Source organism: Musca vetustissima, unplaced genomic scaffold (genome assembly GCF_032173495.1).
Source record: "Musca vetustissima isolate MV318-11 ecotype Yass unplaced genomic scaffold, APGP_CSIRO_Mvet_v1 utg5582, whole genome shotgun sequence".
Lineage (NCBI taxonomy): Eukaryota > Metazoa > Arthropoda > Insecta > Diptera > Muscidae > Musca > Musca vetustissima.
In genome coordinates this window covers 115,232-187,320 of record NW_026880347.1, presented here as the reverse complement: position 1 = coordinate 187,320, position 72,089 = coordinate 115,232, and the positions used below count along the sequence as shown (strand labels likewise).

Genomic DNA, 72,089 nt, shown 5'->3' with positions numbered 1-72,089 from the left:
AGCCGACTGAATGGCTGATCGACTGAACGTGAATGTATGTATTTCTGGTTAGTATGTCGCTAAGTATTTTAGAGCGTAGAATTGGAGATATTAACTAAATACAAACGCTTATCGAACGGCGATCCACGGTGCACTGTGATTATTAGGCGCTTAAAATACAAAATCCAAAATTTGGTTATGAAACACATTTACTTCTATCAATCAAAAATAAGTAATTGCTGAGGCGGAATCGCTGCCGTCTAATAGCTACAACAGACTTGTACAGTGCTGAAATAATTATGTTCGATGGTGTAAGGGGGTAAAGGTTGAAAGATTCTTTAAAAATCCACGCTTCCAGATGCCAGGGAGTTGTTAAAAATATTCTTTAAAAATCCACGCCTCTAGAGGCCAGGATGTTTTTAAAAATATTCTTTAAAAATCCACGCTTCCAGATGCCAGGGAGTTGTTAAAAATATTCTTTAAAAATCCACGCCTCTAGAGGCCAGAGTATTGTTAAAAATATTCTTTAAAAATCCACGCCTCTAGAGGCCAGGGTATTGTTAAAAATATTCTTAAAAAATCCACGCCTCTAGAGGACAGGGTATTGTTAAAAATATTCTTTAAAAATCCACGCCTCTAGAGGCCAGGGTATTGTTAAAAATATTCTTTAAAAATCCACGCCTCTAGAGGCCAGGGTTTTGTTAAAAATATTCTTTAAAAATCCACGCCTCTAGAGGCCAGGGTATTGTTAAAAATATTCTTTAAAAATCCACGCCTCTAGAGGCCAGGGTATTGTTAAAAATATTCTTTAAAAATCCACGCCTCTAGAGGCCAGGGTATTGTTAAAAATATTCTTTAAAAATCCACGCCTCTAGAGGCCAGGGTATTGTTAAAAATATTCTTTAAAAATCCACGCCTCTAGAGGCCAGGGTATTGTTAAAAATATTCTTTAAAAATCCACGCCTTCCAGGGTATTAAAAATATTCTTTAAAAATTAAAAATACGCCTCTAGAGGCCAGGGTTTGTTAAAAATATTCTTTAAAAATCCACGCCTCTAGAGGCCAGGAAAAAATATTGTTAAAAATATTCTTTAAAAATCCACGCCTCTAGATAGGATGTTGTTTAAAAATATTCTTTCTGGGGCCAGGGTATTGTTAATATTCTCCAGATGCCAGGATGTTGTTACAAAATATAGGAAAATGTTGGTTAAAATATTTCTTTAAAACTTCAGTATAAGTCTCAAGGTGTAGGATTTTTTTCAAACCACTGTGCACTACTTTTCATGCATGGAAGTGTTTGGATCGAGTTTTCTTTCTTCATTTTTCAATTCCAGACAAATACTGGATTTTTTTGTCCCTTGCGAAGATGTTGATGCGAAAGAGATGATTTTTTTCTGATGTTGTTCTATGCCCACATGTAATTAAAGAAAAAATACGACAAAGTCAAAGAAAAACAAAGGAAATGGACTAAAGATATGCTACAATAAAATTATAGCCTACGAAAACGTAGCAAACGAAGTTCTAAACCTATTCGAACCTTCAACGATTTATGGCCACCAGAGCGAGAAAGATACCGATCAACTAATTTAATTGACCTGCGGTGGAGAACTCCACCACAATCAACACGGTGCCACTCATCATATTTCCATTTTCAAATGAAATTAGTGTTCAATTGTTAACCAGACATCACTGCAATTGGTTATGTGGCCAATGTGATGACGGCCTTCTAGTTCAACATTTTATTCCCGCAAATTACAAATGTTCCCTAATAACCACCATTGGCCAGCCAGTCAGTATGATTAGCAGTATTGCACTGAAATTAACAGCTGACAGCAGTTTGGGATTATTAGAAATGCCGCCGCCGCCAACAACAACAGCAACAGCGCAAATAATAATGCATTTATTCATTGGCGTCCCATCTATGCACCGACTCCATGGTTTCTTTCACAACTGGGGACAATAATCCCATGACAGCAAATAAAAATGATAATAATTCAGTTCATTTCAGTTCAATTGCTTTGGAAATACCACTCTAATTATATCGTCGCTGAGTAAGCGAATGAAAGTTAAAATGTTGTTCGCGGAAAAATCTGTGTTTTCTGTGGCGAACGAGAAGAGATCTTTGAGCGGGAGTTTAATACCGCATTGTTGTAAACCTGTCGTAAATCATGTTGTTGAAATTTGACATAAATATTAAATCACAATAAAATTCCATAATTTTCTTAAATGGAATTTGAAAAAAATATATATTTATTCAAACATTAGCTCAACTTCAAAAGGAGTGGATTTAAAAAAAAAATATTCCGTCCTATAGAAAAAATTTTTTTAGCGACACCTTGGCCTCTGGAGGCGTGGATTTAAAAAGAATATTTTTAACAATACCCTGGCCTCTAAAGGCGTGGATTTTTTAAATAATATTTTTAACAACACCTTGGCCTTTGGAGGCGTGGATTTTTTAAAAAAGATTTTTAACAACACCTTGGCCTTTGGAGGCGTGGATTTTTTAAAGAATATTTTTAACAGCACCTTCCTTGGCCTCTAAGGCGTGGATTTTTTAAAGAATATTTTAACAGCACCTTCCTTGGCTTCTAAGGCGTGGATTTTTTAAAGAATATTTTTAACAGCACCTTCCTTGGCCTCTAAGGCGTGGATTTTTTAAAGAATATTTTAACAGCACCTTCCTTGGCTTCTAAGGCGTGGATTTTTTAAAGAATATTTTTAACAGCACCTTCCTTGGCCTCTGAAGGCGTGGATTTTTTAAAGAATATTTTTAACAACACCTTCCTTGGCCTCTGGAGGCGCGGATTTTTTAAAGAATATTTTTAACAACACCTTTCTTGGCCTCTGGAGGCGCGGATTTTTTAAAGAATATTTTTAACAACACCTTCCTTGGCCTCTGGAGGCGTGGATTTTTTAAAGAATATTTTTAACAACACCTTCCTTGGCCTCTGGAGGCGTGGATTTTTTAAAGAATATTTTTAACAACACCTTCCTTGGCCTCTGGAGGCGTGGATTTTTTAAAGAATATATTTAACAACACCTTTCTTGGCCTCTGGAGGCGCGGATTTTTTAAAGAATATTTTTAACAACACCTTCCTTGGCCTCTGGAGGCGTGGATTTTTTAAAGAATATATTTAACAACACCTTTCTTGGCCTCTGGAGGCGCGGATTTTTTAAAGAATATTTTTAACAACACCTTCCTTGGTCTCTGGAGGCGTGGATTTTTTAAAGAATATATTTAACAACACTTTTCTTGGCCTCTGGAGGCGTGGATTTTTTAAAGAATATTTTTAACAACACCTTCCTTGGCCTCTGGAGGCGTGGATTTTTTAAAGAATATATTTAACAACACCTTCCTTGGTCTCTGGAGGCGTGGATTTTTTAAAGAATATTTTTAACAACACCTTGGCCTCTGAAGGCGTGGATTTTTTAAAGAATATTTTTAACAACACCTTCCTTGGCCTCTGGAGGCGTGGATTTTTTAAAGAATATATTTTTTTAACAACACCTTCCTTGGTCTCTGGAGGCGTGGATTTTTTAAAGAATATTTTTAACAACACCTTCCTTGGTCTCTGGAGGCGTGGATTTTTTAAAGAATATTTTTAACAACACCTTCCTTGGTCTCTGGAGGCGTGGATTTTTTAAAGAATATTTTTAACAACACCTTGGCCTCTGGAGGCGTGGATTTTTTAAATAATATTTTTAACAACACCTTCCTTGGTCTCTGGAGGCGTGGATTTTTTAAAAAAGATTTTTAACAACACCTTGGCCTTTGGAGACGTGGATTTTTTAAAAAATATTTTTTGAACAACACCTCCCTTGGCCTCTGGAGGCGTGGATTTTTTAAAAAAGATTTTTAACAACACCTTCCTTGGCCTCTGGAGGCGTGGATTTTTTAAAGAATATTTTTAACAACACCTTTCTTGGCCTCTGGAGGCGTGGATTTTTTAAAGAATATTTTTAACAACACCTTTCTTGGCCTCTGGAGGCGTGGATTTTTTAAAGAATATTTTTAACAACACCTTCCTTGGCCTCTGGAGGCGTGGATTTTTTAAAGAATATTTTTAACAACACCATTCTTGGCCTCTGGAGGCGTGGATTTTTTAAAGAATATTTTTAACAACACCTTTCTTGGCCTCTGGAGGCGTGGATTTTTTAAAGAATATTTTTAACAATACCTTCCTTGGCCTCTGGAGGCGTGGATTTTTTAAAGAATATTTTTAACAACACCTTCCTTGGCCTCTGGAGGCGTGGATTTTTTAAAGAATATTTTTAACAACACCTTCCTTGGCCTCTGGAGGCGTGGATTTTTTACAGAATATTTTTAACAACGCCTTCCTTGGCCTTTGGAGGCGTGGATTTTTTACAGAATATTTTTAACAACACCTTTCTTGGCCTCTGGAGGCGTGGATTTTTTAAAGGATATTTTTAACAACACCTTCCTTGGCCTCTGGAGGCGTGGATTTTTTACAGAATATTTTTAACAACACCTTTATTTATTTTTTCCAATGCGTGAAAGTTATTTAGGATTTTTCAAGGCGTGGAATTTATTTAAGAATTTTTTCAAGGCGTGGAAATTATTTTAAGAATTTTTTCAAGGCGTGGAAATTATTTTAAGAATTTTTTCAAGGCGTGGAAATTATTTTAAGAATTTTTTCAAGGCGTGGAAATTAATTTTTTCAGGAATTTTTTTACGTTTTTGAGGCGTGGAATTTATTTGGGAATTGTTTTCAAGGCGTGAAATTTATTTTGGATTGGTTTGCAGGCGTGGCATTTATTTAGGAATTGTTTTCAAGACGTGGCATTTATTTAGGAATTGTTTTCAAGGCGTGGAATTTATTTAGGAATTTTTCCGAGGCGTGGAATTTATTTAGGAATTTTTTCCAAGGCGTGAAATGTATTTAAGAATTTTTTCAATGCGTGGAATTTATTTAGGAATTTTTTTCAAGGCGTGGAATTTATTTAGGATTTTTTTCCAAGGCGTGGAATTTATTTAGAATTTATTCCAAGGCGTGGAATTTATTTAGGATTTCTTCCAAGGCGTGGAATTTATTTAGGAATTGTTTCTAAGGCGTGGTTTTTAGGGAATATCGGTACTCAAGTTCATGATGAATTACAACTTTCCTTTCAAACCAACTTCAATTTTCTTTTATTGTATTCAAGACTCGAGAAATTATACTTTCCACCGATAAAACAAAAAAAGGAAATCTTTCCCATTAAACATTCCTGAGTTTGTGCTGCTGCTGCTACTTCTTTGGCGGTCGTTCCATCAGTTCAATTGTCTCTCCATCTACAATTTACATAAAGCTCCGTTATTACATTTTAATTCCCAAGATTTGCGTAGCCGATCTAAGAAAAGGTACAAGGCGAACGGTTTCATTTGCGATGTAAGAAAAAGAAACGCCGTATTTTACCGCCAACTGTAAATATGTTTGTATGGAACACAATTTTTTAATATTTACAACATTCAATGAATACAACTAACTTGAGATATTCCGAACCAACCTGCAGAGTACCTCTTGTATTAATCAAGTAATGGCACAACAATTACAATACGAGTACAAATTTAATAGCAGAGCAATCATTATTCATTGTAATTATTACCTTGAAGATCAAGTGAAATAATGGTAAAGGGGAGAGACCCCCCTCGGTCGGACGGGAGATCTTTAACTTAAAAAAAACTATATCTAGCAGGTCATTGTTGTTGGGTTTGGTACTCATAAACAAATGAAGATCCACCAATCTTGGCAGTAGTTGTTTTGTTTTATTAAATGAAAAACCTCAGCAGAGAAGATTCCACAAAAGCCAAAGAAGAACACCAACAACAACAAATAATTTCATACAGGTTATGGCGATGGTGATGATGATGAGACCGCACTGCTGCATAATTAACTTAAGATGACTTGGATTTTTAATTCTCTCATGCAATTAATTGTCTATCAGCAAAGAAAAAAATGTAGTAGAAAATTATAAAGAAGAAGAAGAAGCTTCTTTGGCTTCTTATAATTTTCTATACAGTTAGGATGACTTGTCTGGTTGACGATTGCCGGTGCTGCTTGTATTCCCACCATAATGTCCGGTCATTTTGTCGGAATATTTCTCGTCTTTAGTCTGTATTTAGTGGTGGTATGTTTGGAAAATCATTTAGGCGGTGCTGAAGAGATTTGTAATAAGTACACACCCAGTAGAACGGGAAAACTTCTTTTTGCAAAGTGTATAATTGTAAATACAATTGTAAGAGGGGGGGATGATTAAATGCTGCGTTACCAATTCACTGATGACTTGGACACTGGATTTGGGTTGACCAGAGCTTAAATAACACGATGTCGCAGAATATAAATGAATATAATTATTCAGGAATTTTTTCCAAGGTTTGGAATTTATTAAGGAATCTCTTCCAAGGCGTCGAACTTATTTAGAATTTATTTAGGACAATTTTCATAGGTGTAGGATTTATTTAGGGTAATTTTCATAGGCGTGGAATCTATTTACGACAATTTTCATAAGCGTGGAATTTATTTTGGACAATTTTCATAGGCGTGAGATCTATTTACGACCATTTTCATAGGCGTGGAATTTATTTAGGACAATTTTCATAGGCGTGAAATTTATTTAGGACAATTTTCATAGGCGTGGAATTTATTTAGGACAATTTTCATAGGCGTGGAATTTATTTAGGACAATTTTCGTAGGCGTGGAATTTATTTAGGACAATTTTCATAGGCGTAGAATTTATTTAGGACAATTTTCATAGGCGTGGAATTTATTTTGGACAATTTTCATAGGCGTGGAATTTATTTAGGACAATTTTCATAGGCGTGGAATTTATTTAGGACAATTTTCATAGGCGTGGAATTTATTTAGGACAATTTTCATAGGCGTGGAATTTATTTAGGACAATTTTCATAGGCGTGGAATTTGTTTAGAAAAATTTTAATAGGCGTGGAATTTGTTTAGAAAAATTTTAATAGGCGTGGAATTGGTTTAGAACAATTTTCTTAGGCGTGGCATTTTTTTTTTTTTTTTTGACAATTTTAATAGTCGTGGAATTTGTTTAGAACAATTTTCTTAGGCGTGACATTTATTTAAGACAATAATAGGCGTGGAATTTTTTTAGGAACATTTTCTTAGGCTTGGCATTTATTTAGGACAATTTTCATTGGCGTGGAATTTATTTAGGAGTATTTTCTTAGGCGTGGAATTTATTTAGGATATTTTTCCCAAAGCGTGGAATTTATTTAGGAGTATTTTCTTAGGCGTGGAATTTATTTAGGATATTTTTCCCAAAGCGTGGAATTTATTTAGGATATTTTTCCCAAAGCGTGAAATTGTTAGGTTATTTTTCCAGCGTGAAATTGTTAGGATATTTTTCCAGCGTGAAATTGTTAGGATATTTTCCCAAAGCGTGAAATTGTTAGGATATTTTTCCCAAAGCGTGAAATTGTTAGGATATTTTCACAAAGCGTGAAATTGTTAGGATATTTTTCCAAAAGCGTGAAATTGTTAGGATATTTTTCATGGATTTTATTTAGGACTTTTTTTCAGGGCGAGGATTTTATTTAGGACTTTTTTTCAGGGCGAGGACGTTATTTATGATTTTTTTCAAGGCATGAAATTTATTGATGGAATTTTTTGCTTTCTTACCAAGTGGGAAATTTTTTTAGGACATTTTTCCAAGGCGTAAAAAATGTTTATGCAATTTACCAGACATCAAATTTATTTACAGCTTCTTGACAGGCATGGCATTTATTTAAGAATTTTTTTCCAAGGCGTGAAATTTATTTTGATTTTTTTTTAAGACGTAACTTTTTTTTATGATTTTCGGGGGCGTGGAATTTATTTATGATTTTTTTTTTCAAGATAACGAATTTGGTGTGACAATTTTTAGCCGAAATGACTGTTAATTGGTACTTTGAATGTACATTGGGTATAAAATCTCCCTACTGAAAATGAGCAATATTGGTCGATGTTTCGGAGTAGCCCCCATAAAGAGGTATCCGCTAAATTTCGATATTTTATGGGCTTTTGGGCACGTTTTCAACCAAATTGTCTCCAATTTGATAAAACAGATTCTCATTGGGTAAAAATCGTTATACCAAATATAACCAATATTGGATCTTGGTTCCGGGTAGCCCCCATTTAGGGGTATCCCCATTATTTTGTATTTTTAGGCCTTTGGACATGTTTTTTAATCGTAATTTTTTAACTGTAATTTGATATTTTTCGTTCTCATGTAGCTTCAAATCCTCCCACTAAAAAATGTTAATACTGGTCAACTTTTCATATATGGATACATCACATACGATTTGCATGGTCAGGATTGTATCCATTACATTGAATGGAATGACCGAGCCAATATTGCTCTGTTCAACCTTGTTTCAATTATTTGATTTGAGATTATCTGTTAAGAAATTTAATTTTTGTCCAATGGTTCGGCATATTCGATTTTATATGCACACCATATTTTACATAATGTTATGGTGTCACTACGCCATAAGGTGCCAATAAATTTATTTTTCACTGTGTGTTATAGCACAAATAATCCGTGCCATCCTTTTAATTGATTCTTCTCAACGATTCTTTTCTCTGTTAGATATACAGGGTATTTGAATTTTTTAAAGTTTTGAAGTTAATTTATTTTGTACACCAAGATTTCACTTTATTCACATTTTATTAATTTTAGATGGTGACAAAAAATAGTGTATTTTTTACTAGGTATTTTCCTATTTATTTCTAGCATTAAATTTAATAACCGACTTTCGCTTTTAGAAATCACTATTAGCCAATAAAATTGTCTCTACAATAAAAAATACCAAATAACATTTTTTAAACAAACTAGAAATTCTTAACAGAAAGAAAGCTCATCATCAATTTTCTTCTTAAGAAAAAGAATGATTACCTATTTCCTTTCTTCTTTAATTTTCTTCTTTTACTTCTAGAGAAAACCCTAATCTCTTTCATCTTCCGGTATTATTTAATTTTATCATCATCATCATTGTCCAGTCCACATCATGATGGTATCGTTTCGTACACATGTACGAAGCATTTGACCAGCAGAAAAAACAAAAACAAATGTAATGTAACAAAAACAACAGCAACGACAACAATAAACTTCCTACGGTCATAAAAAAAGTTCATAATAAAAGTTCAAATGCCATACCAGGCTGAATGACTACCTGGCTGGTTAACTTACCACATCTAGGCAAAAAAAGTCGTAGTCGTCGTTTATAAAATGGCCCAAGCGATTACACTTGCAAGCCAGCGGCAGGTAAAGTCACTTGGAATAGTTAGTTGTGTTGAGCTGTGCTGAGCTGAGCTGTGGTGCCTTGGTATGGAAGTTGTTTTGGTAGCATCCAAATGGCTTTGTTGGGTAGGTCGTTTGGTTCGGTTTGTTTGCCTTTTTTTATTGGCTTTTGCTCAATTCACTGTTTTTTTCAGTTGTGGCTTGTAGTTGTTGTTGTTGTTTTTATTTCTGCTTCTTAAAATGAAATGAAAAACTTAAGAAACAAGCACTTTACGAGTTTTCTTTACCACACTTGTTACACATACACAGCCAGAAAGGCAGACACTGACAAGCATAACCAAACACACACACTCATACATACACACTTGCCAAAAAATGCACTTTAATATCCAGGTGTGCAATGGAGATTTTTACTTATTTTTTTGCAAATTCGCCAATACTTATAGAATTCTTATAATGTTATGTTGATTTCTTTTAATATTTTATTTTTGTTGTGGTTCTCACTTCACTTTTTTATTAACGGCCACTCCAAAACAAAAGAAATGCTTTTGTGCAAACATGATCCACCACAGTTACATTAAATTGCAATGCAGAAATAGTTTTGCATTAAATGTTGTTGTTTTGTTTAGTATTCCTTTTGTGTTTATTTTGTTTGCTTCGCTGGTATTACATAGTAATATTTGTTGTTTGTTTTTTTATTATTTATTTATTTTTTTATGTTTTATTATTCTTGTTCTGATTACAAAACTTCATTTACAATCTCGTTTGTTTTCCATCGCACACTCACTAACACTGAACACCAAACCAAACATTCTTCTCATAAATCATCGCACTTGTTCTTTGTCAATTGCAATTGTTTTTTTTTTACTTCTTGTTTTCCCGCCTAGATCAGCTTTTATATCGTCGACGTTTATCCGCGCCTAACGTCTTCTTCGTTCAAAGTTTAATCCAACAATGTTCGTTCAACATGCAACCGCTTTTGGTTTATCATAAAATTCCACAAATGTACAATGAGAGAGAGAGAGGAAGTTGTACATCTCTCACTTTCTCTTCTCATGTTTTGTTTACTTCATTGGTGGAAACTGTTCACAGTGACTGTTATTCATAATAACAGTTACAACAGAGGTTTTGTTTAATTGACGTAAATGGTGTATAGGTGGTGTTAGTGTATTGACGACATACACAACTAAATGGTTTTCTAATAAGAAATGTTAATTTGGTAGTCGGAATTTAACTAGACCTTCATTTCTGTCGTCCTTGTGATAATTTCTTAAATATATCTCACTATCGACCTTACGCCATTATCGCACAATCATCCGCCCACAATATCAGCAATATATATGTTTAAGGAAATCATCCATCAAATTCTGAATCCCTCACATGATTGGCGCCCAACACATAATCCGTTGTCAATCGAAACATATATAGCTGGATGGGAGGAATCTCAATACCTTTTCATTGCAAAGTCAAGTAATGTGGCAGTAGTGCAATACATTTTACGTAATTACACTCGTTGTATTGAGAACTTTGGCAGCGATCGAAAAAGGGAAATGGAAGAGGAGTCCTACACCAGATGTTTCGGTTGTGTCGTACTCCGATGACTGTACGGCTATTTCTTCTGGCATTAACAATGTCGAAGTTGGCATTTCTTAATACAGAAACCATATTTTTATAAATGTATGGCTCCTGAACCAGGGCGATGTTCACTTCAGAGTTCGTGAAAGATGAGAGTAGTTCGACGGCGGAGGCTTTGCAGCGATGCAGGTTAATCTCCAGGATGTGCAGCCTTTGCCGCTTCCCTACTCTTATTGAGCTTCGTGGGGTGTGACCAGTCGAAACCGAGCCCATTCTAAACCAAAGTTCCCCCACCTAGGATTCTTCTCCGCAGTTTGCTGCTCAACGACAGCCGTATACGACGTCGATGTGTCAGCCCGACGCGAAGTCATCCTCTACTTGGATGAAGGTTATGGACCTTCTGATGAGCGAATGCGCTTCACAGATTTGTTCAGCGGGGCAGTATACGTTCGTCCAGAAGGTGATGGTTTCTTGCTAGACTTGCCCTTATTCCTATCCCTACCAACGGTGGGGCTACTCAAAGCCTTATCACTAACCGCTTCACCTTTGTCAATTGGCGTAGAAACGGGGTTTGAGCCAGAGCTCTCCACATATCGATCACTCGCATGGATGACAGTTTGTGTCGATGTATGCTCGACAGCCTTTTCCATTGCTCTTTGACTTCGTTTGGGCTTCGGTACAGAAGTCAGCTTCACACATTTGCCAGGGACAGTAGGCTTCGTCGACTTTACTACTTCGCTCGATTCCGAGGCCTCCTTGGAGATTTTCGACCGAGCTGCCTGTTTCGGAAGGGAGATCCTGTTCATCTGGTGCGCACGATTGAAAGCGTGCGGGTAAGTCCTTTCGAACATCCTTCCAAATTTCATATTGCCCTTGATGAGATGAGCCTCTCTTTCCGAAAGAAAATTCGCATCTCGCCCTAAGAATTTGCGGAGGTATGACACGGAAGCTTCTCTGGCAGTTACGACCTTTGAATCCTTGTCCGTTGCTTCGCTTCAGTCTCGGTCTGTCTTTCAAGCTTTTTGGCGGCATTTGCCGACACAGAACCTGTTGGAGTCAGACTTGTCTTCGGTCGGTCATCAGAGTCTACACTTCCTTCGTTGATGTCACAGCAATTTTCCTGTGAAGACTTGGCAGGAATCTCCGTGGTGTCCAGCTCATCATCAGTCAGGGTAAGATTTAGTAGCAGTTTCTGTCCATAACTTTCGGGTCAAATAACCGGGAACGTCCCCCAAGAAAAAGATATTCCTATAATTAGGGTAAAAATACCTACTTCTAGAAGAAATTCAAAGAAATCAGACCGTTTTTACTAAACTAGAGTTAACCCATTACAACTACTACTAATCGCAATTTTTTTAAATTGTCTTTTAAAAACTTATATTTTATAAAATATCGATAAATTTTTCGGAACTCGTTCTTATCATTTATGGTTCCATTCCGGAAACCGGAATGATTTACATTCCTCCATGTCTCATTCTAAACAGGTACCACCGCTTTATGCTTCACACTCATTCGTAAACATGAAGAGGCTAACATCCATTTTGTTTCGCTTTTCACTTTTATTAGTCATTCCCTGCTGTCTCCCTCTGTTCGTAGCGGGCGACGTTTTTTGATTAGGTAGATTGGGTCGCCCTCGTTGACGTTGCATGCGGACGAATTTCACTTAACACATCTTTGCGGACGGTTTGCAAAAATAAAAACAAATTCGGAATGGATCATTTTGACAAGAAAGATGTTATACAAGCTATCCTGATAGCCGACAATAATGTGGAGAACTTTAAGCCATTGTCCGACAATGATTCTACGGTGAGACCAAGACAAAATTAATTGTTCAAAAATTACCGAATCTAGTTGGATGTCTTTAATTTTCAGGCTCTCATTCCTTTGGTTAATGTAGCCATGTTGGATTATGCCCTGGAGGCTTTAAATCGCAGTGGTATCGAGGAGGTATTTGTCTTTGCCAGTCAACACTTGCAAAGTGTTCGTGACCATATCAAGTAGGATGGAATTTGACTGTGTTGTTGTTGTTGAGGATGGTTTCATTTGTTTACCAATTTTGTTTGTTATTTCATTGGAACAGGAAGGGAATTGCATCACTCAATTCGTGGTCGGTGAATATGAAAGTCAATGTCATTGGTGGTGAGGGATGTCGTTGTTTTGGCGATGCCATGAGAGAATTGGATAGCAAAGCTTTGATCCGTGGCAATTTTGTTATATTGGGAGCCGATACCGTAACCAATGCCGATTTTAGACCCATATTTGAACAACATAAGTGAGTGGACGACTGTTACCTTTTTTGTTACTAAATTAAGATTAATATTTCGTCTCTCTCTTTTTAGAAAAATAACCAAATATGATAAGGGTGCTGCAGCCACACTCATTTTCAAGGAAGCCGAAAATCATTTACGTACCGGCAATGAAATCATGATTGCCGTTGATGTGCAAAACAACCGTCTGCACCATCATCAAAGGTTGCGTCTGAATGGCAAGGAAACAAATTTCGAAATACCCCTAGAGGTATTTATGAACAATTCCCAGGTGGCTTTGTACCACAACATCATTGATCCCCAAATGGCAATTGGTTCACCCTCCATGCTTTCCCTGTTCTCCGACAATTTCGATTTCGAAACCCGCGACGATTTTGTCAAAGGCATTTTGATTAATGAAGAAATTCTAGATAGCCGTATATATGTATCCTTACTGCCCAGAGAACAATATGCCCGCAAAGTCAACAATTGGCTGACATATCAAATTGTCAGCAATGATATTATTAGTCGTTGGGCCTATCCTCTGGTACCCGATATGGGTGTTGTGGGTTTGAAACAACAATATATCTTTTTGAAAAATAACATTTATCGCAGTCCTGAATCGAATATGGCTAAAGTCATATTGCGAGAAAATGTTTTGACCGGTGCTGGCAGTTCGGTTGGAAGTGGTTCATATCTGAGCAGCAGTGTCTTGGGGAGAAATGTTAAAATTGGACAAAATTGTCGTTTGCTGAATGCTTTCATATTAGATGATGCCGTGGTCGAAGATAATTGTGTTTTGGAATTTTGTATTGTTGGTGCCAAGGCGAAGGTGGGCTTTAAATCTGAACTGAAGGATGGTTGTGTGGTGGGCAGTGATTGTGTTTTGCCTGCCAATACGAATTTATCTGGGGCCATAGTTACGGCCAAGGTTACAGAAGATGATCAGGGTAAGTTAAATATTTAAATATCCATAGGTTCGTAATTAGTTAAGAATTAAGAAGATGTGATCGCAAATGTCGGCCAGAGGACTTATGACGGGCTTAAAGGACACCAGATGGGGAACAGTGCTGACAGAGAAATTGGAGAGATCCACGATAATTTTAAAATTTATATATTTGACTGAAACCCCCAATTATCTTATACTTCTTTCCATTCAGAACTTGGTGATATCAAAAAATTGGGTGATAAAGCCTTCATTATCACGGCTGCAGATCCTAATAAGGCAACTTCTGATGATGAAAATGACGACGAAGATGATGATGGTGATGACGATTTACCCGAAAGAACTGCAGCACCCAAAATGATGAAGCTGCCAGTAACCTATGAAGAGAGTGATTATTATTCCAGCAGTGATGAAGATGAATCGAGGCCATGTTCACCCATGCCCGACGACACCAATAGTAAGAAAAAAATACAATTTAATATTATTACAAATCTCTAATAATATTTTTATTAGTTTTCCTTTCCGAGGTTATTGACTCCCTATCCCGTGGCTTTCAAGAAAAATCAAATCCTGATTTTCTTATATTGGAAATTAATTCCTCACGTTATGCCTACAACATGTCCCTTAAGGAGGTTAACTTTAATGTTGTCAAGGCCATCTTTAGTTTGCCGAGCATTAAGGAATGTATGGGTAATGTACTGGTGGATATCAATGCTGTATTTAAACAATTGGGTCCTGTTATGTCGAATTATATTAAAAGCGAGGATGCCATGTTGGATTGTTTAAAGGCATTAGAGGTAGGTCAAAAAATAAAAAACAAAAGAAAAAATCATAAAATTGTTATTTTCTTTTTTTTTTTTGGTTTTTTTCTTTTTCAGGACATTTATGAGGAAAATCCCAAGGTGCGTGAAAAAATCTCTCAAATTGTTCACTTCCTGTACGACAAAGATTTCGTCAGTGAAGAAGCCATATTGGCCTGGCACGAAGAATTGGATTTGGAACAACACGGAAATCTGCGTAAATCTTTACAAAAACTGATTGAATGGCTGCAGCAATCAAGTGAAGAAGATGATGATGACGAAGAAAGTGATTAAATAAAATTAAAAGAATTTTGTTTTTACTTCAAGAAAAAAATTCACTTTTTGTTGCTTTTTTTTTATAATGTCACCATATATTTATTTTATACAAAATACATACGTAATGCAACTGAAACAATTAAAGTAAAAAATAAGAAGAAAAAGATAAAGATTCACCATCAAACAAAATAGGTGTATGCGCGTGTGTCTGTGTCCACTAATGCAAAAAAAAAAATTAAAACAAAAAAGAAATATCTTCCAACACCATATTTAACGCTCTACGTTTCCAGGGCCACCACCACCACCACTGCTATTCATCATGTTGACACTTGTATTCATCATGCTCTGGCCAATACCCAAACGTATGTGGTGTAAATGTATTTGTACATGCTTTTGAAATGTTTCCACATTGCCGCCATACAAACTGGAACGCACCTCTTCTATGCAACCCTCCAAAACTTTGTTGACTTGTGCCGAGTTTTCACTACTCAAATGGGAGGCTACCAAGAGAACAGTTGCCAATTTCTTAATGAGGCTGAGTATGCTCTTATTTTTCAAAATTCCCTGGCTATTACGTTGCACTGCTTCCTCAGCAGCTTCTCGGCATTTCTCCCTCAAATATGATGGTGTTAACATGGCCTGAACTTGTGGATCTCTTGTTATGTCCGAGGCAAAGGATTGCACTTCATTCAGATAATCCTGTATGTCACGATTCATTTTCTCCATGGAAATAATGATTGAAGCATAACGCCTTTGGAATTCTTCACTCAGTTGGGGACCATTGCCATCTGCCGCATTTATATTTTGACTTTCATCCGATGATGAGGACCCGGAGTTATTGTGGGCTGCCACCAATTGTTGTGACACCTTCAACTCGGCTTCATTGTTCATATCATTGAGTCGAGATAATTTGGATTGTTTTATTTTCAAAGCCCGTTTGAGGCGTACCAAAGTCTCCAGCAATTTTGGTGGATAACCATTTATATTCTCTTCACGTATAACGGGATTCTTGAAAGGACTATCAATGACCTCTCCCAACAGGGGATCACTTTTATTCAAATTCATATTGTTGTATGATGAGCGTACTTGGCGTAATCCACCACCAGCGGCGCCACCACGCATTGGTGATACGGTGTTGCGTGTGGCTCCATTGTAGACACTCATCAAACTTGGACGAAAATCTTTGGTGATACACTGCAGTGGCAGCATTTCATTGAAATTCTCCGAAACAATTTCATAATCCGGTATGGAATGGGTACCCAAACCGGGACGATCAAATGTTACACGATACGACGAGGTCATGGATTCGAAGGCATCCACGGTACCACTAAATATGCCATCCTGGGGTACACGTAATCTTGCCGTAACCTTGGTACCCACCGGCAGGGGTAGTGGTATTTTATCAGGCAAATCTCTTAGGAAATTCATGTCCTTGACCTCTCCTGATCTGCGACTTTGCATAAAACGCATTTTTTGCCGTTTCTTTTCCAATTCCCGCCGCTCCTCATCAAAGAAAGCCTGTGAACAACGACGTGGTTTACCCATCAGGGAACGTACTTTTTGCCATTCCGCCCTGGTCAGCTCGCGTGTACGTAAATTGGGAAAAGATTCGGCCAGACAGACTTGGAAATCATTTTCACCCTCAAACAAAGGTTTATCGATGAACGAGTAGAACCATTCGTATATCACCCATTTATGGGCCTTGGGCAGCTTCAAGAGATTGCGAAGACGCATGCCAATCCTTTGGCCGATTTTCTTATCGGCTGGTATAATGGAACCAATCGAACTGCCACCCGGAGTGGTGAGATTGCTATTACGGCTCGTACCAGATTTGGGTGTTGTTATTAGGGAACTGCCACCTCTCGTCGACGTGGATGGTGAATGTTGTCGTTTCTCGTCGGAACGCATGTAGCGCGATGCAACACCTTTACGTTTTTTAAGAATTTTTGTTGGTGTCTTGTGTGGTGAATTGAGTTTCATTGCATTTTTACGCGGCGATAGGCTCATGCGTAGCGGTTTGTCATCGTTGATAATGTCATCGTCGAAAAAGAGGCGATTCCGTTTTCGAATTCTTGCCGGCATACCACGGGCATTGAGCATTTGTATGGGCTGTTGAGGTTGTGGTTTGGGTGGTGGGGCGGTGCCAACACGTTGCAGGCCCAAGGTAGCTAAACTAAAAGCTGGTGGTGGCTCCTCGGCTTCGTCATCGGACATAGGTGGTGATTGTTGTTCGGAGTCTTTTTTGGCTGTTTTCTGCGATGCTGAAGATGAAGATTCTTCTTCAGCCATATTACTGTCCTCCTCTTCGTGCATTGTCGTTCTTGGTTTCTATATTAAGATGAGCTGTAAAATAATTTCGAAGTTTAATACATTTTTTTTTAGTTTTTTTATAAAAATTGTAAAACGGTTTTGGATTTGTTTGTTGATCTTAAGTGGATTTTTTTTGGTTGCTTTAATTGCATCCTTAGCTAAAATTATGAAAATATAGGACTTGATCTGATGTGGCATGCGAAATGATAGAGTTTGAGAATGTATTTTATTTTTGATATATTTTTCCAATTAATACGATCCCGTTTCTTCAAAGAAAAAAAAAACACTTTCTATTCTTACCTTCCCAAAATAACAAATTCGTTACTAGAAAAATTCTCAACTCTCCCACCCTTTATACAAATTACTTATTTTTTATGATTACTTTTTCTAAATTAAAAATTAATACATTTATTATTGTCCAGAAATTGGAATATTATTTCTTGTTCTGTTTGTTTTTTTCCAAACCTTCGATTTATCTCCATCATCATCAAAATACAATTTCTGAAGTTGGAGGGGGTGGAGTAGTTGTGATCTGTGGTGTATGGGTTGGTTGATTGTGAAATAAACATTTACACAATTTTTAATTTTATAATTAATATGGGTTTGTTTATATTTGTCTATGTTTAATTGTTTTTTATTTTCATGATTGAATAATAAGAGAGTTGGTTGTTAGGTTTTTTTTTGGGAAAAATAGAGAGGGGTAGAAGAAAAATATAGCAGGTATATTAAACATAAGCCACATTTACAATAGATATTCGTTTTGTTTTTAATTGCAACAATTTTTGTTTGAGATTTTTTGCCAACTATTTTGTTATTTTTCTTTTTTTATTTTTAATTTGTAATTTTTTTGTATATGTTATAATATAATTTTATTATTTGTATATAATTGTGTATTATGGAAATATTATGAAAATCAAATAAAAATAATACCTGAATTAAAAAATAATTAAAAAATTCACACTAGATGAGTTAAAGCCCTGTTACCTCTTGAGAACCGAAAACTAGAAAACTTCGTTTGAAAAATGCGACTATGACCTAAGAATCCAAAAATGGGAAAGTGTCAGTTATTTATAGAAATTTGTCCTCTGGGAAACCGAATGTCAAATTACAGAGATTTTTTGCCGATATCGATATTGCATACTAGGAAACGAAATCACTATTTCTTCGAACTATGCTAATAACCGAGACATTGACATAGGATAGAAAATGGTAGTCTTCATAGGAGTAACACTGGACTTTTGGTACGGAGGAAGGCTCCATCACATACAGTTTTCCTTCTCGAATTACAGAATTATTAACCAAACATAGTGAGATTGTCGGATGCCTTTAAAATAATATAGAGAGTTTACTTTAGCGAATGAAATAATCCTTTTCTGACGTTTCTGTTTCCATTGAGGCTCACGCTTTTTCCTTTGGACGTGAATCTTCCTCTCTGTAAATCATTAAGAAATCTCTTGACGATTCTGGGTGAAAGGTAAGGCATCGGAAAAAATTGTTGTGTCGTTGTATGGTATGATCGTATCTTAACATCTCTTCGCATATAGATGTGACTTAAAATCAACCGATACTTGTACTGATCCTAGGTCTGATATTGATCGACCCTCGTAATAAATAAGATTTGGTCGAAAAATTCTCAGAGACGTATCTCATGCTGAACGATTTTAAAACGGACACCTCTTACTTACTTAGCTGGCTTTTGGCGCGGTTTACGGCTCTTCCAACTTGAAAGACCATGTTCCGAAATGTTGTCTTCTACTTGATCTTTTCATTGAATTCGTGGCCTTGTCAACGTAGTCGCTGCAGCTCGAAACGTCAGACAATGTTGATGTTCGAGAATTGATGGTACAACTCATGGTTCATTCGACGGCGATATTCAACGTCGACACAGAACGGTCCATAGACCTTTCGGAGAATTTTTCTCTCAAACACTCCAAGAGCTGCCTCATCTGAATGCTCAAGTATCCATGCTTCAGATCGATACAAGAGCACGGGTAGTAACAGCATACGTCGCTTTTCGGAAGGGTCTTTGGGACTTTAGTGCACAATTTATATTAAATCGGACGAAAATATATATGGGACCTATATCTAAATCTGAACCGATTTTCATGAAACTTAGCACACGTCATTCTGGACTTAATTCAGTGCTCTATGCCAAATTTCGTGCAAATTGAAAGATATATAGGACTTTTGGTGTATCATTTACCGTAAATCGGACGAAAATATATATGGGAGCTATATCTAAATCTGAACCGATTTTCACGAAACTTAACATACGTCATTGTAGACTCAATTCAGTACCCTATGCCAAATTTCGTGCAAATCGAAAGATATATAGGACCTTTGCTGTACCATTTACAGTAAATCAGATGAAAATGTATACGGAAGCTATATCTAAATCTGATCTGATTCTTTTCAATTTCAATAGGGTTCGTCCTTGGGCCAAATAAGTGACTTGTGGCAAATTTCATCCAAATCGGATCATAAATGCGATCTGTACTTTGTTTACAATTTAACATCTACAGACGGACGGACATGCATAAATCGATTCAGAAAGTGATTCAATGCATATTCTCAAAAGGAACCATGTGCCGATCTCGTTTCCTTTTGCCTGTTACATATGCACAAAGACATAATGCCCTGTACCACAGTGTGGTGAAGGATATAATCTCGGACATCTAAATACAAGTGAAATTCAAATGAATAACATTCTCACGACACGTAGACGTTTAAATTTTTGTCGAGATCTCATACTTCTCAAATGAACAATTGCTAATAAAAATTGCTAAATTATTACAAAATAATTGTGAACTATATATTTTTTTTTTAATAATTAATGACTGAGTCAATTTATTTAATATAATTTTCGTTTTTTGTTTAAGGAAAAAAAGAAATAAAACTAAATAATACAATTAAATGTATGTATTTATGTATGTATGGAAAATACTATATATAATTTATATTTTGTAGAAGGAGTAAGGTAGGAGGTAAGGTAAAGCGGAGAAAAAAGTGGTATTGACAAGCATTGCACATATCTGATTAATGGTGAGGGGAGGAGAAGCAATTAAAAAAACAGCTTCAACACATCGGGTTATTCAATCTTAAGCTAATAAAAGAGGACATTAATGATAAATATTTGAAAATTTAACTACTAACTATTTAACTACACGAATGAACGAACAAACACGAATACACAAAGATTAATGATTAATAAAAAGGGAATTAATTAAAAGGTATTTTGGTATTATACTAAGGGACAAAGTTCCTCTTTTTTATTTATAACATTGTGTTTATCTACAGGCTGTCAATACCTTTTTGAAAGGGGAAATATAAAGGGATATTTTTTGGGAAAAACATTTGTGTATTTTCTCTCTATATATAGCGGTATTATTGTTGTTATTATTTCATAAATATATATTTCTGTTGTTTTTTATTCTTTATTTGCATATACATAAAACACAATACATTTGTTTAATTTTTTTTATTTATATATATAATATTATTATTGTTGTTGTTTTTGTTTTGCAATAGTTACACTTACTACTATACAATGCAAATAAAATTTTAAATAGATATATGTATATGTTTTTTTGTGTTTAGTTATGATTTAATCAAACGAAACAACAGCAGCTGAATAAAAGTAGTAGTTTTTTTGTTTTGTTTTTTTTTAATAATTGTTTCTAAATCTGCTAAAATTGTTGCTGTTTGTGTAGTAGTTTGTTTGTTTTTTCTTTAAGTGTAGGAATAATAATAATAATTAATTTTAATAATAAAAACAATTTTATAACAGTTTTATAATTGAATATAACAAATATCATTATCGTTTCGTATAACAGTTAATTATGTATGTATATATTTATATATTTTTTTCATTTATTTAAATATGTGTTTTAATTAATTTTCTAACATCTTTTTTACTTTTCTTATATATATTATTTTGTTTGTGTTCGTTATTTGTTTGTTTGCCTTTTGTTTTCATAGTATATCGTCTATGTTTTTTTTTATTATTTTATTAATCATGTCTTATTTGGGGGGTTTTGGGGGGATTCCTTTAGCTACACCTATGACAATGATGGCGGCAACAACATCATAACAATCATGAGTATATGCTATATAAATATTGAATCACCAAGATAAACAAAATCCAATATAACCTGTCATGTGAGAAAATTTTGAAGTATCGACTAATCTCGATTAGTTTGGTATGGAACACAAAGAGACAAGTTTATTGTCAATTGGAGAATTTGTAAGCTGTGAGAAACAAGTAGGGAAATTCTTTCAAACAACTTTATTACACTCTTCAAAAAGTAGTTGATCTGGAGTTTGTATTTTTACTTTGGAAGAGTGTAAAAATTAATATTTAAATCGAAACAATTTTTTATAAAACCACAAGAAAATTTCAAAATTATATATTAAAACCAGTAAGGAAAGTAGTAAAGTCGGACTGTGCCGACTATATGATACCCTTCACCACTTTGGGTATATTATATATATGTGTCCTAACAGCGTCGCCTTTTCGAAAAAACATTGACATGAAATTGAACGAACTTAAATCTAAATCTAAACAGATTTTCTCGACACTTAACACACGAGCTATGGTAGGGATAGGTTTTTACCTCCCAAAGGCACGAAAATCCCCATGAACATGCAGAACAACAACAATTGTGTGCCGGTCGGCCAAACTTTGGTTCTTTAGTGCACAATTTACATTAAATCGACGAAAATATATACGGAAGCTATATCTAAGTATGAACCGACTTTCACGAAACTTAGCACACTTCATTATGGACCTAATTCAGAATTCTGTGCCAAATTCCATGCCAATCGAAAGATATATAGAGACTTTTGTGCCCCATTTATCTTAAATCGGAATAAACCATACACGGGAGCTATATCTAAATCTGATCCGATTTTCACCAATTTCAGTAGGGTTCGTCCTAGGGCCGAATAAGTGAACTGTGCCATATTTTATCCAAATTGGTTCATAAATGCGACCTGTACTTTGTTTACAATTTAACATCAACAGACGGACGGACATGCGTAAATACTCAAAAGGAACCATTGGTCTATCTCGATTTCTTCTGCCTATTACAAAACAAATGCACAAAGGCATAATACCCTGTACCACAGATTGGTGAAGGGTATAAAAATCCAAACAGGCTGAGCCAGCCAGGTTATTGAAAAAATTAACAAAAGTTCTGAAAGCTGAGATGTTTTTTTTTGTTTGTAACGAATAAATAAATTAAGAAATAATTTAATAGCCCGAACAATAAAAATTAAGATAGTATATAAACAAAAATCGGAATTACATCGGAAGGATCAAATCAAGCTGTTGCATTTTTTTACGAAAGGTCTCAACATTTTTTTTAAATAGAAATCTCAAACAATTTTCTCACGAATATTAAATATTTACAGAAATTTTAATGGTCAACAACTGTTACATTATTTTTTATAAAAATCGGAAACAAATTTTCTCACATCTTCTTATTCTCACGTTCTCTATCTTGCGTTACATTCGCGTTCATCATTGTCTTTTAACTGTTATGATTGCCATATATGTATGTAAGTTTGTTTATATGTATATATTTGTTTATATTGTATGTAATAATACCTTTAATGTATTTTCTTTATATTTTTTTCTTTTTGTTTAGTTTTGTTTTTGTTTTTTCATATGCATCAAAATATATAATTTCGGCGGCTTCTAATAATTGATTTAAGTTTTCATATTTTTCTTGTCTTTTATTTCAAGATTCAAAATGAATCCAACAAAAAAATAAATTATTGATTTTGACTTGGGGACTTGGTTTGTTGGCCTTGTTGTTGTTTTAATGTTAACAATATGATTAAGGATTTGGTGTTTGGTTTACTCAATGGCATATATTTTTTATCGATTTTTTTTCACTAAATTTTAAATTTATTATTTATTTTGGTTTTTCCTTTTTTTAAAACTAATTAAAGAAAGGGAATTTATTTTGTTTTGAATAAAATGGGCATCATCTTCGTGTAATGATGATCGCCTACAGATTTTGTTTTTCTCTAAAAATATTACAAAGGAAAATTAATTTTAAAAATAGTTTAACATCAAAAAACATGAATTCTTATTTTTTAATTATTTTTTAAATAGACACATTTGCTGCTATGCGGCTACTCTTTTTGTTTTATTTGTTATTTAGTTAAATTATAACATCTACACACCAACCACCCCCGCCCCCTACACTCCATCCATCATACTCTCTTATGAAGGGAGGTAGGTTGGGGGTGTGGCGTTAAGATGTCCATATAATACCGTTGGGTAAATGTCTTCGGCTTCCACCAAAACGAACATTCATCTCTTTTTTCCTAGTTTCTGGTTCTGTTTCGCATCCCTCCTGCTCCTGCATTCGTTTGTGTGCTTCTGCTTAGACATTAAAACGTGTCTCCGAACCATCGGCCAACATTAACGTCACCGTACGATTATTGATCCACACCAATTTCGCCAGGCGCATCGGATTGAGACGTGACACATCGGGTATTGGCGCCGTCGAATAGCCTTTGGTGCAACGTGTCTGTGATTGGCCCAGGCCAAACATACCCGTACTCGTTTGCCAGAAAGATAAACGATTTTCATTGCATGAATATGAGACCAAATACTTGCCATCGGGTGAAAACGCCAACGAGGTTATCGGATGCGTATGGGCTGGTATCATTTGACATTTGTTTTGTCGCAGCTCGTAAATGGCCAGGTGGCCATTGATGGCACCCACAGCAATTCGTCGTGTCTGCGTACAATGTGATACCTGATTGAAACGGCATATGGCGGGGCACACATCCGGCAGTCCCCGTGTCTTTAGTTCTGCATTATCTAAACAGTGTAGTGTAATGTCCATTACCTCGACCAGGAGGCTGGCAATTTCGGCTTGCATTTTATCTATCAACATCTCGACGCACTGCAGTATTTCTCCCTTGGCCTTGTACAGCACCGACTGGGTCAATGGCACACTTATCGATTGCGGATTCTGTTGCATGCTATTGTAACGGGCCACTTCGCGGGCCATGGTTGTTATAAAAGCGGCCGGTCGCGCTGTGGCAATCAGCCTCAAAGCATGCCGGGCTGTTCGACAGGCATCGGCCTGGGGTGTTAGAGGAAGTTTATAATTTAGATTTGGTACCGATTTGCCATCACACGACAATTCCAACAGACCCAATAATACTTTGCTTACATCCAAGTACGGTTCCCAAACTGTAAAACCACGTCCCAGCAAATCTATAGCCGCCCTCCTGAGGGGAGTGTATTGAGGCAATTTGGGTGTGGGCGGGGCATATAGGAGATGGGCCAATGCCATTGATGTGAGGCGTGCCAAATTATTGGCAATGCCAAAACCTTCAACCACCGATGATTTTCTGCGCTCTGCAGTCGCGGTGGTGTTAATACTGGTGCCACGTACAGGTGAATCCTGATTTATATCTTGACCAAACTCAGCTCCAATCACACCCAACAATATCACAGCAGTGGTCTGTTTACGCTTCAGCTCCGACAAACTGGATGGCTTGCGTATTATCTCCTCCTCTTCCTCTTCGTAATCTTCGCCGCCATCTAGCCCATCTCCATTGTGACCCATGCCACCAATACCGCCAATACTGCCGCCCAACGATGAATTGGAATGACCGTTGGCTCCATTGGCGTGGTGCACCTGTTGAGCTATGGGTTCGGTGTGCGTATACATTGGCAGATATTGAGCCCAGCTCTCTACCAGCTGCTTACGCCCACGTTTGCCCATGCGTCTCAACTCTCCCAGTAATATCTGCTGAGCTGCCTCCCGAATTTCAATACAGTGATGCTGCCAACGTTTCGCCATCATTTCAACCTGAGGTCGTTTAAATTTCTTTGGTTCTAATGCTTCAATCTTGTCCGGCAACAAAAAGCAGTGGTGTGTCGACAACAGACTCCAGCCCTGTTTGATTTGTGATATATGATGGGCCAGCAGTTCCTCACGCTCCTCTTCGGTGGCCATTTGAGACTCGGAACGTTGAGCTAGACGCAACAGCTTTTTACTGCGCTCGCTGTCGGGCAGAAATGAGGCAGAATTCATTGATAACAACGTATTGGACATGGCCACCAAGGCCAAAATGTGATTAGAGGTAAGGGTGGTGCTCAATTCCCAGTGCAGACGGGAGGTGAATACGGCTGTAAGCTGTTCTTGACGCAGCAATTCGGCTGGAATGTCACGTTTCTTAGAGCTGCTTGCAACCACAATTCCCTCGCCCAATTCGTAGTTGTTCTGCCAGGTGGGCAGCAATAGCGACATATAGCCACCCTTGGACAGAATGCCAAAGGAGACAGGGACCATGGGCCGGAGTAAGCCCAGTTGTGACTCACACACCTTATCCAAATGGGGATCCAATCCCCAAGAGTGCAGCAGCGACAACAGCAGTTGGGCCACTTCCATGACATGGGTAACTTCCATTTTTGAGGCCATTTTCGATTTCAAATCAGTGGAGCCATCATCGGGGGTGTCTTGTGGTTCGAGTACCTTTTGTATGCTTTCCTGGACCTTCGCCTGGACTTTCTTTTCCACAATTTCGGTTTTCTCTTTGAATTTCTGTACCAGCCCGTGTTTGTCTTTGTCCTTCAACATCTTCTCCATATCGCCAGCTTTATTCTTTACCTTTCCAAAGAAATCGCTGATCTTCTTTGAGGCCTCCACATGCAGGGCCTTGTCTTTAGGGTTGTTTATAATTACACCCAAAGCTTCCAACTCGGTTGGGGTCATTTTGGCGTATTCTTCACTGTGCAGCTCAAAAATCAAACCCTCGATATCGAAGAACAAAATGTGACTTTCTGCATCCTTGGGATTGGTACGCAGACCCTGGATTATTAGCGGATTGCTGCGATGTTTCATGAGGAAATCAAAATTACCCTGATTGTGACCGTGGAGTTGCTGCCATTGAGTAATGCCGCGCTGAGTTGCATGCCGAATGGCGTTCATATTGCGTGACTTGAGACCTCGGAAAAAGTGTACAGCCGGATTGGCCAAACCCTCTGTATTGGAGGTATGTGAACCGCAGCCAGACTCGTCGGCATTCTGCTCGTCACACACCGCCAATACCTCCTCGGCTAGCATGCCGTGCAAAACGCGATCCAAGTGGCCAGTTTCCATTTGCCAAACATATACCGAACCATCCGAGCAGCCAACTATGAGGAAATCGTCCAATGGTCGCCATTTGATGGTTACCACTGGAAACAAATGGCGACTGGCTAGTGTAATGCATTTGCGTTCCTGCAAGCTGAGCAAGGTGACCGAGTGATCGGAGGCCACCGAGCAAATGCATTTCAAAATACGAGGACTGCACGTTTCAGGGGGCACCAATAGCTGTGTGATTTCTCCCGCATGTACACAAAAGCGATGCAATAGGCTGCCACTGTACAGATCCCAAAGACAGACGGCAAAGTCCACACCTCCCGACAGCAGCAGAGACTTCTCGTAGCGGGGATGGACCAGGGAGGGGCATAGTAAGCAATTAACGCGGCCTCGATGGCCGTACAAAATCTGATGGGAAGGCCATTCGCTGAAATTCTGTTTAATGCCCACCAACAGCTGCATCATGACAGTTTGGGTGGCGGGCACAATGACAATGGAGCCATCTTCCCGCCCAATAACCAGACGACTTTGTTGGGGCAAATAAATGCTGGATGTTAATTTCACCGGATGATCGGTGATACGGGCCAATTGATCGAGAATGCCCACGGGAGGAGGATCCATCAGGGACCAGGCCTCTATTAGAGACGTACAAACCGACGGCTTCAATGTACGCGGAGGCATTTGTTTTGCTTGCAAAATACTTATATTATCAAGAGGAACATCAGGCACAGTCCACACCGAAATAAATCCCTCCGAATCACCACGCAGCAGACAGTGAGATGTGGGTTTGCCCTCGGGTTCGCTGCGTATCAGTTTCATGGCCGGTGGACAGGATAACACTTTGTCGCCCGGATGCTGCAACACATAATACAGATAGGGAGCATCACGCACCACACTCTTCGAATGGAACTCCTTATTGTCAGGTATACAATTTGCGGGTAATTTATACAGATAACCTTTGCCCTCGTCGGTCCAAAGCATTACACGATCCGAACTTATGAAATCACCACCCTGCCACCGTTCACGTGTAGGTGCAATGACCGAGCAAAGTACTGTAAAATCACCGGCATCATAGATCTGCCAATATTTGGTGCACACGATCAGCACCGTTCTCTGATTTTGGGAACAACAATTCATCGTGATGGCATTCAGACAGCGTATCTCCTTCGATTCATTTTCATAGATCGGCTCGGCGTGTTTATTTTCATTGCCAACCAGCGTCCATACCTTGACGGTTCCTGTCGTTGTAATGGCCAGCACCACATCATCTTTACGACGCATTGGTCTCAATACATGCAATGCCGATATCCAATCGGGCTTAACTTTCGAACTGAGCGTATAGATCACCTCAAGGCTGATAGGATCCATTACCATAATTTCGGGATAATAGCCAATACAGAAGAGATGTAGATCAGCACTGTTCGCTGTGTGATAGCTTTGGATTTGTGTATGAACCTGAGGTAACTTCACCGATTCCATGCATTTCCCATCGGTCATATCCCATGTACACATTTCACCATTTTCCGACGAGCTGACCAGGAAATTACTGTCTGGCATAATGGATGCTCGTACCAAGCACAGGACGGGTGCTGTGTGGCCCACCAAAAGGCAGCGGGGTGACATTTTCAATGTACCCGGTTCGACGTGCCACAAACATATTTGCCCGTCATAACAGCCAGTTGCCAATGTGGTTTGATCTTCAGACAAATATACACTGGAGACACAATGAGTGGGGGCCGATGGCCCCCACAGCACAACGGGCACCACTAGATTGGTGCTAACCATGTTTCAATTGCCTTTTAAGGGCTTAATCTGCATATTTCGATTATGGTGATGATGATGACCAGAAATGGGTAACGGGGTATAGTCGAAGAAGAATGTCAAGCATAAAACATTGCAAAGTGATGAGCGGCCGTGAGGATTGAGGATATTAACGGCAATTTGTGTTTTATTTGAAAACGTGACAGCAACGACGAACGGCGTCAATTGTTAGCGTAGCCCAGCAAGAAAAGAAACAACGAAAATATTCTATAAGATAAAATACTCAACAAAAAGGCTAACTCTCTCACAAGCACGTCACACACAATAAGACGACAACGACACCAAAATGTTTCATCGTGGTAACGACGACGAGTGTTGTTCTTGTTTTTATTACACCAGTTATGATCGCTCTGTAGGTTTTTTTTTTCATTTCAATTTTTCAGCAAAGATAAGCTTTAGATAATGGCATAGAATTTTTATAGAAAAAAATTGTTTACCTTAAACATTGTGATCGTTGTTTTTTTTTTTTTTTTGGTTTCGTTAGAAACCAATAACAACAAATAATCGTAATGTGTTAGTTTCGGTTTTGATATGGCCGAGATTAATTGAATATGTCAATACAAACGACGAAACCTCTTTTTAATATGTTTTGTAAACTATGTATATTGAATTTCGTATTTTCGACAACAAAACACATTTACTGTATCAATTAGGCATACAGCGAAGATCATGAAGAGCAAAAATAAGTTCATATTTTGCAGAAATTGAGTTGATGGTGGATTTCTTTTATTACGTCAATATTTAGTCAATTCTTCCTTTCTACTCAAGTCACAAGAAACGTTACTAGACCCCGACATTAGGAATTCTATTAATTTGATTAGAAAATCCCAACACGCCTACATCAAACGCAAATCTGTGGATACAACCTTACATGAGGTGGCGGAACACATTAAGAATACGCAAAATTTCGGCTAGACAATGGATGTGAGCCTCGATATTGAAGGAGTATTTAATAACGTAAAGTTCGATGCTATCCATTTTGCTATATCGAATGTACAAGTGTCTCCTTATACCTAACACAATACCAAACCCTTTTATACTTGACCAAATAAATTGGGGAATGTGAGTGTTTCCATTTTAGCCAAAAGTAGGATTTTTCCTTGACGGACGAGAAAGAAAACATGAAAACCACTTTGGTTAATATCAGGGCCATGGAAGTAACTCCTACAATTCGAAAGAAATCATCAACGTTGGTAAGTGAGTCTTCGAATCTTGGTGGAGGTGGAAACCTTAACTCCGGGCAAAAAGTCATAGAAGATTTAGATGCCATAAAAAATTTTGGGGCTTAACCCACAGGTACCAAAATCATTTTTTATACCGTCCTCCATAGTATGAAGGGTATATTAATTTTGGGGTCGGAAATGAATTTTCAAAATATTCATTTCCGACCCCATAAAGTATATATATATATATATATTCTTGATCAGGGTAAAATTCTAAGACGGTCTAGACATGTCCGTCAGTCTGTTGTAATCTGAAGGAATTGAGATAGATCGCCAAAATTTGGCATAGAGTTGTATTTTGTCTGTACGCAGGTCAAGTTCGAATATGGGCTATTATCGGTCCACGTTTAGGCATAGCACCCATATAAGGGTACCACCCAATTTTCGATATTTTGGTGTTCTTGAGCACGCCTTTTAACCGATTTCGCTGAAATTCGGTACATTGGGTTTTTTTTGGGGTACCAAATGTCTCCTCAATTTTCGGTATTTTGAGGTATTGTGGTTCCCATATAACTCCCTTCATAGTATAGGAGATAGTCGTTACTCGAAATAGTCAGTTTTACCCTACAAATTATGGAATTCTAAGACGATTTAGCCATCGGTTGTAATCATTCCGCTTTCTAGGGAAATCGTGTTAAAAAACTTGAACCTGACGTTAATGATATATATCGGTCAGCATTTAGGTATCTCCCCCAGATAATTATACCTCCTGAAGGAAAGACTTGAGGAGTTCTTGGATCCCAACCGCATCGAGTCAATCACACGGCGACTCGGAGGAATTCTTCTTCGACCAGGGTACTGCCACCTCAACTACTAATATTACCGAATCGAGTATCTCTCGGCTAATAGCTGTAAAACTACAGCCCAACAGTAGAAAAGCTCCAAAAACAATAACAAGGGTACTATACAGAAGAGATCTCGAAGATCATTTAACACATTTCAGATGTTATGGATTTCAATGATATTGATATAAAACAGTTTATTTACAAAAAAAGTTCTTAGTAAATATCATAAACAGCTGTGTTTATTCACTTATATATGTAAATAATAACAATTATGGAACAATTAACGACCTTGTGTAATTAAATATCAATCTAAAATTACACCCCAAGGAGTTATCACACCTCAATTTAATTTTAATTTTTTCTAAAATTAAACCAAATAGCAAATACAAAAATTTTTAAATAAATTTTCTTCTCTTCAAAAGAAAACAATCATCAAAATGTCAATGAACCCACCAAAGAAGTAGCAGCAGAGCAAAAATATACAACAACAAAATACGGCGTCGCCGTTTACATCAACAAAATGTGATAGATTTGTAAATAATGCTAGTATTTAAATTTTTTTTTTTTTTGGGAAAATTTAAATACAATTTGCCTTTTGTTGTTGTTGATAAACTCTTATCGTCCATAGAAAGAAGAAAACTACACATGTTGTTCATCCACATAGGAACGAACGAACAAGTGGTTGGCAAGCTTAAAGCCGAAAACGAATCGTGTTAGATTAATTACAATATGTTTTTGGCCAATATTTCTAATTAACACTGAAATATATATTTATTTGTAGCATTATTCTGCTGATGAAAATACACGCAGAGGCACACATAGACATTCACGTATGTGAATTATGTGAATGTAAATATAAGAAGAATGCCAGGTAGGGTAGGTACTTTTTTTCAAAACAAACAATAATAAGAAAAAACACACACACAAAAAGAGTACAAGTGAAACGTTCTGAAGGCGGGTGAAAACGACAATTTAATGAGCTACATAATGGTGGTTGTCTGAATAGAAGTAGTAGAAAATATAGGAGGAAAATAAAAATAAATATAATAAAAAAATAAGTCATAAAACATTCAAATAGGCCATGCCAACAACTTGACCATGATCTCTCGGTATAAGAGATAGGGATATAGGAGAAAAAGGGCATTCATTGAACATTTTCAGTTCATACCCTCCAGGAAGAAGCAATGCCACATTAAGATCAATTTGATGAAAACTGCGTTTAAGCCTTCACTGTCAAGAGTGACTAATGGATTGATTCGAATTGAATGAAATTTGGCACAGGTTATTTATTTGGCCCAAGGACGAACCCTATTGAAATTGGGAAAAATCGGTTCAGATTTCGATATAGCTCCCATATATATTTTCGTCCGATTTTAGGTAAATAGTGCACCAAAGTCCCTTTATATCTTTCGATATGCACGAAATTTGGCATAGTGTACTAAATTACGAATTTGTACGAAATTTGGCATAGTGTACTAAATTGAGTCTAGAATGATGAGTGGTGAGTTTGGGGAAAATCGGTTCAGATTTCGATATAGCTCCCATATATATTTTCGTCCGATTTTATGTAAATGGTGCACAAAAGTCCCTATATATCCTTCGATATGCACGAAATTTGGCATAGTATACTGAATTAAGTCTAGAATGATGTGTGGTAAGTTTCGGAAAAATCGGTTCAGATTTAGGTATAGCTCCCACATATACATATATATTCATCAGATTTTTCATAAATGGTAGCAGGTCTACATGCCCGGATACAATCCATAAATGGTATCAGTATAAATGTTAATCCCTTCTCTTGGATTTACTATCAACATCTCGGTTCTATGCCATTCAGGAGTAAATATATACGCCATAGAATGTAAAATTTGCCATCTTTAACACAAAAGTCTTGGTCCATTTGACCCGCTAATTATTGGCCTCACTTCATCAAAACATTCATGTTTATTCTTTCGCCATGTATAATTTCATGGTGTTCGGGTCATAATTGTAGCCTCTACAGCCACAGATAAAAACTAACATTTTTGGTCCATTTCATTCCCCTTCATCTAGGACCAATATTTCGCGGCGTTACACACTATGGGGGCCATACAAAGCTATAATACCTTGACAACATAGTTGTGAATAAAAAGCCAGGTACACTCTCCCAAACACGAACGGATGACGTCTTGGAGGCCGACGTAACGACCTACAGCCTTATAAGTCGGGCGGTGGGGATGCGCCTACCTCCAAGGGAAATGTCCAGTTCTAGATTGACTTCTCGCGTCCAGGAAGTGAAAAGTGACACAGTAGACTTTGAAGTGGATAATTTTAGATTACGCTCCCGGAAGGAGTTGGTGATGGTGGCGAAATAGTTGGAAATTCTTGCACATATGTCGTCAATTTTAACGCCGGACGAAATAATCATCGGTGTACGACACCACTGAAACATCTGGTGGAGGAATGGGGAGTTTCGCAAGATGCATGTTGAACCGAATGCGGTACTCCCATTTTGATCTTGCGATATTTGGATTTTTGGCAACGGAACTTAACAAAGGCAATAGAGACTCTAAAACCTTGACTACTGGTGGCAGAAGAGAAATCGCAGCCATTAGTAGCAGATTTATCAGGTTTTAGGATTGGACTAGTCCGGGCAACTTTCCAAATGTTAGAATTACCAACTGCGACATCGGTAACTCGAAAATTTTGGTCAGATAGCCCAGCCCTATTGCACCAATCTTCTTTAACATGAACTGGAGGTGTTGTTGTTCCAACTGCAATATTCAGGCAGGATCTGGACTACTTTGCAAATTACTAAATGCACTTATTCGACTACACCATCCTCAACGTGATTGAACTGGTTACCCTGAGAAAGCATATAAAATGCGTATGTTTTCACATGGTATCTAATTTGGCGATGCCTTACGAATATAAAGAATTAATTAAAAAAATTCTGACCTTAGACATAATTTATCCTATTTAGTCCATTCATAAACAACAACAGCAAAAATTGTGAACCTCTCCAACAACGTAAGACATCCAAAAAGGGGTGACATCCATTCTAAGGACCCCAAGAAAAATGGTTATAAAATTACATATTGTAGTGGCTCATGTAATAATCTGGACTCAAAAAAATGTTTGAAATAACCTCGATTTTTACACAACAAAAGAACAACAACATTAGATTGTTTTACAATGCCAAATGAAGAAAGAGTTCATTGTGTTCCATTGGAAGTTCAAGGTTGAGAAGGTTGAAATATTTGAGAAGTGATTTTTTTTTGTTTTCTTTTAAATCAATTTAATTGATTTTCAAAATGTTTTGAACAAACTTAGAATACCCTCCCTTGCGACTATAGGGTGTATTTTAAAACTAAACAGAAACATTAAACAAACTTAAGCAGCGGCATATGACTACGATGAGCGTATGAGACGGGGATACCTGTGGCGTAATAAAAAACAAGAACAACACAACCACGGGCCAAGAGACAAGACGAGACGCGTCGCGAAAAATATATATAAATGAATTAAAATGAAAATAATTTGTTTTTAATTATTGTTTTGTTCTTCTTCCTTGCTCGCTAGTCGTTTTAATTGTGGTGACAATGCTGATGAGGAGAACCAGCCAGCCAGTCAGACTGGCAAATACGACAACAACAAAAAACAACAACACTTACACTTGTTTCTCCACCTTCTGCTACCCCTTTTGTTAATAGTTTTTTCCTTCTATTTTCTTAACAAAAAGAAATTCGACAATTGTAACACAGCAGTAGCACTTTCGTTGATTTTTAGTAGTTTAGTTTGTTTAGTGGTGGTATGGCTCAAAGAAAAACGCACCTTACAACGGCCGACAATATTTCAATATTTATGATGTCTTGGGGGACACTTTTTTCGATTTTCAATTTTTTGGTTTTTTTGCACTTGTGACCACAATATGTGTGTGTGTTTGGGGGGTTGGGGCTGCTTAGAATTTCTATTCAATCGAATGACACTGTTGTTGTAGTATGCAGATATATGTCATAACAAAAGTGACTACTCCAAAAAATTAACAACAGCCGCAGCAGCAGTCATGAACTCAACTAATGGAGACAGACCAGCAGACGACAACGCTGGTGGTGGTGGCGATGGTGACGACGACTACGACGGCAACAGCAACGGACAGCAGCAAATCAGCAGTTATGGAACTTCAATGTCGTGCACTTCCACACACAATGAACATTGAGGAGAAAAAAATAAGACGTAGACGACGTCGTTGTTTTTTGGGTTTTCTTGCGAAGTATATTCGTTGATTTTCTTATAATTTGCACATTTTCTTTGTATTTGGAAACCACAAACGCGAATTTTCTTGAAATTTTCACGATTTTTTTGCAAATCTCTTAATAATATTTGGTTGGTTGGTCTTTTAACTCGCAGAAAAACGAAAATATCGACCGAGCTATAAAAAAAATATCGATTGACTCGCGTCTGTCATAATTGTCAAATTGGAACGTAACTACACTACGGTCCACTACCAACCAAACCAAACGACGACGACAAATGTCAAAGTTGGTTAATAACAAAAACACAAAACATATGAATGGTGACAAAAATCCTCCAAATTGGTCACAGATACCAACAATGGAAATAATTACAACTTAATTCGATCTAAAAATAACTCAGATTTCACAAAATACCAATGAAATTTGCAAATTAATTAAAAATTGTATCAACATTTTATTCGTACTTTCTAAAGCAACGCTGTTTTTGTGCCTGCCTTTTTGGTATATAAACGTTCGTTGGTAGGCTGGCTTCTGTCAAAAAGACGTAACGTAATTGAGAGACATTTGCTTTGATTGGATCTTCAAAAAACAGAACCACGAAAACAAATGTTTTTATTATAAATAATATAGCCAACACGCACTTGGCACTGTGGCACTTGCATTTTCCCTTCAAAATATTTTCCATAACACTGCACATTCTTAAAATATCTCATAGTAAATAGCCAGCACAAACCATAGCCAGTAGCAGCAAGCAAGCAACGGGCAACCAAAGTGCCCGTAGCCACAAGGTTTTCACATTATTTTACACATCCCATTGCTTCACAAATTGTTTAATAAACCAAAAATTTATCATATTTCAACATGCTTTAAGGTACAATTGTATTTTAACTCTTTACAATAATAATTTTCACCGAGTCCCCACCAATCCCAAATCGTGGAGCAAACCTTCCTGCAACTGGCCAGCAATTTCACAGAAACACCAAAACCACTCGTATAACACACAAATCCAATAAAATATTTTAAATTTCCATACACTTACCTCAATATTATTGTTTAATGCTGTATTATTGATGATAGTTTTCAAATATTCTCTATTTAATTGTTGTTTCTATAAAGTCAATGTGAAATTTAAAACAAAAAGCGACATTTGTTTCTTGCAACCTAGTGAAATTGAAAAACGTTCCACTTACTAAAGAATGAGGGAGAAGAAAAAATTACCGATAAAGAAGAACTCAAAATAGATTCAATAAATATTTACGAATGAGATGAGATGGAGACGGTTGCAGGCTAGTGTGTGGACATTTCTCTTAAGCGGGTATGTTCAGTGTAGGACAAATTACAGAGAATTGTCATTTGTAAGACATGGTTGCATAAAAAAGGATACATATGGTTTTTGCTATACATTGCATTTGTTGTTATTATTTTATTAATAATAAACATTTGAATTTCATAACTGATTAAAATGTTAATTAAACAAAAATAAAATATTAATATCAACAATAAAAGTTAGAAGATAAATTGTTTTATGGTACGAAAATCGCAACTTCAAAAGGGCGTGCGGCAAACATTTTGTGTTTTATTATTAGAAATCAGATATTCTAATTTGTTTAGAGCTAAACAATAAATATTTCCAAGAACAAAAGCTCTTTCGTTGAAAAATAAATATATGATAATAATTCTAATTCATATTTTAGCAATAAAAACATCATTTTCAACAGGTTGAAAATGTCCAAATATGCAGAAATTCGAGGTCTATTTTTTATGTAGTATGTTATATAGTTACATATTTCATTTATTTAGAAGAAATTTATATTACTCTATTAAAGAATTTAAATTTATAGCCGTATATTTAAATTGTATTCAAATTTGCTAAAAAATTATGGGGAGGCATGGCATAATTATTACAGGGTAGGGCACAGCTACCAACTGATTACAATTTTTTCTCAATGTGGCTTGTTCCATCAAATCAAAATACATATTTTGTGTATGTGTGTGTATTGTTTTGAATACTATGTCAAATAAATTGAAATATATTCAAATTTAATTGAAATGAAAATTATGTTTTTAACATGTTCGTCTGGAAGTAATTACAAACATTTGATGGTATTCCCTACTGGATTTTGGGAAGAAATCATAACCTTTTATTCATTTTCGCGTTTTTAGTTTTGTGTTAAAAAATGTCAAATAAACACAAACACTTCTGGCGTATATTTATTTTATTTTTGGCAGAAGAAGCCACACGTGCATAGTTGCTTTTTTGTTATTCGCCTCAAGCTGCCCTATCTTGTATTATTGTACCATGCATGGAAGGAGATATGGAGACCCATATCTCAGAAAGTATGGACATATTTGATATGAATATACAATTTTCGTAATCAGGGCTTCAAATGCTTTGAAATGATACCCACATTGCCTTAGTGAATTTTAAAAAATTATGAAAAAAATACAAGAGTTCCGACGGAATTTTGGAGGCCAATATCTCCGGAAATACCGATTTCCACAAGAAAAAATGTATACTGCTGTAATCAGGGACCCAAGGACTAAATGTGGTAAAAATTTCAAAACGATCCGGGAGGGGGCCTTAAACTAAACTTAAGCCGAATTTCTTGACACAATTTCGTTATTCCTCGATTATTCTAATATATATTAAAATTATTAGAAATATACTTACGATTGACACATAAGTTCCGTACCAGAACCTAAAAGAATCTATTAATTTTACAAGTTTTGCAACTTTTTACACGAAACCCGTTCCAGAACCCACAAAACTGGTAAAACATTGAATCGAATTTAAGAGAGCACAAAACAAAATGGAGAAATTTGGCCGAGTTAAAATGGTAAACAGGAATGCCAACTTCTGATTGGCTGTTATGATGATTTTGAAGTATGTCCATCTAATTTAGGCATATTTACTAGATTTTCGTTCCCGAACTTTTCAAATTATTTTGTACTCTGAGAGCGATTTTGAAATGTTTCACTTTTACTATCTTTACAGGTAAAAAAGTACTGGAACATACCAATATTGTTATGCTTACCGCCACTACTACCCACTGAACATACCACACAGCCGGCGCTAACATTTCTTGGTGAATGTTTTCAACTTGTTCTTTTGTATGACATTCTATTTTTATTATTTTTGCTGCTCAGAGGCGATTTATTTTTTAATGCAAACAATGCCGACAATATGCAGTGGTTAATTAGCAACAACAACAAAAACAATAATAATTCTTTAATAAATTGCAATTGGCGAAGTTTTATTCTAGTTATCCTATTGGTAGTGAGCATTTTTAGTAATTCCAATTATGTATACGCTTTGAAGCACTATACCAAAGAACGTAAATTAGAATTACGGTAAGTTTTGATGCTGGCGCTTGGAAGCCCTTGACGTGGTCCTAATTAATGTTTATATGTTTGCAGTGAACAAGTACGTGGTATGTTCCAACATGCCTATGAGGGATATTTAAAATATGCCTCTGATTATGATGAACTCAGGCCGTTGACATGTGATGGCGTAGATACCTGGGGTAGTTATTCGTTGACCATGATTGATTCATTGGATACCCTGGCTACAATGGGAAATTTTACGGAATTTCGTAGAATAGCAAAGCTATTGGAGGAGAAAATGGATTTTGATCGGGATATTAATGTATCGGTTTTTGAAACCAATATACGGATAGTTGGAGGTTTGTTATCGGCTCATTTGCTGTCCAAAAAGGCCGGGGTGGAGTTGGAAGAAGGTTGGCCATGTCAGGTAGTTGGTTAAAAATTAAATAAATTGAACTGCATTAGTTAATTGTATTTATATTTGTTGTAGGGTCCCCTGTTGCGCATGGCTGAGGATGTGGCAAAACGTTTGCTGCCGGCATTTGAAACCGCCACCGGTATGCCTTATGGTACGGTGAATTTACGATATGGTGTGCCTAAAGGTGAAACATCTATAACATGTACAGCGGGAGTGGGTACATTACTGGTGGAGTTCGGTACCTTATCCCGTTTGACGGGAGACAGTATATACGAAGAGGTGGCCTTGAATGCGTTACATTCGCTGTGGAGACGAAGATCCAACATTGGTCTGTTTGGCAATCACATTGATGTACAAAGTGGCCGTTGGACAGCTTTAGATTCAGGAATCGGTGCTGGCGTCGATTCACTTTTTGAATATATGGTCAAGGGGGCAATACTATTGCAACGGCCAGAGTTACTGGACATGTTTCATTCAGCCCGCCAGGCAATTGATAAATATTTACGCCATGAAGATTGGTATGTGTGGGCCAATATGAATAAGGGTCAAGTCACATTGCCGGTTTTTCAATCTTTGGAATCATTTTGGCCGGGCATTTTGAGTATGGTTGGAGACAGATCTCCGGCTATTAAGACAATGGCTAATTATGCAAGTGTTTGGAGGAAGTATGGTTTTTTGCCGGAATTTTATACCATTACAACGGGGGAGGCGGCAGCGAACAGAGAAAGTTATCCGTTACGGCCGGAACTAGTCGAATCAGCAATGTATTTATATAGAGCTACGAAGAATGAATTCTTGTTGGAGTTGGGTGAAAGTATGCTGCAAACTATTGAACATAGTGCCAAGACCAGATGTGGTTATGCGACGGTAAGTAAAACAAATTAAACCACAAAATCTGGAAGAAGGGTGTAAAACGAACAGGCGTGCTTTCGACACTGCTATTTGCGATATGAGAATGAAGAACAAGGGTATAAATCGTTGATAAGCAGCACATGGAAGGAATTTATATTATACGCAGAGGAAGAATATTCCAACATGACATAATAACTTTGTCATGAACTTTAAAAGCTTCAATAGAGCCATCTTCTACTTTAAGTCCCACTTTAATAATCAGTTAAAATAATCTCTTTCCCGGAAGTTTTTGAAAAATTTTAATGTTGTTACATTACCTCTGTAAATATATTAACGTCTACGTCTTTTTTTATAGATTCGCAATGTTGTCACCCACGAAAAAGAGAATCGCATGGAATCCTTCTTCCTGTCGGAAACCACCAAATATTTGTACCTACTTTTCGATGAGGACAATTTTCTACATAACGATGCTGGCAGGGGAGATATTATCGACTTGGGATCCCGCAATGGTGGCGGGCAATGTGTTATTAACACCGGACCATACATTTTCAATACCGAAGCCCATCCCATTGATATGTCTGCTCTGCATTGTTGTTATGATCACAAACAGGATATGTTCGATGGCTTGGATTTACAAAATTTCAGTGACTCGACATTGGCGAAATTTGATTATGAAACAAATATCAAAGATAAAGTGGAAAGCAATTCGCACTGTTCTCGTCCGGCGAGTCGAGAACGTATAAGACCACCAGTTAGGCCAAGTAGCAAATCCGACAAACAAAACAAACCACAACAACCACCAGAACCCAGTATGGCTGTGGATATTGAGGTTTTCGATGAAAATAATAAACCTGCCGGGGATATTCTGGTGGAATCATTTGAACGTGTTAAACATGAACAATTTAGCAATGCCAGAAACCCATCACCACCTACAACAACAACGCAAACCTCACCACGTAATCAATTAACGGTTTCCGATTTACAAGATTTCTTCGCAAAGAGACGTGAACATTTTAAAAATCCCCAAGCCATCCTCGATTATACGGTGAAATTTCTAAAAAACTTCACCTTGGAACCATCATTTATTGTAAGCTTAAAGATTTTTGATAAAACTGTTAGTGAATATTTGGGCACGGCCACACAAAAGGAGTACGGCAGTACCACAAAAACCCTATGGGACCTCTATGAATTGAAACAAAAATATCAAATGAATATGAAACTATTGATGGCATTTAATCTGCACATTCTCGATGATTTTGATAGTAAAATGGTGGAGAGGGTCCTCAGCGTTCTCAGTGGCGATCAAAGTGATGGTAACAACAATGTTATATGGAATAAAATGACTGAACTTTATATTGAATATTCCAAGTCCCTAACAAATACCACCGAAATGCAAAATTTCCTATTGCGAATCCTCGTCAATGGTTCCGATGAAAAACAAAATAATTTGAAACCTCTACTCAGCGATGAAGAAATCACAAAACTATCCAGTGAAAATGTTGATGTATCTCAACATCTGAAGGAATTCTCGTATGCCAAAAAGATTGTGGAAGCTGAGAAACGTATTACGGACACCTTTGAACAATTACAAAAGCTAATGAGCGATATAAATAATAAACAGAAAGGAGGAGGAGGAGACAATAAAAAATTGACAAAGTCCTCGGACACCAATAACACAAATTCTAATAACACCGCTAAAAGTCCATCTACAACCAATACAACTTCCACGTCCACCAATAACAGTGGTGCGCAACTTATACATTCCCCCACCACCACCAAAGAAAATGAAAATAATTCCATCTCTGTATGGACCCATTTGGTTGATACATTTTTGGGCAAAAGTTCTTCGCAAAAATTCAAATTTGATGCCATGGATCTTTTACAAAAAACTCGCAAATCTCTGGAACAATATCAAACAGTGGATATTAATTATAATCTACTGACATGTTCACGTCCCAAATTTATTGAACAATTTGCCTATCGTTACTATCATCCGTAATCGTACTACACTGACTGCTTGACATTGTATTTTCTAAAATGAAATATGTATTTATTTTTTATATGTACATCAAAGACTGTTTGTTAATCTAACTACTGTTAAAATGATGAACGAGTGTGTGCGTGTGCAACAAGTGGCCAAGAGAATTGAAAATAAAAAAAAAATTGTAAATAATTAAAACCACAAAAAAAGTAATGGAAAAAGAACAATCGCAAAATAACAATCATCATTCCACCAAAAAAATATTGTGTTGTGTACGTTACGTTGACCATACCGTGATTGAGTGATTTGAATAATGTAAAAAAAATAAATAATTGATATTAATACAATTGTTTTATTCCTAATAAACCTATCCATTATATAAGGAGAGTTGTATACCCTCTATATTTATATTAATAAAAGAGTAAAGTGATTTACTGACTTAACGATTCATCAACGCCCAGGCGAAACGACCGAAGCTAGAATCTTGAAATTTGGACGAGGGTCACTCTTAGTTCAAAAGTATCAGATAAGGCTGGTTTTTTGAAATTCGTACAGGAACGGAACGAAAAACACTAAAAAGTACTAAATATGTTACCATTTGTATTTGGCGAACCGGTAGAGGTAGAACTCTTCAATTAGGTGTGAGTGTCACTGATGGAGTGTACGATAATTCGAACTAAAAGTATCCGAAAAGTATGAACGGATGCAGCTAAAAACTAGAAATTTGGGATGCAAATTAAGGATATAAGAAAACGTACTCATATACACAAAAGTGCTAAACTGTACTAAGTTCGGTACATTTTCAATATGGAGGAACGGATGGAGCTGGAATTCTGAAATTTGAAAATAACTTAACGTCGTAGCATTGGAATATGTGTGTAGATTTTGAAATTTGTATTTTTGTGCACGAAAAGTACCAGAATGGTACTATATTTGGTACATTTTTGGATTTAAGTGAAGAGATAGAGTTGGAATCCTAAAATTTTGAAGTTTTAGAATTGAGGTATGTGGGTATTTTTGGATATTCGTACTTATGTGTACTAAATTTGTCACAATTTAGATTTGGGTGAACCGATAGAGTTGGAATCCAGAATTCACTTTTTGAATATCAAGGTCAAGGGGGCAATATTGTTGCAAAGGCCAGAGACACTGGACATGTTTCATTCAGCCCACCAGGCAATTGATAAATATTTACGCCATGAAGATTGATATGTGTGGGCCAATATGAATAAGGGCCAAGTCACATTGTCGGTGTTTCAATCTTTGGAAGCATACATTTGCGTTCATTTCGTTTCTTTTTTTGTTTTGGGTGAACCTATAGAGCTGAAATCTGGAAAATGTAGATTTGAGGTATGTGGGTATTTTTGGAAATACGTACTTATGTGTAATAAATTTGGTACATTTTGTATTTGGATGACCCCGATAGAGTTGGAGACCTGAAGTTTGGAATTAAGATTACTGTTGGAGTGAAGGATTGGAAGTTATAGAATGTTGGATACTTATGTGTACTAATGGTACTAAATTAGGTACCACTTGAATTAAGGTGATGGGATAGAGTGGAATTTAGATTACAGTCGGAGTGTAGGATTAAGTTAATTTTGTACTTATAGGTAATAAATTTGAACTATGATACAATTTGTTTCTGTACAATTTGTTTTTGGGTAAACTGATGGGGCTGTCATTCTGGAATGTGGGATTCAAATTATCGTTTGAATGTAGGATTGACAAATGGAGGTAATTTTTATAATTCGTAATAATGTCTAACAAATGGTACTAAATTTAGTGAAATTAGAAGTACGGTTTGTTGGGGAAAAATAAATAAATTATTTTTATACGAAGTAACATGCTTCGGAATGTCCGATTTGGGCCAAATATGCACCGTTTTGTTGTATGAGTTGTTGCCATTTTAAAGGTAACTTCATAATGGCTCTCTCATAGAAGTCCTGTTTCAACAATTTTTACTGCGAAATGTCCAAATATCGAACCTTACAAGAAATATATCAGTAAGGTCATCTGCCGAAAAAATTGATATCCTTTTTCCCAACCTAATATATGGACGTAGTATTGAAAATGTGTACTTATGTGTTCGAAAAGTGCTGAATTCCTGGAATTCGGAATTATAGTACCAAATAATTTACAATATTCACGATTTCCATATAAAATATTATTTTTTTTTTGCATTACCATTCCGCATACGAAGTAGCGGGCACTACGGTAATAATAATAGTGTGATAAAATTATGAAATTCCGAATTACTACTTTCGTTACATCCTTATGTCCATCGAAGCCTATGTAAATAAATAAGTTTCCAAAAAGTTTGTGATAAGAGAAAAGCGCAATTTAAAAAAAACTTTGGTGTGTTGAAAATAAGTTGTTGTGGTTCATTACCTTCCCCACCAAAAATAAAAGCAACAACTATCATAAAACAAATAGTTTGTAATTTGTTGATGTTGTTGTTGTCATTTAGGGAAGTAGGTCCTTTGGCAAATCTCAACCGGTATGTACAAGAATGTCAGTTGTTTTGTTGTCACGGACTGAAAGTGCGTGTTTTACATGAATTTTTCTTGTCGAACCCCAAAAAACAACTCTTTCACCACAGTCTTAAAATGTTGATATTGGAGGAAATTGGGATGACGATTTAGAAATTACGAACATTTGTTATTCATGTTTTATTTTTAAATTCATGTTTTAATTAAAAAAAATTGAGTAAATATTTTGTTTTTTAATTTCTTTCATAAATTTTTGGATTTTTTATATAAAAAATCCTTTAAAATTACTTCGCCCCGTTTGACATCCCTAGCGGTATGGAAGTAATTTTGTGGTAGGTTCTGATGTAAGTTAGGTAGGTATGAGTTAAATATAAAGTTATGACAATAATAATCATGATTGTAGGCATGAACATAAAATTAAATCAATGATAAACATAATAACCAAATCTATGTACATACATAAAAATTCAGAGTAGTAAACTTGTCGACTAGTTCTCCGTTTATTTGTTTTACTTCGGGGGTTTTGATTATTACAACATTTTGTGGTTTCCAGTTGTTGATTAACGTTACACATAAATGGTAGGAATTGCGGTTGTGGGAACAACAACTCTAAAATGTCTTCAAATTCAAGTCCAAAAACTGGAAAATCAAGTACAAAACAAAGTAATGAAGCGAAGGAGGAGATCATTGTGCCGTGTGGTATAAAGGAACCTCGTCCCATGCCATATTTATTTGAGAAGGAGCTGATAAATCGGGCCAATAAACATATTTACGTTGTGGATGATTTTGTTCCATCGAGGAAGAGTGAGTATGGTTTATAATTTGTATTTTATAATTTGTATTTTAAGGTAAGGTCCTTAAAAAATATTTTTAATAAATCCACGCCTTGTAAAGTAAAGTCCTTAAAAAAGATTTTTAAGAAATCAACGCCTTGTAAGGTAAGGTCCTTGAAAAAATATTTTTTATAAATCAACACCTTGTAAGGTCCTTGAAAAAATATTTTTAATAAATCAACGCCATGTAAGGTAAGGACCTTGAAAAAATATTTTTTATAAATCAACACCTTGTAAGGTAATTGAAAAAATATTTTTAATATATCCGCGCCTTGCAAGGTAAGGTCATTAAAAAATATTTTTTTAAAAAATCCACGTCTTGTAAGGTAAGGTCCTTGAAAAAATATTTTTTTTAAAAATCCACGTCTTGTAAGGTAAGGTCCTTGAAAAAATATTGTGACGGAACTTTCGTTCCATAAACAGAGCTTAAAAAAGATTTCCAGGCGCGTCGGTCTTTTGGTCAGTTTTTCCAGTTTAAAAGATGATATTCGACAATATTGTCTGCCACTTGATCTTTCCGTCTTATTCGTGGTTTTCCCCTTCTGCGTGAACCATCAGATGGTTCGCTTTTATATGCCTTTTGGGTTGGGGCATCTTCATCCATTTTCACAACATGACCTAGCCAACGTAGTCGTTGCAGCTGGATGCGTCTGACAATGCCGATGTCCGAGAATAGCTGGTATAGCTCATGGTTCATTTGACGACGATATTCATCGTCAACGCAGATCGGCTCATAGATCTTTCGGAGAATTTTTCTCTCAAACACTCCAAGAGCTGCCTCATCTGCTTGCGTAAATACCCATGCTTCAGATATGCTGTTTGGTGTACAGAGTGCCATTTCTATTCACCTTTGCCTTTCGTATGCCCTTTTCAGCAGGATGTTAAAAAGGTCACACTACAAACTGTCACCTTTTTTTTTTTTTTTTTTTTTTTAATTTTTATTTATTCACAATAATTTCAAAGTCCGCAGACCACATTTAAGAAATTACCAGTCTACAAATCTCATAATTACACTTATAATAAACAATAACGCGAAAATCCTCGACTATAAAATAAAACAAGAAAATCTTAACAATCACGATAACAATTGCGGGCCAAGAATAATACATGTACATTTCACTAACTTGACAAGCAATACTAGTAAAAGTAGTGATTATTCACAGAAACCCAAACAAAAATTTTGACTGCAACTAAGATTCTACTCGAAGATCGAGCGGAAATAGCTTAATATATAAAAAATAATAAAAAAGTTACTCTATAATGTTATCGTGGTTATTAAAACAGTATTAAAAAAAATACAAAAATTGAGGCACTTATCATTACAATAAAATTAATTAACAATAATTTATACAACTGTTATCACAAGAAGGATGGGATCAACTCAAGTATCTGTAATAATAAAATTCATTTTACAATATTAATTAAAAGATAGAAAAAATATAAACATAAATATAATTAAACAGGATTGGGTCTACTCAAATAAATGATACAGGGAGTATTATTAATTATGGTATAAATAAACAGAGGATATCTTACAAAATGTAATTATATAGGATGGGGTCTACTCAATTATATAGGATGGGGTCTACTCAATAATGTCCTTTTCTGAATCCTCGTTCGGTATTAAAGGGTTCCGACAAGTCCTTTCCGACTTTAACTGCTGATCTTGTGCCAGTTAATTTTAACCTGCATAGCCGAATTAATTTTGCAGGAATGCCAAACACAGACATGGCTTTAAACACATCTGAACCGATAGGGTTGTCGAATGCGGCTATATTGTCGACGAATAGGTGGAATGTGTCGATGTGGTTTTCTTTTTTTTTTAGGATTTGGCGCAGCGTGAAAATCTGGTCAATGGTGGATTTCCCAGGTCTGAAGTCGCATTGGTATGGTCCAATAATGTCATTGACCATTGCCTTTAGTCGTTGACACAGCGCGCTGGATAGCACATTATATGCGATGGAAAGGAGACTTATTCCTCTATAGTTGACACATATAGTCTTGTCTCCTTTTTTGTGTACGGGACACAGGATGCTGATATTCAAATCATTGGGCATACATTCCTCTAGCCAAATTGTACTAATCAGCTGGTACATGCTCCTTATCAGCATCTGACCACCAGTCATGAATAATTCGGCTTGTAACCCATCGGCACCTGCTTTATTATTCTTCAGCCGATTGTTTGCTCTTCTGACCTCATCTTGGCTAGGTGGTATACACTCTATACCGTCATCTATTATTGGTTCTGGGGTATCCTCTTCACCGCTACTATTTGATACCAGAAGTTCCAAAATGCTCCTTCCAGATCCTCAGCACGCTATCTGTATCTGTCACCAGGTTTCCTTCTTCATCTCTACAGGAGGATGTGCCTGCACCAAAGCCTTTGGTTTGGTGTTTTACTCGTTGGTAAAATTTTCGGACTTCATTCTGACTCCTGCACATCTCGATTTGCTCACGCTCACGTTTTCCTTGTTCTTTCTTCTTTTTTCTGAAAATAAGTTTCTCCTCTCTCATTTTCTCCCGATAATTCTCCATCGCATTACACAACAAAGCCGATATTATTGCCTTACAGGAAATGCGATGGAAAGGGACTGGCGTAAGTAAATCGGATGATCACGCCCTGTATTATGGCTGCCATTAAACGAGACGTGAATTTGGCTGCGGATTTATGGTTAATAGGAGAATAAAAGACCTCGTATCCAGATTCACTCCAGTAGACGAGCGAATTGCTATAACCCAAATAAATATAATATTTTGGTCCCACCGTCGGAAAATTCAGCCAACGGCAAGAGGTTGATTGACTTCGCGGCATCGAAAAACCAGATTTAAGCATCTCGATATACACAAGCCCACCTGGATTGCTTCTGATCAAACAACGTGAAATGAAATTGACCATGTTGAAATAGACAGTAGGCATTCGTCTAGTGTTTTAGACGTTCGATCGATACGAGGAGCGAATATCGATTCGGACCATTACCTTGTGGCAGCCATGGTTGGCCTCCGTCTTAATGTAGCAGCAAAGGTGCGGTCTAATGTGACACGGAAACTCGACGTCGAACAGCTAGACACCTGCTTGACGAAAGCACTTCTTTTCCCTATATTAGGTACGACCATGGTACGATCAGCAGTGTCGTAATTCTACTGATGTGAAAAACGCAGCGCATAGGGCAACCCTGCAGACAGAAGCAATACGTAACAACTGCGCCTATTCTGCACAACATGCGCACATTCCATGTGCAGATTCGCAGATCGTGGTCATTTGTACGTTTGCGAGGTCGTCATCATTTCTTTTTCTTTGATTTTTCATAGTAGGTTGGGTTTTCCGAGAGTGGGCAACTAACCCGACGCTTCAACCAATTTGTTATAGTTCTAATGGGTGTAATCGCGGCACATATCAGCTCACTATTTCAATGGATGATGAAAATAGTTTCCCCAGCTGACAACGCGGTGAGGTCCGTGTCCACAATTGAGATGAAAGAGGGACCAGGATAAGCCTGGGCTTCGCCATGTTAAAGCCAATAAGAGCCGTTGCTTGTCCTTGAAAAAATATTGTTAAAAAAATTACTCTTAGAAAGGTGGGATCCTTGAAAAAATATTGTTTTAAAAGACACGCTTGTAGAGGTCCATAATAATAATAAACAATACGATGTTCTTTGTATATAAGATTATCATAAGGACCTGTCAAAAGAGTAATTTTATGCTTAATGTTCTCTCCCCCCATCTCTTTTCCCTTTTTCACAGTTCATCACATAACAGCCAAATTCTATGCTAATCATGAACAAAAAGAGCCCTCGAATGAACGAGAATATCGTAATTTCATAGATCGACCCTGTCCGGAAAGACATCAAACAGAAAACAGTGTTTATGGATGGATGCCCAGTAGCCTGCAGGACACAAAATTACTTAAAGAATTGAATTTTATTAACGCGCCCAAACAACGGTGTTGCCTTACCATTTACGGAGAGATACTGCAAAGCGATAAGGTGACCGAGAGACCTGGCTTTAATGGTCTTCGATTTCATTTACAATAAAGAAAACAACAACAACTACCAATTTTTATGTTTCGCATTCAATTTATTCGTATAAAAAAGCTATAACTATAATTAACTTATATAACTAAGATATTTTTTTTATAAATAATCTGTTTTTTTCTTATTTATCTAAATTGTAATTATTTAAACTATATTCCGATGGTTCACGATATAATTTATTTCGGGGACCAAAGAAACTTAATAGCACAGGTAACAATATTAAGCCATGTGCTGCTCCGATAAGAACAATACCCAAATACATGCGGAAATAGAAGACTTCGAAAACTTGTGAGTTTGAGAAACCCAAAACAATAATACCGGCGAATTTGGTTAATGTAATACCGGACAGGACACTACTACCAGTCACCGAAAGGGAGTGACGTGCCCGTTCCTGTTTCGTACCAGTGGCATTTTTATATGACCTAATTACGTGCGACACAAATTCTACACCAATACCCACGGATACCACAAGATTAACCAACGAAATGGCATTTAAGGTTATGTTCCAGGCCCACATCATACCGCACATATTTATCAAAATCAGCACGACCATAAACAATACCATTCCGGCGGATATAATATCAAAGCCCGTTATAAGGAAGGTAACCAAGAATATGGCCAACAAGGAAATACCCAGCGAGAAGATCGCATCATCCCATATTGTCAGATATTGTTCGTAGAATATGAAGAATACACAATAGGGGAATACGGAGGCATCCACATTGTTGTCCTTGAACATAGCATTAATCTCATCCGTCACACGTCTGGCTTCACGCAGCGCCGAATAGAATTGCACCGAAGTTGTAGAGGTGGTGGAATACTGCATGAAATAGGTATCCAATATTGTACTGCTGCCTTCATTATCGAGAGTATAAACCACGGCCTGTCGGGGAGAGCAAATAATAAAGAGGTTATTATAAGGAAGGAAAATCTATTTGCTACATTTGAGGCTACTTACATCCGCATATGAAGCTCTACCAGCCTTGGCACATTCAGCATCTGGCAAATCGGATAAGAAGTAAGGTAAATATTTGTTAAAGGTTTCATCTGTGGGTCTCAGACCATCATCCATAAATGTTCGTGGACAGGGTATACATTCGTATTCTTTGGAATCTATAAAGAAAAAGAAGAAGAAAATAATGGTATTAGAAAATATTAAAATCAAGGGGAAAGTTGGACTGGCTGAATTAGGTTTTCTATAGGAAAACTTCAATTCAGCCTGGCTGAATTAGTTTTTCTATAGGAAAACTTCAATTCAGCCTGGCTGAATTAGTTTTTCTATAGGAAAACTTCAATTCAGCCTGGCTGAATTAGGTTTTCTATAGGAAAACTTCAATTCAGCCTGGCTGAATTAGGTTTTCTATAGGAAAACTTCAATTCAGCCTGGCTGAATTAGGTTTTCTATAGGAAAACTTCAATTCAGCCTGGCTGAATTAGGATTTCTACAGGAAAACTTCAATTCAGCCTGGCTGGATTAGGTTTTCTATAGAAAAACTTCAATTCAGCCTGGCTGAATTAGGTTTTCTATAGGAAAACTTCAATTCAGCCTGGTTGAATTAGGTTTTCTATAGGAAAACTTCAATTCAGCCTGGCTGAATTAGGTTTTCTATAGGAAAACTTCAATTCAGCCTGGCTGAATTAGGTTTTCTATAGGAAAACTTCAATTCAGCCTGGCTGAATTAGGTTTTCTATAGGAAAACTTCAATTCAGCCTGGCTGAATTAGGTTTTCTATAGGAAAACTTCAATTCAGCCTGGCTGAATTAGGTTTTCTATAGGAAAACTTCAATTCAGCCTGGCTGAATTAGGTTTTCTATAGGAAAACTTCAATTCAGCCTGGCTGAATTAGGTTTTCTATAGGAAAACTTCAATTCAGCCTGGCTGAATTAGGTTTTCTATGGGAAAACTTCAATTCAGCCTGGCTGAATTAGGTTTTCTATAGGAAAAATTCAATTCAGCCTGGCTGAATTCAATTCAGCATTGCTGAATTAGGTATTCTTTAGAAAAACTTCGATACAACCTGGCTGAATTAGGTTTTCTTTAGAAAAAACTTCAATTCAGCCTGGCTGAATTAGATTTTCTTTAGAAAAACTTCAACTCAGCCTGGCTGAATTAGGTTTTTTTTACGGAAACGTCAATTCAGCCTGGCTGAATTAGGGTTTCTTTAGGAAAAGATCAGCTCTGTCATTGTTTATAGTTCCTCTATATAGGTAGAAGAGGCGTAATCGCCCTCATATATATACAACATATCATATTTATCATCATACTTACTACTTGGACAGAACCTATTATCGGTGGTGTTCACTTTACAACAATCTCCAATGCGCAACCAATCAATATAATCATCAATCCATGATGTGGCGGGACGGGCCAAATATGTTCTGAAAAAAATATAAATAATACATTTTAATTCAAATTATTCGTCACGCGAGAGATAGAGATATGAGAACTATGCAGCGGAATACGTTGAAATGTAAGATAACGTTCCATGAGGTATGTATACAAGGCATCTCCAACATGATGGATATTTGAAAACCTATAATAACTTCTTAAAGCTTGGAGTTGCATAGAACTATTCTCCATGGAAATTAAACACAGGAATTTGAGCATCCAATACTTACATATCAGGATAACGAGATTGAGTATATAACTGCACCGACAGCGAATTATTATTACACTCCACACCACCACATATCAGATTCTGATGATCACGATCGGTATAGTTTAGTCCGGGTTTAAGAACCCAGTACACAGGAGCACCCATTGCCAATAAATCATCCATATAACGGAAATACTTGACAACGTGAGACTCCTTGGGCATAGACATTTCCTGATCCAGACCCAATTCCAAATTAGGTGTGACCAGCAATGATAGGGTTGTGACCACAAAGAACACAATGCAGACAATTATTTTTACGGGTCTGAAAAAAAGATTTTAAATTAAAAATCCTCTTCTTCCGGAAAAAATATCCCACTCACTTGGTCAACAGGAAAGGAGCATAGATATGTGTAAACAACTTTTGCATTACACCCACACCTTCATGATTTCGATGTTCCAAAGATTGTTTTGATGGTTTACAGCAGCAAAACAGATCCATGCGACCCGATTCATAACGTCTTTCGTCCAAAGCCATCATCGACACAAATGCCGTAATTTGGAAGAGGAAATTAAAGAAAATCGCAGCGGCAGCATACATGGCAAAAGTCTTTACCGCAGGCATATCGGATATGGCACCAATAGCAAAACAGGCGAATTCCGAACCAGCTGTTTGCAATATCGATGGTCCCACCTGACCCATAGCTTCACCAATGCCCTCAGCTACACTATCAAATTTGTTGCGATCCAAACGTTGATAGGTATGGACCATTATGAAGATGTTGTCCACACCAACAGCCAATACCAAGAACGGAATAACTTCGATGGCCAACATTGTCGTGACCACATCCAAATAACCCCAGAATCCCAGACTGCAAGCCACCGATGCCAATACGATAATAATGCCCCCAACGGCCAGGACAATTTTCGATTCACGGAAGAAATGTACACAGCTGCGGATTTTACCCAAAGCAATGGCCACATAGACAAACATCACCAAATAACTGATCACAACTGTGGACACTTCACCTTCGGATAATTCAACAATGGCATCTTGAATGGAACGTTCGGCAGAATAGGCAATATCAAGCTTGTCGTTGCTATAGTTTTTCATAAAGTCCACAAAACGTTTTTCCCATTCCAGATTCGGTGCCAGCAGATCTTCATTGTTTTGATTTTTACCCAGGAAAGTTAAGACCAAACCGGTGGCCAGCAAATAGTTAGGCTCCTCATTGCCACTTACTTTGGGCATACCACCCACGGAAATGCCGGGTTCAATGGGACCACCATAGGGTCCGAAGCAGGCCTCCAACATGGGAACGCTGGAAAAATAAACAAAAATTGGTTAATTATAGTAAAGCTGAATAAGATAACGAATAGGGAATTTTTAATTCGGTCTGTCTGGTTTTCATTAGGAAACCTTCAATTCAGCCTGGCTGAATAAGGTTTTCATTAGGAAAGTGCAATTCAGCCTGGCTTTATAAGGTTTTCATTAGGAAACCTTCAATTCAGCCTGGCTGAATAAGGTTTTCAATAGGAAACCTTCAATTCAGCCTGGCTGAATAAGGTTTTCACTAGGAAACCTTAAATTCAGCCTGGCTGAATAAGGTTTTCACTAGGAAACCTTCAATTCAGCCTGGCTGAATAAGGTTTTCACTAGGAAACCTTCAATTCAGCCTGGCTGAATAAGGTTTTCACTAGGAAACCTTCAATTCAGCCTGACTGAATAAGGTTTTCACTAGGAAACCTTCAATTGAGTCTGGCTGAATAAGGTTTTCATTAGGAAAACTTCAATTCAGCTTGGCTGAACACGGTTTTCATTAGGAAAACTTCAATTCAGCCTGGCTGAACAGGGGTTTCATTAGGAAAACTTCAATTCAGCCCGGCTGAACAAGGTTTTCATTAGGAAAACTTTTATTCGGCCTGGTTGAATTAGTTTTTCATTAGGAAAACTTTTATTTGACCTGGCTGAATTCGTTTTTCATTAGGAAAACTTCAATTCAACCTGGCTGAATAAGGTTTCCGCTGGAAAAATTGATATTCTTCCTTCCTTTCCTTCAAGCAAACTTGTATTCAACCAGACTGAATCCGATTTTCGATAGTAAAACTTGACTTAATCGTTCAATACTTACTTCAAACAGTCTTCCAAATGATTCAAATAGTTTATGATATAACCATTTTCATCTTCATATTCCGTTTCGAAAAATTCCAAATCATTTTGAAAGAAACCAAAAATGGATTGGACAACACATTTATCGACAGTGGGCTTTTCGCCAGGATACATTACAGGAGCGTAACAAACTTTATCGAGACCTACACCATCTTCCTTGCCAATTGCTTGAATGGCTTCCTGCAACTTAAATACTTCCAAGAGGAAACTTTTTTCATAGGCAGGACCAAATTCTACAACACCGGCCGATGTAGCATGGGTAAACTGGTGAGAGAGAGAATAAATTTTAAAATCCGCTTCATAACTCTCTTACAAACTAGTAACCTACCCCTGATGCATTTATGGGCTTAATAAAAACTTGATTGGTCCGATAGAAGGGGCCAAAATGAGAATCGAAATATTCCTTTTCAATACGGGTTCTACTTTCTTTGCCGGCCCACAACTCAACGGGATCCGTGGTAACCTGCATGTAGACAATACCATAGCAAATACCAGCTATGACCCATGACAAAATGGCCAAAACCAAAACTGGATACTTGGCGCAGACTGTACCACCAAACCGAAAGACTTTGTAGAGGACATCATTGAAACAGCCAAATCCGGAGAAACATCCTGGAATATTACATTTCGATCGGAAGCGTTCAAATACCCACAACGCCACAATGAAGACCACAAAACCAGCGGCAATACATAAACCGAGAAACACGAAGGCATCCTCATGAGCCACTGGTACATCGGTAATGGCACACGATTCCGGACAATCAATACAGGCACATGCATAAGAATCACCATAGGCCTCGGAACACGGTAATGTATTCATCTTTAAGCGTTCCCCCTCCTCCTCTGACTCATCAGTCATGAAGATGTAATTAATGGGAAATGGTACGTACTCGTTGTCAGCATCTCCCATAAACCGATACCATTTCTGATGATCACAGGTACGGGCATTATAGGCACCACAACCTAGATCCATGGCTGGACGACCCGTTTGAGAATGTTGTATAGCCTTGCAACTGTTGTAAATTGATTGGACAAATTCATCATCGATTCGGTAATCGATTTGTTCAACATATTTCACACCGTCGTTGTTGGTATTGTGATAGGGCGTCAGGAAGAGGCTGTGATTTTGGGCACAGGTCATTGAGCAAATACTGAGACCCATGTTTAGGACACATGTGGGGCATCGAGAATAAATACCATCAGCTTGTGACATACCCTGATCCATCGTTTCGATTTGGCTACCATCACAGCATAAATTTAGGGGAGCTAACAAAAACAAACGCGAAGTCAGAGATTGAGAGATGCGAAGGTTTTTTAATGCTTACCATCCGGATCATTGCCCTTATATTCATTGTATAGCACCGGACAACGTCTTTTAAATATCGCTTCAGCATCTGGATTATTTAAGGGTAATGCTTCACCGTCATATGCCTTATTTTTCCAATGTTGCCCCTCCATGTGACTGCGGCCATACCAAATACAGGTGGCATTGCTGTGCGGTAGGTTTTGTAACAGGAGTGAGAGACAGCTTAACGTTAATATCACAGCTAAACTTTTCGTTGTTGCTGAAATCGAAAAAATACAGATTAGATACAATTTAGTAATACAAAAAATTTGATCAAAAATTGAGAGAGAGTGAGCAATGATGTTTCTCTTATTGTCGAATTTTCTAAATTTATTCTTTCATATTATCGTGATTGACATTAATGAAACAAATCTTCGCAACTGCAAAAAAATTCGATTTCTTTCACTTTCGAAATTCGTAAGTGAGCAAATTGTCTAAGTGAAAAATTATAATCGAAATTTAAATATGGCAACACATATTAACACAATTTTCGGTATGGCAATAATAGACGAAAATTTGAAACTACATCACACTTTTATTTTGCCTCTCCCTCTCCGAGGCGAGAAAGTTAGAAGAAGAAATTTCTCACTAGTGAGATTTCTTCCCCCATGCGGAAAAGTGTTAAGTTTTCGTGTTTAGTAAGCCAGAGACCAGAATAAATAGAGTACCCTGGGAGGTCGGATAAATCGTACCCCTTTTTTACTGTGATCCAGCGATATAGCCAGAAATTTATGTTTGTAACAGCGGATTTTTTCATTTCGTACTACCGGTTTTTCGATTCAAAATGTATCAATATGGCGTGTTTTTTCCAATAAATTCTCCACCAATTTTAACTGTTAAAAAGTTGCCTATTCAGAAAAAAATACAAAACAAATTGTTTGAAAAACTCCTATCGAGATAATCTTAAAAAAATCAATGCATAGTGACATCACAATTTATGTGGACATAGTTATCGCCTTTTATTGGTGTGTATTATCGCATATGAGTGGTGTGCCAATATGGGTTGATTAAATGTGTGTATATAGGAAAAAACGTATTCACAAATTATGGATCTGTCTGTATCACAACAATACAATGTTGAATTGGTAGACCTAATATATATTAATCTACGATTGTACAACAGGCTGCAAATTTCAAACATATAATATATGTTCCAAAAAAAGGGGTTTCCATTGCTACAGTCATTGCATTATTTACCTTAAATCGGACGAAATTATATATATGGGAGCTATATCTAAATCTGAACCGATTTTCATGAAACTTAATACACATCATTTTAGACTTATTTCAGTACGCTATGCCAAATTTCGTGCATATCGAAAGAATTATAGGGTCTTTGGTGCACCATTTACCTTAAATCGGACGAAATTATTTATGGGAGCTATATCAAAATCTGAACCGATTTTTACGAAACTTTACACACATGATTCCAGACTTAATTCAATACGCTGTGGCAAAATCCTTGCGTATCGAATTTGGTATAGGGATTTTGACACCATTTACCTTAAATCGGACGTAAATACAGATGGGAGCTATATCTAAATCTGAACCGATTTTCACGTACGTCAGTCTAGGCTTAATTCAGTACTTTATGCCAAATTTCGTGCAAATCGAAAGATATTTGGGGACTTTGGCGCACCATTTACCGTAAATCGGATGATATTATATATGGGATGATATTATCCAAATCTGAACCGATTTTCCCAATTTCAATAGCGTTGGTCCTTGGGCCAAATAAATAAGCTGTGCCAAATCATCCAAATCACATGTAGTTTATTTGCAATTTAACATTAACAGACGGACAGACAGAAAGTGATTCCAAAGTAATTTGCCAAGAGATCACTTGTTTTTTTCGACGTTCCCACGCCTCACATTCCCACCCCTGCCGACCGAGGAGGCGACCTCCCCTTACGTAGGGATCGCGTACACACCATGATCCGTATCATGATGGGATTTGAGAGTGCAATAGAAAAGTGAAGAAGGCGGCCATGTGGACCACTACTTGGCAGTAGCCTCTGCAGTAGCTGTACTCAGTCTCCTTCAATATAGATGACCACAGCTGAGCTGGCAAGAAAGCCTACATAATTAAAGTAGCTGGCATGGAAGGTATCTACTTTAGAAAAGTTGCCATCGTAGGACTCCACTTTAAATGAGCTGGCCTCAAGGGGTTCTATCTTAGACTAGATGGCCTCGTAGGACTCCAATTTAACTGCGACGGGTTTTGGAAAATATATTCTATTAAAAATCTACGATTTGTTGCCTCTTTTCAAAAATATGTTCTTTTAAAATTTACCCCCCACTTCAGAGGCAGTTTCATCAGAGTAGAGGTGCCCTGCACTTTAAATCAGTCGATTTTATATACCAGTTCTTTAAACAGACCCTGTAGTAGTTACACTTATTCGCCTATACTAAAGCTGTCCTAGTATGCCTTACGATTAGTGGAGCTAATCTGAGAGGCTATATCATTAGAGTAACTGGCCTTTGCAGGTCTTTATCATAAATTAGGTCGCCTCATAGGTAGGTAGGTAGCTTCGTTGGGCTCTACTTTAAATGAGCTGACCTCAGAAGGCTCTCCTTTCGAGTGATTGACCATAGATTACTTCATATTAGAGTTGCTGGTCTCGAAGTACACTAATTAAAAGTAGCTGACCTCAGAGGACTCTATTTAGGTTATCTGGCCTCACAGGACTCTAATTTAAATATGACGTTATATTAGGAAAAGTTTTAGCAAAGATTTTAACATAGCTGACCTCCGGCTGGTCTAAGAGACCACTACTTGAAAAATAAGACTCCGTAGAGGCGACTTAAGGGGACCCCCAATCTCGGGGTAGAATGGAGGGTCCCCTTAAGTCGTCATTTTGTAGAATGTCCCTACAAAATTTCAAGGGAAAATCTCTTGAAGATATAGCCGATTTATTGTGTCAGCATCAAGTGATTTATTGTGTCAGCATCAACTTTAAACGCGTTTTTCTCTTTTGTGAAGATCTTCCTTATTTTTCAACTTGGTTTTTGGTGAAAAATCGGCGATTTTCCAAAAATATTTTTTCAAAGGTCCGCCATTTTGTTAATTTTAGATCGAAGTCAATAATCCTAGTTCATACAAGAGACAGACATGTGGTCTTTCTAACACCGTTGGAATTTTCGGATTCCGATGTTCCAGTGGCGAGTTATCATGCCCGCCATCAAAAATAAGGACTTTTCTTTAATTGGTATTGATTTACCAGTCCATTGAAAACCTTGAAAAATTAAAATCGAGAATGGGGGGGGTTCCCTTTACTTAGTTCTCCTTGCAGGACAATATTTCAAATGAGCTGGCTTCAAAGGACTCTTATTAAAAAAGACCGGGTCACAGACTACTCTACTTAAGATATGTTGGTCTCAATCTCACTAATTTAAAGGAGATGGCCTCAGAGATCTCTAGCATGAGAATTCTAGTCTGAGATCTGCTCTTAAAAAATATATTTTCAAATTTGAAAAAAAAAACAAAATTTACCAAAGGTTTCTATTTAAAATACCGCCACAAGTCTAATCAGAAAACTAAAAATAAATCACTGGAACTAAATATTAAACAATTTAAATAAATGAAAAAATCCAAATTTTTTTATGTTCAATGACCTCAAAGCAAGAAATACGAATATTAAAAAGTTTATTAAAATCATTTTTTTTCTGAAAGAATCTTATACTTTCTGTATTGAAATTTTAAATGTATTGCCAATTTTTGTTTAAGGATTTGTTTGTTTTAAAAAAAATCATAATTTTATTTTTTTTAATCACATGGTGGCTCCACATAAAGAGAACCCTTTTAATAATTGTTTAAAATTTCCACGCATTTCTTTTAAAACACTTGAACTTTGATTAGCACAACACTACATTTTCACACTGATGGACGTGACTAATTTTTTATTCGAATTATTAATAGTTAAAATAATTTTATTTTTTTCAATACCATTCATTTTTGTCATTTTGTTGATAACTGTTTTCCACAAAATTTTTCTTCTTCTTCTTAAATAAAGGATTATTTTTTTAATTTTTATATTTATTCCACATTATTTTTTTTTTACTAAAATCAGGACTACCGCTTATTAGCAATTAGTTATTAATCCGTTCCGTTTGAAATGAACGATTGTCGAAAACTGTATGAATTATTCACATGTTTTCGAACTTATTGGCCATTGGTGTTAACTGTTTGTTAGTGTTACAGAGATAAACCAATCTATCACCAAAAAAGTTATTTTTTCATTTTTTTTTTTTTTTGATAAGATTTTCTTTCAGTGAGTGTTTTGAGGTCGAATCATTGTGTGGCGTTCACGATAAGCCGACGATAATTAGCAGATGTTAAACACCTGCATCATAGAATTTTTGTGAGTGTGTGTATTACTCAAGTTATTATTATTAATTGAATGAAATATAAGCCAACATTTTATAGATTTTTGGCGTAAAATTTCAAAGATTAGAAGGAGAGATATCGATAATTCTTATCTACGTATAAACCCTTCCTAAAAATCTTCTAAAAGGCCTCCAGAAAACATTCTTTATGTATTTTATTTTTTAAAAAAAATAAAAACGTTGGTCAGATGTTCTACAGACACCCTTCTTCAGGTCTTCTATAGACAGAAAATCTTCTTCATTTCTTCTACAGATAGGAGACCTTCTCAGGGTTTTCTATTGACAGAACCCCTTTTTGGTTCTTCTATAGTCAGAAGACCTTTTTCAGAACTTCTAAAGACAGAATTCCTTTTTTCAGGTTTTCTATAGACAAAAGACCTTCTTCTAGTCTTCTACAGATAGGAGACCTTCTTCAGGCCTTCTATACACAGAAGACATTCTTTGGGTCTTCTATAGGCAAAACTTCATTTTCTAGGAGACATGAATGACAGAAGACCTTCTTTAAGTCTCCTACTCCAGGGTTTCTCTTGACGGAAGAGCTCCTATGGGTATTCTAGTGTCAGAAGACCTTTTACAGAACTTCTAAAGACAGAAGTCCTTCTTCAGATCTTCTATAGACAAAATACCTTCTTCAAGTCTTCTACAGATAGGATACCTTTTTGAGGCCTCCTATATTCAGAAGTCCATTTTCAGGTTTCCCGAAGACAGGAGACCCTCTTTAGGTTTTCTATAGACAAGTTACAAGTTACAGATAGGAGACCTTCTTCAGTCCTCATATAGACAGAAGACCTTCTTTGGGTTTTCTATAGTCAGAACTTCATTTTCAGGTCTTCTAAAGACAGAAGACCTTCTTTAAGTCTACTTCTCCAGGTTTTCTATTGACAAAAGAGCTTCTATGGATATTCTAGTGTCAGAAGACCTTTTTCAGAACTTCTAAAGACAGAAGTCCTTCTTCAGATCTTCTATAGACAAAATACCTTCTTCAAGTATTCTACAGATAGGATACCTTCTCCAGGCCTCATATATTCAGAAGCCCATTTTCAGGTCTCCTGAAGACAGAAGACCTTCTTTAGGTCTTCTATAGACAAGTCTTTTACAGATAGGAGACCTTCTTCAGGCCTTCTATACACAGAAGGCCTTCATTGGGTCTTCCATTGTCAGAAGTTCATTTTCAGGTCTCCTAAAGACAGAAGATCCTCTTTAGGTCTTCTAAAGAGAGAAGATCTTTATGAGGTCTTCTATAGACAGAAGATCTTTATGAGGTCTTCTATAGACAGAATACCTTATGCAGGTCTTCAATAGACAGAAAATCTTCTTCACATTTTCTAAAGACAGAAGTCCTTCTTCAAGTCCTCTACAGACAGAAGAACTTCTTCAGGTCTTTTATAGACAGAAGACCTACTACGGGTCTTCTATAGTCAGAAGGTTTCGGGTCTTCTATAATCAGAAGACTTCAGATCTTCTATAGTCAGAAGACTTTTTTCACGTCTAATAAACGTCTTCTATAAACAGAAAAGCTTTTTCAGTAAAGAAGACCTTCTTCAGGACTTCTATAGAGAGGAGACATTTCTTATGTTTTCCATAAAAATAAAGACGTTCTAATCTTGTTCAGGTTTTGTAAAACGTTCTTTACATCTTTATTTTAACTGAATATATAATCCAGTCCTTCTATAGACATAAGACCTTTTTATTCCTTTAATTAACCATTAACCTACAAATTCCGTTAAAACCCCATGACGAATATTCTTCATACCCATACATATATTTCATTTTTTTTTTTGCATATTCATGCATATCTTCCACTCTCTCTTTCCACTTTCTTTTAACTCCAAAAAAAAACACATTCCATTTTTTTCATCCTAATACAGGTGTACGATTAGCTATGATAGCATTTTATTGGCAAAAAAAAATTTATAAAGATAACAAATTGAACACCTGTTGATTTTTTTTCAAATATTTTCTTAAATATACGCTTTTTGACATATCAATTTCCCACCGGTTTTTTTTCTGATGAAGTTTTTTTGTTGTTTGTTAATAATGAGCAATTAAATTGCGATAAGCCAATAATGGTACTCTGGTCAGTAGCCCGGCTAGAATATGTATTGAGAACGACGACGACGACAAAAATCTGGTTGATTATTAGTATTATTCGGTGACACACTCAAAATGGTTTTATATCGGTCATAATCTGATCTGATAATCAAATATCATATAACTGATACTAATTAGGGTTATAGTAACATGCATTTGTTATTTTGTAATATTAAATGTGTCTAGTAATTTACCAGAATTTCACTTTATAATTGTATTTATTTTTTCATTAAAGAAAAAGAAAAACTTATTTCATTTGTAAATTAAATTGTTCCTAATTTTAAATTCATTAGAATTGACTACATTTGATACTTTGAATATGTTTGGCATTTTTTGTATAGTAAGACTGTTAACTCTAATGCCAATATATCAATTTAAAACAAATTTTAATTGTCAGGGAATATTTAGAATTTTTATTTTAATATATTAAGAAATATTTATTTTTCCACTGTGATTTTATTGGTCTGTTCCCGTACTGCAAGAATTTACTCGATTTTAGTATTTTCTTCGATATCACAAAGGAAAATTCGTTATCGTAGTAAAACCAGTAGATTCTTGCAGTACGGGAACAGACCACATATATTTTCACATAAATTTTCTAAATCTATAATTTTTTCCATTTAAATTGTGATTTTAATAACAGATTTCTGTAGATGTTGGTTCATTTCCATTTTGTTTCACCATTGACTGTTTCATATTTCCTACGTTGCCAATCATTACTTTTCAGAGAATTGTCATTTTCCATATGTGCAATGTATGAGTGGCAATGCCTTTGACAATATGTTATTAATAGGGTTGCCAAGATAAAAAATTGAAATAAATTATGGAATAAGAAAGTTAGTGTTTCGTACACAAGAACTAGCAAACGTAGAAAATGCATAAAATAAATAAATAAAAAAGTGAGCCGAAATGGATTGAAGATTAAAGAAATTGAAAAATTATATAACTCTATTGTAATATAATTAATATTTTCATTCATGATTTCAGAATTATTTTTGAAATTGTCTGGACGTCACAAAGGCATTTTTTATTTTTTTTTGCAAATAGTGCATAGTTGAGTTGTCTTCGACTGTCAAGTCGCTTGTAAAAGCAGGGTTATATTTATAAAAAGAATAACCTTTGTAAATTTTGGTAAGTAAACAATGAGCAGAACACAAGTTCAATTGTGGTGTAACCGATTTCAGGAAGTCCGACAAGATATCAATGACGATGCTTGTCCTGATCGCCCAAATGCCTCATTAGGTGATAAAAACATTAAAGCAGTGAAAAAATGCTAAACTGGTCGATGAAAACTACCAGCAAAAATCGATGAATCGGGATTCGAATTGCTTCTACATCCTTTTTGTTTTCGAATTTAAAAAGAAAATTGATGAAAAGAAGAGTTGATCACCAAAACATGTACCTATCACCAAAACTTTGGACCAGCGTTTCCAAAACAGTATGCCTAGGGTCATTATCATTATCATATGAACCCAAAGTTCATAGCACTATGTATCAGAAATACCATTTTATTGTCACCCTGATCGAACATAAGAAAAAACGATATATTTTATTTCATTGCAGTATTTAACATCAGAGTAGCATGAAATCTTAGGCATATAAACAATATTGATAGTGTTGGGTTTGAAGATTTCACACCCAAAATTCAATATATTAAATATTAAATTACGGTGATGAAGCTCAAAGACCCCAGGATCTGCCTGAAATGGACTTTTTGCCCAAAAATTTGATTCTGGCTTATAGTGCACTTGTTACCAAATGAGGGTTTTGCATAATTATTTATTTTGAGCTTCGGCGCACACTAACGTTTTGACTGGTTTTATGCTCAAGTTATAAGCTGTAAATTGTATTTAGTATAACTGAAAAAATCCGACAATTCGTTCACAGTTTTCCCCAACTGGCGGTTGTAATATATCAACTAAATGACATCATAAGATAAACTTATGTCTGAAATTTTCTTAAGGGAACCCCCCCCCCCCCATTCTAGATTTTTTTTTTAAGATTTTAAATGGGCTGGTAAATGAATACCAATGCTTGTTAAGGTTTGTAACTTGGCACATATATATTTGAAGATTTAGAAACGAAGAAAAATAATTTACCAAAATTTGTTATTGTTGTTTTGTTGTTGTTTTTTGGGTTCAAAGAAAAGTCCATATTTTCGATGGCGGGCATGATAACTCCTCACTGGAACATCGGAATCCGAAAATTCCAACGGTGTTAGAAAGAGTACATATCTGGCGCTCGTATGAACTAGGATTATTGACTTCGCACAACAATTAACAAAATGGCGGAACTATGAAAATTTTTTTGGAAAATCGCCTATTTTTTACCACAAACTAAGTTAAAAAATAAGGAAGATCTTCACCGATTGGCTTAATCCTAGTTCATACGAGAGCTACACACTCCCAGAGCAACGTGTCAAAATTTGAAACCGATTGGATTATTAGTTTTTGAGTTATCGTGCCCGCCATTCGTTTTGAGAAAAACCCGTTTAAAGTTTGAGAAGCCCTTTAGCCGTCACTTGATGGTGACACAATAAATCGGCTATATCTTCAAGAGTTCTTGAGATTTTCAATTTTGTAGGAACATTCTAGAATTGGAGTAGATTCGAATTAAATCAAAAAATTTTTTGACACCGAGAATGGGGGGGTCCCCTTAATACTTTAATTAAAGGTATGTTGCGCACGCTAACTTATTTTGTCATCAAATGATTCCCAATACTAAGCAAATATAAATTGCATACTATAATAAAAAACAAGAGATATGTAAATAGTTTTTTGACACCGTTAAAACTGAGCAATATTTGTTTTTGTTGTACTTTTCTTTTATTTTGTAATCAATTTTAATTTGGTTGACTCAAACTGCATTGAGTGCAGCACACAATTATGATAAATGTCAAAAATAATATAATTAGTGTTATCCACGTGCAAACAAATTCATGACATATTGTAACTCCTAGGTATTGCCATTTCGGCCTGATAATCATTTATTTATTTCTAATGTATCACACTGTGATATTTTGACGCCTACAAGTATGCACATGAATTTATCCTCCACATGCAAATATTCGGTCGTCAATACGACCTATGTAGCAACCCGGAAAAAGTATTTATTCTCAGATAATTTCTAGTATCGCAATAATCAAACGTATTATTTATTAATCGGCTATTTCAAGTTTTCATACACCTGGCAATGTTTTTCATATTTTTTTCCCTCGAAATTTGCAAAAGTACTACGCTAAATTTAAACCAGTAAGGAAAGTAGTAAAGTCGGACGGGGCCGACTCTAGGATACCCTTCACCACTATGGGTACATTAAACAGGACTATTAACATGAAATTGGATGAAATAAAATATGTGATATTTATCTAAATGTGAATCTACCTAGATTTGTCCATAAAGTGTGTAAGTCGACTTCAAACAAATATAAATAGGTCATCCGGTTGACTATGTCTGTACTTCTAGAAAACGCAACTACGTAATTCTATGCTCAATTTTGTACGTTGTGCAAAATTTGATGTCAATCTGACTAACATGAGGAGTATGATGCCCAATTTGCTTGATATCGGGCGAAAAAATATATGTAAGCTATATCCACATATTAAGCGATTTCAAACAAACTTGTCACAGGTTAGGTTATACTAACTTTAGAACGTTTTGTTCCTATTGGTTCCTTGGTGCGTCAATTACATAAAATCAATCTATAATAAAATGGAGCTATATCTAAATCTGGACCGATTTTCACGAAACAAGGCAGACATCACTCTAGGCTCAATTCAGTACGTTATGCCAAATTTCGTGCAAATCGAAAGATATATAGCGACTTTGGTGAACCATTTACATGAAATCGGACGAAACTATATGTGGGAGCTATATAGAAATATGGACCGATTTTATCGAAACTTGGCAGACATCACTCTAGGCTCAATTCAGTACGTTGTGCAAAATTTCGGGCAAATCGAAAGATATATATGGATGTTGGTGCACAATTTACATGAAATCGGACGAAACTATATATGGGAGCTATATCTAAATCTGGACTGATTTTCACGAAACTTGGCAGACATAACTCTAGGCTCAATTCAGTACGTTATGCCAAATTTCGTGCAAATCGAAAGATATATATGGATTTTGGTCACAATTTACATGAAATCGGACGAAACTATATATGGTAGCTATATCTAAATCTTGACCGATTTTCACGGAGCTTGGCAGACATCATTCTAGACCTAAATGATTAGGCTGTACCAAATTTCGTGCTAATCGAAAGATATATAGGGACTTTGGGGCCCCATTTACATTAAATCGGACGAAACTATATATGTGAGCTATATCTAAATCGGGACCGATTTTCATGAAACTTGGCAGACATCATTCTAGGCCCAATTAAGTACGTTATGCCAAATTTCGTGCAAATCGAAGGATATATAGGGACTTTGGGGCACCATTTACATGAAATCGGACGAAACTATATATGGGAGCTATATCTAAATCTGGACCGATTTTCTTGAAACTGGGCAGACACCATTCTAGACTCAATTCAGTACTTTATGCCAAATTTCGTGCAAATCGAAAGATATATAGAGACTTTGGGGCACCATTTACATGAAATCGGACGAAACTATATATGGGAGCTAAATCTAAATCTGGACCGATTTTCACGAAACTTGGCAGACATCACTCTAGGCTTAATTCAGTACGTTATGCCAAATTTCGTGCAAATCGAAGGATATATAGGGACTTTGGTGCACCATTTACATGAAATCGGACGAAACTATATATAGGAGCTATATCTAAATCTGGACCGATTTTCACGAAACTTGTCAGACATCATTCTAGACCTAAATGATTAGGCTGTACTAAATTTCGTGCAAATCGAAAGTTATATAGGGACTGTTTACATTAAATCGGTTAAATATATATATGGGAGCTATATCTAAATCTGAACCGATTTTTCCCAATTTCAATAGGGTTCGTCCTTGGGCCAAATAAGTGACCTATGCCAAATTTCATCCAATTCGGATCATAAATGCGACCTGTACTTTGTTTACAATTTAACATGGACAGACGGACGGACGGACAGACGGACATGCGTAAATCGACTCAGAAAGTGATTCTATGCATATTCTCAAAAGGAACCATGGGTCTATCTCGATTATTTTTGCCTGTTACAAACATATGCACAAAGACATAATACCCTGTACCACAGTGTGGTGAAGGGTATAAATATATTAATAACGCCTAAAGTTATGCTTTTTATTGCAAATGATTAATAAGTAAGTTGTTATTGCGTTTCCTTAATTACCGTCACTTTAATTATTATTTGCACTATTCTAAAATCAACACAAATTTGCGTGTTTTTCCATTAAACACACAGCATTGGCAACACCAAATTGGGGAGGCCTGTGTGTTTATTCTCTTTCTCCACATTATCTTGCTCCATCACACACACGCTCTCTCTCTGTCTATCTATCTCCAACAGAATATGTTGAACTTAATAACAGGCGGCGCATAAGCCAATATGAGTTCAGTTTATTTTGAGCAGTTGACAGATTCGCATTGAATTGGAGAGCGAGCCAACCGTGGAGAAATAAATTACAAACAAAAATAAGAACAACAAAAGAAGAAGCACAACATATTAACATATTTCTTGAGATAAAAAGAAAGCATCTGTGTTTAACAACAAAAGAAAGAAACAATTAAATTTGATATTTATTAAATAAAGTGAAGTGAAAAAAATACAATTGAACGATAATAAAGAAATTGCAAAAATAACAACAACAATACGCACAAGAAAGTGTTTCATATATTTTTTTACACATTTTTCTACCATCGTTTTTCTTTTACACCTACATTGTGACGTACCAACAACAACATATTGTTGGACCGTATGTAAAGTTAGTTAGTGTATCTGTGTGTGCATGCTGGATTTGGATACGTTCGTGTTTATTACTGCAAAATCTGAAAGAAAAAGAAGCACAAAGTAACAACAACGAAAAACCGGACAGACGGACCACCATCCGTGCACAAATTAAATTAAACGAGAACTTCAAACGACAACACATCCTTCGTCACTAATAAAGTAAGTCGGTCGGTTGGTCAATCATTTAGTCGGTTAATATCCTTGTCGCACAACATCCTTGTGCGAGAGAGAGACAGTGAGCATATTCTATCGGTTTCGCTACCTTTTTGTAAACGTCGGCAATACAAAGCCATTCTTAAAGCTTCTGACTGCCGGTTTGCTCACGTCATTTTTCAGGAGCAGCGGAAACGAGGGGAGGACAGTGAGTGCCACCTAAAGTGCAGAATTAAGGTGGTGAAGTGATTGTTTGGTGATTGCATTGCATTGTGTGTCGTTGTCGTGTCTGTCCGTCCATCCGACCGTTACCAATCTCTAAGCAGCGAAGAAATAGCAAAACTTGTACTACCTCTCTTGAAAAGTGTTGCGCTACAAGTTTGTGTGTGTGTGTGTGCCGGTCACTCGTGTGCGTGGAACATTCCAAAACCAAAAACCGAACGATAGGAAAAAAATTGTTTGAAAAGCAATAATTAAACGCAAAATAAAAGCAAAGAAATTCCAAAACAAAAGTAGGTGAATTAAACCTCTCACAGCACCCTCTTGTTTCTGGTTTTGCCAAATAATGCAAAGTTATGCAGATGAATGCTTCCGAAGCTATGGCTTCGATACGGACATGGAAATGGACATGAATGGCGAACGTCAGAATATCGGAAAAGCAAAATCAAGTAAGTAAATGCGTATTTTTTATTTAGTTTTTGAAAATTAGAGAAGGCAGATGTGGAAGATTCACTTCGAATGGAAGATAACCAAGATTGCTATTATTTTTTAACCCATTGCGCGGCGGATACGAAAATTAATGAGAAATAATTAAATGTTTAATTAGGGGACTGGAAAAACTCGTGTGTAAAAAAGGTTCTTGAAACATTTTTCCAAAATAGATATTGTGCGTCAATTATATGAATGTGTGCGAACGATTGACCCGAAATTTTATATGAAATTTAAAAAAAAAATTGTATTGATTTTTAATTTTCCCATCTTAAAATCTCTTGTTTGGAAATTTTTTAGGGTAAATATTTTTTTTAATGTATTGTTGGGGCAAGTAATCGGAAGATCCCTTGCTAAAATCGGGTCTTAACGGGTTCTCATAAATTATATCTGCAGACATAGAACAAATATGGAACAATGAAACCCGTTACCCGATATTTGGACATTTACGAAACTTTGGATCTAAATATAGTATTGAATGTAGAAATCAATGTTGCCGAGGTCAATTTTCGACCTATCATTTAGATTCAGATACTTTAGCATAGCGGTGCTCAAAAATATAGGCGGTGGAGAATAAATGTGAAACCCCCATATGAAATGAATTAAAAAGAGAGCGCTAAGGCCTATAAACAAGGGCAACAGTTCCCATTCATGAGCAATATTACTTTAGTAATATTAGCCGTAATAGACACCAATAATTACGTAGCGGGATAAGACATACGCTTTGCATTCCCATATAAGCTTACCATGCATATTATGTCAATCGATTCAGTTCAATCGGGTATATTTTGGCTTTTCTACCCGTTCTCCTGACAAACAATTTTCAATATATTTCCATATGTTGACTTTGGCTCCATAGGAATGACCACCGCATTTTAATTTTTCTGTATGACCTAAATCTCTGCAATTTGACAGTGAGATTGTCCTGGTACACAATGTTCAGAACAGTTCCATATTTTTCCGTAGCCAACACATAAAGACCACATCTTATTTGGTAGGTATTATTTAAATTTTTCCAACCAAAACATAAAATATCTCCTGAATTATTGGAATTGGTTTGTTATGTTTATAAGTTCTTTCCGATCGAACTTAAGAGTAGCAGCACATTAAACAAACTGGCCATACAGCTGACTTCAAGAATGCCAAAAACTTAGATAAAACAAAAAAACGAAAACAAACGATAAATTAGAAAGCCTAAGAATATAACAAAGAATTGATAGACCAATAAACACGAAGGAAGATAGACAATAATAAGCTTCAGTATTCAATACCTTAACTTAGCTTAAAAAATATTTCCAGGCTGCTTACCCAGACCATAGCAGCATCTGCTGGCCAACACTATCCTTCTCCGAATTTCAAAACTGATGTCATTAGATTTATTTATGGTGGTACCAACAACTACCTCGAAGTTGTTGATACTATTAGCTTTGTAGGAACTGAGAGTTTTTATAGACAACATGACGATGGCCTTTATAGACGAACTGAAGCAGAGGGTTATTGTAGACAATCTAAACCAGGAAGCCTTTATATATGATCTGAGGCGAACCTTTATAGACGGGTCTTAATGATAGTTGTAGCCCTTATATAAGGGTCCCGTCACTTTTTTAAATTTTTTAGCCACACTTTCCCGTCAAAGAGTGCAATTTGTCATTCTGGGATCTTGGAGGATGAAAACATCTTTGCAGTAAATGTTCCATATACAAAGGTCCATATTTGGACATAGCCTCATACAAAGGTCTCACCACTTGTTCAACATTTAAAGCTATTAGCCGCATTTTTCACCGAATTTGAAGTCATTAAGTATTCCGGGTTTCTGGAGAACTCCCGTCTTAATAATTTTCTCAGAATTTAAAAGGTTCGGTCCAGCCGATCTTATAAAAAATTTTATTTAGTTTTTTACCCTCCACTATACGTTGGAGTGTATATTAAATTTGTCATTCCGTTTGCATCACCTCGAAATATTCTCCGGATATCCCACAAAGTACATATTCTTGATAAGAATAAAATTCTATTAGTTCCGTTCCATAACCTAAAAGAATCTACTAATTTACAAGTTTTGCAGCTTTTTACACGATACCCGTTCCTGAACCCACAACACTGGTAACACATTGAACCAAGTTTAAGAGAGCACAAAACAAAATAGCGTTATCTTTGTAAAGTTTTTACTCGAAAAATTTGTACAATTAAAATTGGTAAACAGGAATGCCAACTTCTGATTGGCTGTTATGTCGATTTTGAAGTATTGCCATCCAATATTGGCATTTTTACTAGATTTGCGTTCCCGAATATTTCAAATTATTTTGTACTCTGAGAACAATTTAGACATGATTTCCTTTATTAGTTTTAGTATTAAACAAGTACGGAAACAGACCAATTGATAGTACTCCTATGTTTGGCATTGCAATTGGGATATATCTCCGTACTAAAAATTATTATATAGATCCAAGTTTCAGGATATCCTCCATGTTATGGTACCTCCATCTGAATTGACTTAATTTGTTTTTTTTTTTTTTTTTTTGGGTCTCATTGTATAGTCGGTATTTTGGGTAGGTGTTTCTCATTGGCTATTTACTTTAACAACCAGAAACCATCAATTTTGATACCCGTTCTGGTATAGCCCCAAATAACGGAAGTCCCACTATTAGTTATTTTGAGAATTTAAATCGAATGTTTCTCACGTCTTTTTAGGTATGTTCAAGGTCCTAATATTTTGAATGTAATGCCCATTGTGGAGGGTATAAAAGGTTCGGTCGGACCGAACATAACATTGTTTTCGCTTGTTTCTTACAAGGTGTAGTATAATATATAATAATTGAACAATTTTGTTTTTCTCAATACATGAAAAATTCATTTGAAATAGGTAATGAAAGAAAAAGTTGCGGCTGTTAGGTATTTTTATAGAATACGATGCTCTACTTATATCAAATTGTAATAAATAACTTAATAAGCACGTAATGTGGTCTACATTCCATAAAAAACGAGAATGTTTGTTGTGTTCTTTTTTGCATTTATCACTCACGCTGCTGTTACCGGCCGGCCGGTGGAATATTTTATTTTTGTTTCTATTTTTTGTGGCAAAAACTTGTGAAATAATCTTATCCAGATTATGACGAACTCTGAGTGTAACCTCACTAACACACAAATATGGTCATATGTGTATACGACGAAGTGGCTTCGTAATCTGTAAATATATATGTATGTATTTAAATAACGATTTTGTTTCTTTGTGTTGTCTATTTGGTTTGATTATATATATATATATATATATATATACAACTTGTCTAGATAATATCCTCATTTAGGCTTTTGTATATTCCTTTTTGTTTTAGAACAAATAACTTACCTCTTTTACGCATTTTAAATATTGACAAAAGCTCACAAAACAAAACACATTAAATTGCTCCAGTCTTTGATGTACTTGGGAGGTCGGTCGGTCAATGCCTTTCCTCTTCTGCAGACAAAATATCGATTGGAAATTTTGTGTTGTTTATTTTCTTTTTTTGTTGGTTTTGGGAGTGGTGACCGGCAAAATTTTGCAATGAAAGAAAAAAAAAACATTTCAAAATGTCGTTATTGTTAATGGGTTTGTTTGTTTATATTTTTTGTTGATTTTTTCTTCTAAGCAAAGGTGTGGGTTGATTTTTTTAAGGGAACCCCACCCATTCTCGATTTTAATTTTTCAAGATTTTCAATGGGCTGGTAAATCAATACCAATGCTTGTTAAGGTTTGTAACTTTGCACATATATATTTGAAGATTTAAAAGAGAAGAAAAATAATTTACAAACAATTTTTGTTATTGTTTTGTTGTTGTTTTTTGTAATTGAAGAAAAGTCCTTATTTTTGATGGCGGGCATGATAACTCCTCACTGGAACATCGGAATCCGAAAATTCCAACGGTGTTAGAAAGAGTACATGTCTGGCTCTCGTATGAACTAGGATTATTGACTTCGCTCTAAAATTAACAAAATGGTGGATCTTTGAAAAAATATTTTTGGAAAATCGCCAATTTTTTACCAAAAACCAAGTTAAAAAATAAGGAAGATCTTCACCGATTGGCTTTATCCTAGTTCATACGAGAGCTATACACTCCCAGAGAAACGTTGCAAAATTTGGAACCGATTGGATTATTAGTTTTTGAGTTATCGTGCCCGCCATTTACAAAAAAATGTTTAGAGAAAAACGCGTTTAAAGTTTGAGAAGCCCTTTAGCCGTCACTTGATGCTGACACAATAAATC

General features: G+C 36.3%; 5 protein-coding genes across 5 annotated transcripts; 2 read left to right on the top strand and 3 right to left on the bottom strand.

Moving 5' to 3' along the window:
- Positions 1–12,474: 12,474 nt before the first annotated feature.
- LOC133325917 (translation initiation factor eIF-2B subunit epsilon) lies at positions 12,475–15,083 on the top strand. Its single transcript, XM_061534616.1, has 7 exons — positions 12,475–12,603; positions 12,670–12,794; positions 12,878–13,069; positions 13,137–13,993; positions 14,204–14,446; positions 14,503–14,786; positions 14,868–15,083. Exons 1-7 carry the CDS (start codon positions 12,508–12,510, stop codon positions 15,081–15,083), a joined length of 2,013 nt encoding a protein of 670 aa, XP_061390600.1. The 5' UTR covers positions 12,475–12,507.
- A 252-nt stretch (positions 15,084–15,335) lies between these two features.
- LOC133325924 (protein lin-9 homolog) lies at positions 15,336–17,378 on the bottom strand. The gene has a single exon (XM_061534623.1). It carries the CDS (start codon positions 17,376–17,378, stop codon positions 15,336–15,338), a length of 2,043 nt encoding a protein of 680 aa, XP_061390607.1.
- A 6,383-nt stretch (positions 17,379–23,761) lies between these two features.
- LOC133325916 (WD repeat-containing protein 7) lies at positions 23,762–34,019 on the bottom strand. Its single transcript, XM_061534615.1, has 2 exons — positions 33,974–34,019; positions 23,762–28,303 (listed from the first exon to the last, which is right to left on the bottom strand). The coding sequence occupies exon 2, from the start codon at positions 28,274–28,276 to the stop codon at positions 23,771–23,773; it is 4,506 nt and encodes a 1,501-aa protein (XP_061390599.1). The 5' UTR covers positions 28,277–28,303; positions 33,974–34,019; the 3' UTR covers positions 23,762–23,770.
- Positions 34,020–37,739: 3,720 nt separating this feature from the next.
- Positions 37,740–60,599, top strand: LOC133325923 (ER degradation-enhancing alpha-mannosidase-like protein 2). Its single transcript, XM_061534622.1, has 6 exons — positions 37,740–37,906; positions 37,973–38,306; positions 38,370–39,164; positions 39,505–39,843; positions 56,398–56,415; positions 60,591–60,599. The coding sequence occupies exons 1-6, from the start codon at positions 37,740–37,742 to the stop codon at positions 60,597–60,599; spliced, it is 1,662 nt and encodes a 553-aa protein (XP_061390606.1).
- LOC133325912 (NPC intracellular cholesterol transporter 1 homolog 1b-like) lies at positions 48,605–55,733 on the bottom strand. The gene is made up of 9 exons (XM_061534613.1): positions 55,703–55,733; positions 54,573–54,812; positions 53,576–54,513; positions 53,210–53,511; positions 51,461–52,399; positions 51,103–51,402; positions 50,753–50,862; positions 49,442–49,596; positions 48,605–49,366 (listed from the first exon to the last, which is right to left on the bottom strand). Exons 1-9 carry the CDS (start codon positions 55,731–55,733, stop codon positions 48,605–48,607), a joined length of 3,777 nt encoding a protein of 1,258 aa, XP_061390597.1.
- Positions 60,600–72,089: the final 11,490 nt, after the last annotated feature.

What these genes read in the sequence shown, in the direction of transcription:
- LOC133325917 (XM_061534616.1), top strand. Translation starts at nt 12,508, where the DNA reads ATGGATCATTTTGACAAGAAAGATGTTATACAAGCTATCCTGATAGCC. An exon ending in GGTTACAGAAGATGATCAGG is followed by an intron (nt 13,994 to 14,203) that starts GTAAGTTAAATA and finishes CTTTCCATTCAG; the next exon opens with AACTTGGTGATATCAAAAAA. An exon ending in CATGCCCGACGACACCAATA is followed by an intron (nt 14,447 to 14,502) that starts GTAAGAAAAAAA and finishes TATTTTTATTAG; the next exon opens with TTTTCCTTTCCGAGGTTATT.
- LOC133325924 (XM_061534623.1), bottom strand. Translation starts at nt 17,378, where the DNA reads ATGCACGAAGAGGAGGACAGTAATATGGCTGAAGAAGAATCTTCATCT.
- LOC133325916 (XM_061534615.1), bottom strand. Translation starts at nt 28,276, where the DNA reads ATGGTTAGCACCAATCTAGTGGTGCCCGTTGTGCTGTGGGGGCCATCG.
- LOC133325923 (XM_061534622.1), top strand. Translation starts at nt 37,740, where the DNA reads ATGCAGTGGTTAATTAGCAACAACAACAAAAACAATAATAATTCTTTA. An exon ending in GAACGTAAATTAGAATTACG is followed by an intron (nt 37,907 to 37,972) that starts GTAAGTTTTGAT and finishes ATATGTTTGCAG; the next exon opens with TGAACAAGTACGTGGTATGT. An exon ending in CCAGATGTGGTTATGCGACG is followed by an intron (nt 39,165 to 39,504) that starts GTAAGTAAAACA and finishes CTTTTTTTATAG; the next exon opens with ATTCGCAATGTTGTCACCCA.
- LOC133325912 (XM_061534613.1), bottom strand. Translation starts at nt 55,733, where the DNA reads ATGTTTGAAATTTGCAGCCTGTTGTACAATC. An exon ending in TTGCAGCCTGTTGTACAATC is followed by an intron (nt 54,813 to 55,702) that starts GTAGATTAATAT and finishes TTTCGATTTCAG; the next exon opens with CAACAACGAAAAGTTTAGCT. An exon ending in AGCCCATAAATGCATCAGGG is followed by an intron (nt 53,512 to 53,575) that starts GTAGGTTACTAG and finishes CTCTCTCACCAG; the next exon opens with TTTACCCATGCTACATCGGC.